At 38.9% G+C, this 72,089-nt stretch overlaps 1 protein-coding gene across 1 annotated transcript; it reads right to left on the bottom strand.

Moving 5' to 3' along the window:
* Positions 1–18,890: 18,890 nt before the first annotated feature.
* Positions 18,891–61,004, bottom strand: LOC148132194 (voltage-dependent T-type calcium channel subunit alpha-1G-like). The gene is made up of 2 exons (XM_087955886.1): positions 60,350–61,004; positions 18,891–19,332 (listed from the first exon to the last, which is right to left on the bottom strand). The coding sequence occupies exons 1-2, from the start codon at positions 60,694–60,696 to the stop codon at positions 19,296–19,298; spliced, it is 384 nt and encodes a 127-aa protein (XP_087812012.1). The 5' UTR covers positions 60,697–61,004; the 3' UTR covers positions 18,891–19,295.
* Positions 61,005–72,089: the final 11,085 nt, after the last annotated feature.

Genomic DNA, 72,089 nt, shown 5'->3' with positions numbered 1-72,089 from the left:
ATTTTAAATGCTAAGCAATTTAATCCTTTCTCACTACTCTCTCTTCTACCATCCTTCTTCCTATGCACACATTTCTTTGAAAGAGCAATAAAAAGAAAATATTAAACTGCTAGGATGGGCATCTGCTAAATTACAGGGTAATCAAAGTATTCATAAAGTTTGCAATATTCCAAGGAAAAGAATGCATTAGCACAATTCAGGCCACCATCAGCCTCCAAATCAAAGACCCTTTAGGTTAACACAAAACACTTTTAATGAATACTTTTTCGCTTCACAAAAATTTGGAAGCTACATCTTAGGAAACCTGTTCAAAATAACACTTCAGATATTAAAAGATGGATGCCTTTATAATCAGGATAGAGGCAATCTGGCTTACACTATGAAATATTTGTTTTACAAAGTACATTAAATGCAGCTGATATATATATATATATATATATATATATATATATATATATATATATATATATATATATATATATATATATATATATATATATATATATATATATATATGGTGTTCGGCTTGGTTCGGTATTTTCCCACGTCATAGTAGTGGTGCTTTTAAAGTTGTAGCAACGTTTCAGCAGAATCTCATCTGCCATCATCAGGCTTCTGTATTGTGTCCGCTGTGGTCAGACTTTACAGTGGTTTCAGATTTAAATTTGGGGCAGCCTATTGCTGTGCCAGAATGGTTTTTCTTCATCCTGATTGGTTGGGAGTCTGGTCTGTGTTTATTGGTCTCGGTTTGCTGTGTTCTGCTTGATGGGTGTCTCTGATATCTTCTGTCTGTTTTTGGCTCTTTTTGTATCTTGATTGGCTGGCAGCATTGTGTTACTTTAATGGAGGCCTTTAGTGCAGCTTGGCTTCGGGTAAATGGACGGCTATCATTAGTTAGGAAGCTGGGTTTCATCTGGGTGCCTGGTTGGGGTGTGTTTGAGCTGGAGGTATCAGGGGGATCTGTTTGTGCCCAGGTGTTTGCCTGGCTTGTGGTGTGGATATTTTTTGTTTGTGAGTGCAGGCTTCCAAATGATTGACAGCCTGGTGGAATCATCTCTTCTGTTCATGCTTTCTGGTCTTTTTTCAATCTCTATGGCTTCTCTGATGACTCTGTGGCTAGGGTTTTCCATAGTGGCCAGGGTTTTGGTGCCATTGAAGTTGATGCTATGACCTGTAGCTTCCATGTGTTGGACTAGTGAGGAAGTGTGTTCCAGCTTTTTGACTGCATTTTGTGTTCATCCAGGCGGGTACTTATTCTTCTATTGGTCTGTCCAATGTATGAGGCCGGGCATGATGCACAGGGGACTTCGTATATGCCTTGGTTTTCCAGGTCAATTTTATCTTTGGGGTTGCTAAGGATGGCTGCTATTGCTAAGGATGGCTGCTATTTTTCTGTCTGTTTTCCCTGTGCATCATGCCCGGCCTCATACATTGGACAGACCAATAGAAGAATAAGTACCCGCCTGGATGAACACAAAATACAGTCAAAAAGCTGGAACACACTTCCTCACTAGTCCAACACATGGAAGCTACAGGTCATAGCATCAACTTCAATGGCACCAAAACCCTGGCCACTATGGAAAACCCTAGCCACAGAGTCATCAGAGAAGCCATAGAGATTGAAAAAGACCAGAAAGCATGAACAGAAGAGATGATTCCACCAGGCTGTCAATCATTTGGAAGCCTGCACTCACAAACAAAAAAATCTCCACACCACAAGCCAGGCAAACACCTGGGCACAAACAGATCCCCCTGATACCTCCAGCTCAAACACACCCCAACCAGGCACCCAGATGAAACCCAGCTTCCTAACTAATGATAGCCGTCCATTTACCCGAAGCCAAGCTGCACTAAAGGCCTCCATTAAAGTAACACAATGCTGCCAGCCAATCAAGATACAAAAAGAGCCAAAAACAGACAGAAGATATCAGAGACACCCATCAAGCAGAACACAGCAAACTCCGAGACCAATAAACACAGACCAAGACTCCCAACCAATCAGGATGAAGAAAAACCATTCTGGCACAGCAATAGGCTGCCCCAAATTTAAATCTGAAACCACTGTAAAGTCTGACCCACAGACGGACACAATACAGAAGCCTGATGATGGCAGATGAGATTCTGCTGAAACGTTGCTACAACTTTAAAAGAACTACAATGACGTGGGAAAATACCCGAACCAAGCCGAACACCATACATGTAAGTACCCGCGAAAACTTAAGAAAACATATATATATATACACACACACACACACACACACACACACACACACACAAAACCCATCTTGCCGACATTTTATAGTTCAATTACAGATGGGTTATTCAGATGTGTATGTCCATTTCTTTGTGTATGTACCCCATTTCTTTCTCAAAACTTTTTACGTTGAAACTGAGTCTGAAAGGAGACTGTAACCATATTTGACTGAATGAGGTTACAGTTCTCTGTGTGATTAGATATTCTGGGCAATCAGGAATGTGAATCAATGAAAAACAATAATTACATTCCACAAAAATGAGTTGCAGCCTGCTTTCAGATCTCCTAGGATGGCTCCCACTTCCCTCCATGATTACTCCTGAACATATGAAAAAGGATATTTCCTTCCATATTCTTAGTATTCAGGATCCAATCAGCATGAAACAATTAAGGGAGATTTAGCAGATTATTTCTTCATATCTAATATGAATGGATGCTTTTGTAATTCATTGCTCTTTCAAGTTCCTGAATAGTTAGATTGACAGTGAAACCAATCATATGAATTACTGGGCTGGTATAATCCAATCACTTGCAAGAGAAGCATCTTATTTTCTGAAGCAAAACAAGCAACTGTAATCATTGTATTTATTTGATTATTTATTTATTAGATTTTTATCCTGCCTTTATTACTTTATAAGTAACTCCTTCCTCTTCCTATTTTCCCCACAACAACACATTTTTGAGATGGGTTAGGCTGAGAGAGAGTGACTGGCTCAAAGTCACCCAGCTGGCATTTATGCTCAAGGTGGGACTAGAACTCATCATCTCTTGGTGATTGGCCCAAAGTCTCACAGCTGGCTTTCACACCTAAGGCAGGACTAGAACTCACAGTCTCTTGGTTTCTAGGCCAGACTATTTAGAAATTAGGAAATCCATTTCTAAGCAACAGCCAAAAGGATATCATATCACAATTCTAGGGGGAAATCCTCTGATCATTCCTGTTGCGTTACTTTGCTTTGCTTCCCTTCCCTTTTGCTTAAGATACTAGCATGGAAACAAAATGGAACTATTATTTTTCCTTGATTTGGCAACTGTAATTCTATTGATGAGGCCAAAAACTGCACTTGCTGCTTTAGCAGGCACAACACATTCTTCACTTGTATTTATGGAGTGACCAGATATAATTCCACAAGCATTTTCACATGAAGACTGAGACAATAAATAAATAATACTACCAAACCAAATATTCCTTGTTTCTTAATTTCTGCGTCTTTATTTTTTTTCTAATGGAAGAACCTAGCATTTATCTCAGTTAAAAATAGCACGGTTATTTTCAGTCTTTTACTTCTTTTACTTATCAAGATCATTCTGGATTTTGTTACTTTCTAGATTATTTCCTGCCTTAGTTTTGTACTAGCTGCAGATTGATAAGTAATCCCTTCCAGCTCATCATCCAAGTTATTAAAAAATGCAGGATTAGAGAGCTGGTCCAGGTAACACTGATGCTCTCACCGAACTACTTCCCTTAATTTCATTCTACATCTTTCTTTTCTCGAATGCTGCTGGCACTCCCCAGCTGCTTCTTAAAATTGTAATCCCTCTTGCCATTTTCCTTCACCTCTAACTACCTCCTGTTTGAAGCAAGAAAACAGAAAGGGACCCGCCAAAACTCAGCTTCAAAGCCATTTGGAACAGAAAGCGTTAACCATTTTTTTTCTCTCCCCATCTGGTTTAGTAGTACTTTTGGATTAAAGGTACAAGACTGCATTTTTAACTCCTCTTCCACAAGTAGCTGAAACATTTTCAGGGCAGCTTGCCCATGAGGATTCCCCCCTCCTCTCCGCTAGTTTTTATGCATGCTGCTGGTTGAACGGAGTCCTGGGATTTTCAGGCCATTGCCAAAAATGTGCTCAAAAGTGAACATTAGGTTAGACAGAAAGGAGAGGGGGAGTGCCAGGGAAGAAAGAAAGTGAGATTGGGCTCTTCTGTCATCACCAAAGAGTCTGGAACAAAACTTCTTTTCCCCAACTTGAGGTTGTTAAAGGGAGTTCACAAGATGTCCTCCCTGCAAAGCCATCCAGTGGAAGCAAGACAGACTCCATGCTCCCCTGGAATCCCCCACTCTGTATGGAGAAGCTCATTAACCCCTTAGCCCAGGGGTCTCTAACCTTATAATTAACAACAACAACAACAACAACAGACATGGGAGCTGGGTGGTTAGGCGAGCTCTGCTAGCTAACATTGGTTAATATCATTTTTATCAGTTAGATCTTGCTTGTGGCCCTAGGCATTATGATGATTGTTAAACTGTTGTTTTTAACCTTAGACCACCATCCAGAGTCACTTTTTGAGATGAGTGACTATATAATTTTTAATGAGTGAGAAAATAAATAAACATTCTCTCCCCGAAAGTTGGAAGTTGCTTTGAAAAGACAATTGCCAATGTAACCACCATAGCTCCCATTGACTGGGAATTAGGGGAGACTGGGAATTAGGGGAGACTGGGTCCAATGTATCTAGAGCACACCAACTCAAGGAGATTAGTATGTCTCTTCAACCATTTTCAGAAGTTTGCAAAACTCAAGAAGATGGTACGACAAAAGCATCACAAATGGCTTTCAAACACATTTTGTTTTAAAGATGTGACAGCACAGTTCAGCTACAGCTGGAATTATCTTTCATAAAGAGTAATATTTTTTCATTACAGTATTTTATTTTTTGGTGAAGGAATAAGCATGACACACATCCCACTTCAAGTGTACCAGCCACGGTACCAATGAAATGATAATCTAAACCAAGCTAGAAAGCCAGTTTAGTGTAGAGGTTAAGGCACCAGGCTAGAACTCAGGAGACTGTGAGTTCTAGTCCAATTTTAGGCCTATCAGTTATTCTATCTCAGCCTTAGGAAGGAAGAACTTCTGAAATCTTACCAAGAATACTGCAGGGACTTCCCTGGGTAGTTGTAAGGAGTCAAACGACATACACACATACAAGCTACTCACTAATATGCAAGCATAAAGCAGCATACATAACAGTGCTCCCAATATGCTGTTCTCCTTGCAGACTGGAGTTTTTATGAAAGTCAAAGCTGTGGTTCTCAGGCTGAGAAGACCAAAAGATTATTGGAGAACCCCAAGATGGAATTCCATGCTCATTCCTGGATGCATAAGAAGAGGTGAGCAACAAATGAAGAAACACCCACAAAATACTCACAAGTTTCTCATGAACCACCATAGCTTTGGAATGTTTTTTTCCAGTGGAAAATAATTGTCAGGGTTTGCAGAAATACATGATTACGTTAATAAAGGCAGTGTGAAATAATAGCCTGCACAGGTGAATAGGTTATCGTGGAGGAAATCCATGGGCTCCTTGTCAGAAATTAGTAACTTGCTTAGAGACAACCTTTTCCCATAGGTTGTTTAAAAATCTTTTTAATTAAATAATTTTTCCTCGCAGCATCTGATACTAAGATACACTACTTCCAGTGGTGTCGTTTCACATATTCTCTTGCCAACCAGCAGTATTCAGAACTCAACAAAGAAACATGATTTAAAATCCAGTAAGAGGGTTTTTTTTAATATAGACAGGGGCTTTTGGCAATGCCCTCAATGCCTCAGCTTTCTGACAGCCAAATAAAAAGATGTCAAAATAGATTATTCTTACAAATTGTTGCCAAGTTAACAAGGAACCAATTCCCCTTTTCCTGTATCTTTTAATGGGATTGATCAAGTGGGCCTCTCATACTTGATCCACTCATTAAAGTCATTAAGTTTAACAAGCCCACAAATGAAAGAAAAGTACTCTCAGACAGCAGTGCCAGATGGGTCAACTTGGGAATGCATACTGCATTAAACATAAATGCATGTGAAAGAATGGGCAGGATTTACCCTGGAATCTTTTTAACATACAAAGCACCCTGGTGGCAGTATCCTTCCAAACAACAAGCACTATTTGGCAGGCTTATGACAATCAGCCCACTGCTATATAGAACGCAGTGCAACCAATACTATGAACATGTGAACATCCATCTTAACTACAAGAGAAGCAGTAGGTTAGTGCTGGTGACTTTCCACAGTAGATTCTAGTAGTTGCTTGAGTCTGACATTGATGGTTATTGCCATTTTCTTCTTCCTTTTCATGCTCCACTAGTTTGTGATCTTACTGATTCCAGCAGCCACATAATGGTTCACAGCACTGAAGTCAGTTGCCCCACAGATAATGGTTTACATTACAATAGGGAAAATGAGCCTGGCAGCTCTAGTTCTCCCCCCCATGGGTCCGTACCTGGCCACCAATCAGCAGAGGTTATGATACTGTAGACTTTATTAGTTGGACCTAACTCCTCAGATCTTGCCCCAGTAGGTTTCTCTCTGGTGGCAAAGGCAGTGGACCCTATCTCTCTGTGGGAGAAGACCCAACTGACAGCTGCAATGACACTGCTAAGATTTAAGTGGCAGTGAAGGACAAATATTATGTTGAGGGGTGGAGGAGGGAGGCAAAGATTTGGTAGACACATTCACTTTGAAATGCTGAACAGAAAATTCTAACAAGTTTGAAAACTGTGAGCATCCTAGATCAAACTCACACCTCCCCTCAAAATAACCTGATGGGGATTTCCTGGAAGCTTGGGACTCAGATAAATGAGCCATCAATAGACACAGAGAAATAAACATCATTAACACACCATTCAAATGAGATAATACAAAAGCCAAAACAAAAACAAAAAGACTAGAACATCTCCTCACCAGCAATCAACACCCAGATAAGCAAGGATCAACACCAGGATTAACACCAAACAATCAAGCAGTAGCCAACACTCTCATTAAGGAATTATCAAGTCAATGAAGCAGCAAACAGACTAATCAAGTAACTACTAAGGAGAAAACAATACCGACACTGTCAGGGCAAGCTAATGTATTAATCAAAAAGCAAACCACACTCCCTTCTAACATTGAAGATGTCACCTAGTTTGGTATCAAAATGTCTGCAAGAAAGCAACTAAGCTCAGAGAGCACCAAGGGCTTCCAAGTTCAAAAATGAATAAAACGTCAGGTGAACAGGGACACTGACACGAAGAAGTTGTGAAACAAGTCAACAAAATGGTATGTATGTATAGACGGACAGATACTGCTAGTGTGGAGACTAACGATAATGAAGCCAAGATTTCTATTTAATCCCTTGTTTCTTAAATCCAAAAGAGTTATGATTCTCAGCTTCCAGACTCAGACTTTTAAATAATTTATAGCTCATGTTTCCATTTTGGGAGAAAGAGCAAGTGATATGACAGAAAGAAATTAGAGAAGGACTGCAGTTAATCTGTAAATGAATAGGGTGGGGGTTGCCAGGCAATCGGAAGGAATTACATCAGTATCATTATTCTGTCTATGGATTTTGTATAATTGTTTTCAAGGAAACACAGAGGAATATACTTCATCACTTATGTTAGAGATGGTTTCCTTTAAATAAACCTTACTTTAGTGTTTCCAAACTTCTTTAAACTCCAAAAATGTAGAAAGCAATATGAAGCTACTATGCAGGCAGCTACTGAAAAACATCTTTTTTTTCTTTAAGGCATGAGTACATCTGTCTAGACCAGCTTCTTGGGATTTTCATGAATACAATTCCTTAGAATTGTGTCTTCTGTAGTTCCAACATACCAGATTGCAGAAGATGAATGAAACTGTGGTTGATATGACCCTATCATCAGTCATTTTTCCTCTTATAATCCTATTAATTCTGTTTGCAACAGGGACTCATAAGATACAGCATCACATCTCCTTCCTATGAAAACTCTAGGTGACAATTGCAATGTAACCTAAAACTTACTTTTCCATATTGGGTCTGTAGATGTTTGGAATCAGCTCCAGACCTGTCTCTGCTCTCAATGCAAGTGAATGGGAGTTGAGCCCATTCATTACTAGCCCCATTTCAACATATGTGAAACCAACAGCCTGCCTTTTTCTCCTGAAGACTTCTACCCCAATAAAGAGTAATTTCAGCCATCACTTACCCACTGGCAAGAAGTCTCAAATAACTTTTCTTATTTGATTCTCAACTCCCTTCTCTCACATTAGTATTTTGGGTTGTTGTTTTTTGCTGGGTCACATAAGAATAAATCTTAAGTTTTATTGCTGTGAACCTAAAAAAGTTGTCTTTCCAACTTTGATTTGATATACCTATATCATTCTTGTTTTATTATTATTAATACTTGAACACTGAAATTCATTTGAATGTTTTGAACGTTCACTGAAGCATGTAAATCCTTATTTATTCTAATTGCAAATTCAAGTACTGATTAACAGTAACTACATCCCTAAAATAAGGGTAGTACAAGAAGTATCAATATGCAGAGTGCTAAAAGATTCCTAAAAGAAGGCTACCACCATGAGAATTAACAGCACCCAATTCTTTTCCACTTCACCTCAATAGTCCAGGGAAAACAGAGCATGCTCCAAAGATACCTGTTACATCTGCCTCTTGCCCTGGACACATAGATAGAGCATTTTCATTTGCTAAGAATGATACAACGAATACAGTCAAAATCATTTGACTTGTGGGCCAGAGTACCTGGTAGGCACCATCTTTTCTTCTACAAGAGAGCTGACTTCTGTCGGCCTTATGTCACCTATGTCATTTGGCCATGCTGTCTAGAGAAACGTGGAAATCATGTGTACACGTGCATAAACTATACTTGCAATGTGATGTGTTTGGGGTGAAAGGGACTGGGTTCCTTCATACATATGTAGGACTCTTTTCAGTTTACCATGTATAAATTTATAATCAAGACCCAGCTGTTTTCTCTGTTCTCCCTCCCAACTATGCATCTTGCAGGATTTAGAGTAGTTATAATGTGTGAAAGGTAACGTCACCACATGCTAGCATATCTATAAAGCCCAAGGTTACAATAGTCCCTGCTACAAAAAGGCCACAAGGTTTTTTCTAATTAGATAGACTATAACAATAAATCAGCTGTCATGCACAGAAATGGACTGCTTTGCATCTGATAATACACATGGGCCTGCAGTGGCATGAAAAGCATTGTGTCTCTCTACTGAGAAGGCTCCTTTGCAGAAACGGCTTGCGACAAGCCAGAGGCCACTATGACATTTCAGAGCAGTTATGGTATATCTGGGATTCAAGGGCATTGTCAGCTTAATATAATCATACGGTGTCAGCTGTGGCCAGGAAGGAATTGGTCATCTGAATGTGTCTTTCCTGGGGGGAAGGGGGTGTGGGGAACACAGGGGATAACAAGAAGAATCCAAGCAGAACAGTTTTCTCCTTGGCAGGATGCAAGCATGCAAACTATCGGAGGAGCCGGAATTGATTTTGAGCCACACAACACACCAAATAAGTTAACTGTGAATTGGAGAAGCAGACAAAAGAACCTCCATGTAATCTTTTACTCATCTGCTCCTGGGTATTGCTCAACAAGTGAGAGCAGCCTGTCGGCACGGGTACCTTCTACTTTAATTGACAATCATTTAAAAACCAGGGCATTCCAAGAATTAACACTTTCTTCTTCTCAGCCTGTGACCAGAAACAGGATGGTGTTCCTGTTCTTTTCTCAATATTCACAACAGGGAAGCAGTTTTAGCAGGAGTGCCATACAGTTCAAGCTTTGTTTATACATTTATTTGATTTGTATCTCACCTTTCACTCAGGGGCACAAGGGAGTGTATCCAAAGCTTGCTCTCCTGCTAGATTCCCCCACAACATTTACACTGTGAGGCAGGGAGGGGCTACAGTACAATTAAACTTGCAAGATTCATTGTCAGCCTCACTAGTAGACCAGACCAGGAAATTTAAAACTAATTTGACTGAGATTTGCTACAATAAGACAATTTGTGTTGCACTTTCTCCTCTTTCTTATACATCTATCTGAGCTCAATGTTATCACATTGCTCTGGACTTAAAAGAATGCTTCACCCTTTTTGCCTAAGTAAGAGTTCCTACCTTTCTCCATTAAGATCGTCTTTCTTACTCTCTGCAATGCTGCAAGTTTGAAGAAGAAGAAGAAAACAAGGCATCTCAGCTTATAAATATGGGGAAATGTCATAGGAATATTGCTTATCTGACCATTTTGGAAGAAAATTGGTCATTTATACATACATCTGTTTGTAACAAGCTTCCTTGAGGTCCAGGTCCAAGAGGCCATCAGAATGTTTATCTGCATTAATCCAAATAGATTTTCCAAAGGATCTGTTGCTGTTGTGATAAACTTCCTATCTGCCTTAAAGACATAATCTTGCTTTCCTTTTTCTGTCGTTACCCTCAAGAAGCCAAACTCTTCCTGCTCATCACAAACCAATGCACCAAGTAAAAGGCAAGTGCTCAAAAAGCGGTAAAGTATCTTATAATATTTAATAAATTCTGTCATACGCAGCACATCTGAGATGTTGCATACAACCCTAACATGGTTGTCAAGAGTGTAAAAGAGAAAAAAATATATCTCCAATAGTAAATATTATAAATTACTTGAGAATGGTAAAAACCTAACGCGAGCTGAACCAGGGATGAAACCTTATGAGGAAAATAAATCTTTGCAGGATGCACTGGGAGAAAGTGATATTATTTCACCACCATTAAAGGCTACTGGCAGGAAGATTAGAGGATTATTCTGTGTAAGTATGTAGGTGTGAAGGTATGTAGTATGTGTGAGTGTGTATGTATGTGTATACACACATATACATATACAATAGGAACTGAACAAGGTTAAATGGTATGCTCTAGCAGGGCCAAGGGCTAAAACTGTGTAGAAATCTATGTTTCAATACAAATAGTTTACCTTCTTACTTTCTCCAGCACATCAGGGTGTATAAAGCTTTAGCTTTGCAATACAATAAGAAGAGGCAGACCATAGCAACAGCAATGAAAGAATCAGATCAGGGAAAGTGAGGGAAAGCCTCCTCAAAGCTTGTGGATGACAGTCCAGCATATTTTCCATCATACAAAATGTCCATTCACTGCTTGTCTTCAAGGCTGCCCACGAGGCTAAGAAAGGGGAATAAGGATTTCTTTCTCTAGGGTGAGCAAAGGAAATAGAACTTAACATCCAGGCAGCTGTTAAGCACCATTCATTTTTCCCTGTTTTTAATTTGGTCAGTTTGGGTGTACTATTAGCTGCACATGCAAGCAAATCAGGATCAAAGCTCATAACTATAAGAATGAGGGAAATTATGGCAACCAAAAGCATATGCTATATTTTAGGCTCTCGAAAGCTCTGGAAACCAGTTATAGAAGGGGGGGGGAATCTAACCATGGCTTTGACTCATCCCTAAGACAGCAATTCAGATTTAACCCTGTTAAAGGACATCATGCAGGGTTGTGACCACACAGCATCTATGTTATGCCACTGACACATTGAATCAAAAGTCAGGCTATCCTTAATGAGGGCTTCCTGATCTCTCTTGCAAAAGTCCCGGTGACCGCAAGATGGCAGCAAAGCTATCTCTCTTTGCTTCCATTTAGTGAACATCTGGCAGCCGGATCCTCTGCTGAACACTTAGCACCTGAATTAGAAAACTTATTCTCAGAGCAAACTATGCCATGGATATATATTTTTTTGTAAATAAACACATTGATACTAAAAGCCCTAATGAGGTTTCCATGGGGAGATGAGGTACATGTTGCTATGTGATGTTCATCTGTTACTATGGTTACCAAAAGTTTTTTGTCACCAGGCAGTACTGCTTAGTAACAGAGCTGGTAAAAAAGAAATACATCCCTATAAAATCCAACCAGGATGTTGGATATCTTTTGCTTACAGTCATTTGAGGCAAGGTACTAGATATGTTGAGGAGTCCAAGAGTTACCTGGGAGACAGGTGTAACACAATTACCATGGTTACTAGAGGCCTGGTGATACAGGTTTCCAGGCATCAGGTTTAGACCTGTGAAGTCACATGCTCAAGTTGCTATGGTAATTGTCAGGCCTTGAATGCCAGCTAAGTTGAAATTAATTGAGTGCTGAAGTCCAGAGATTTTTCAGAAGGATTCCAAAGAAGGATGAGGAGGACGACTCTTTCCTCTTTGAAAGGAAATTGGAAGGCCTCAAAATTTATGTTGAAATTTATACTAGATTGTGTGGCCCAGCAGCAAGAATGGTAGATTCCAGCAGATTTTTCTTTTCTTTTCCTAGGAATTCTATTTCTGGAGGGTGATGAGCCCTCATCTGACTCCCGAAATGGAGACTAGACTATATGGAAAATGGGAGCAATAAGAGACCAAGAAAGGCAACACATTTCAGGGAGGTCAACTTTTTGAAAGCTACTCTCAACTCTAAGCTACATCCCCTTGGTCCATCAAAAATCATCTCTTCCTTACAGTGATAGCCCCATTTTTCTTAGTTCAGCAGATAGGACAGCATTAGCTTCTGAATGATTCCTAGTTTTAACTCCAAAAGGAACTCACAAGGAGATAATTTTAGATTCTGGGTCTTCTTGCCAACCTTTTTCTACCAGATTTATTCATGGTTCTGCTTCTGTCCGACATTGTCTTAGTGATAACTATTCTCCTTATAACCCATATTTATTCTCCATGTGAATATCAATAATGGATAGAGATTAGTTAGACACAGTTGATTTTTTAGCCAATATTCATCTATTGGTTTTATGAGCATCCCTCAGACAAAAGCAAAGCACACACGTGAATCTCATGGATTTGGCACTTAGTCATACCTTTCAGATTTATGGGAAGACATTAACTAAGGATTCTCTCCACAGACAAGAGGGAAGGGAGAGGGAGATTGCAGGAATTATGTTTCAGTTATCTGGAGAATTACAAATCTCTCACCTGTTCACGGTGGGGCAGAATTAAATGAATTAGTAGGTAGGATGAAGCCAGTCAAATTTCAGACAACCAAGTGGGGACTTCCTGGTTTTGCTAACCCATTTGCAGTTGGTTTGATAGCACTTTATTAAAATGTGAAAACTCATGGCCCTGTGCTAATGCCTGTTATAACCTTTATCACTGAAGCAGTGATATCAGTAAGTAAGTACATACTTTAGCAACAAGTATATAAATAAAATAAGGACAGACTATTTTTTGCAGACAAGCAGGTCTACCATACACAAAATGGCGGTGAGAGGGGGATGTCTATATTTTCATATTACTCATTCTTAAATTACTGTTGGGTTTTTAGATTTGTTTTCTTATTCCCCTATTGTGTGGCAACTCTGATCTGGGAAAGGGGGCTAGGTTTTACAAAAAAAAAAAATTCTTGAGTCTTATGATATTCAATAGAAAAAATACTATTTTTCTAGAATTATAAACTAGGCTATGTAATTTATGTTCTCTTCTTCCTGGAATGTTCAGGATTACCAGATGAAAGAGTTGTTATTATTGTATTTTACCTAAAGAGTTACATAACTTTGTTGAAAAGGACATTAAATGTTGATAAGCTACACTTACATTGATTTCAAAGTGATAATCCCATTGCTAATAGCATTGATATAAATTGATGACCCTGAACCCCAAAAACTTTAACCTTAGACTTCCCCAAACCCCAAAACTTTAACTTTAGACTGTCTACTATTGACCTCACCCCTTTCCTAAGAGGCCTGTAGGGGGCGTGCATAAGCGCACCAATCGGGCCTACCGTCCCTGTCCTATTGTTTCTTTTTATTTTTCTTATAAGTATCTATCTCATGTATTCAAAACTATGTTTATTCGTATATACCTGTATCTTGTAAGCGATTGACAAATCAAATAAATACTAAATACTAAATACATACACTAACAGTATTAACAGATTTCTCCTCTATTTCTGCTTGAAAAGGCTCATAAAATACAGTATAGTATCATGATCTGCCCAGAATTTCTATTACTGTCTCTGCCAGTTCCCTGCTTTCTATATAATAGTCATTTGGACAACAAAATCTAGAATCGGAAAACCAATATGCCATAAATATAATCATAAGAATACATATTCTTCTTATCTTACACTACTCACTCTATGAAGCTATCCATATCAAATTTAATATCAAAACACAGAGAATTGTTAACATCGCATCTGTAGATATTTTCCCAGTTAAGAAGGCAGTGGACATGGGGAAATTTCTCTTCAAGAACTCCAGATGCCAAAAGAATTAAAGAAAAGTCTCTGAGTTGTCAATCCAGAGAATTGAAACATGAGATAAGAAAACGTTAACAATCCAGTCAGGAGAGCAGTCTCCAGTTTTGGGGTGGAAGAGGGCATTTGTAAGCAAGTAATTTGTACACAAGCTAGGATTAGGAAGAGTACTGGCATACTTTTTATGAAGTGAGATTGAGCTATGAAAATTTGCTCTGTTGACTATGTTTGTGTGGACATCTGGACATCTGGAGGGGGCAGCTCTTTTGAAAGAAACTGGTCACTATTTCTTCCATTTCTTTTGTTTCCTTTTCAATCTTTTCTTGTGAACGTGTTGCAGTCTATGTAAGAGGATGTAGAATTCTTAGTGAATCAGTTGTGATAATTCCAAGAAAAGGATTTTAGCACATATTCCCCTGCTTGGTCCATGCTACAGAAGGAGAGGAGATATCAGTTACTTTCATTCTAATAAATTAGTGGCAGAGAGGATTTCTCTGGAGTGTTGGGCTCTTGGGCAGTTGACTCAATAGAAAATAATCACACAAAGTCTTCTTTACAGGCTGTACAATACTGAAGGGAAAGGACTGGTTACAAGAAATTATGCAATGGAACTATTTCCCATCAGAACTAATTTACCTCCTAAGATATTGTTGCAGATCTTTCGTAAATTCTTTCTAATGGCTTTACAGTGAAAGGATAAGGTACCCATCTTCTATTGCTGAGCACGCAGGTGTCTTTCTACAGAGCTGTTTCCTGAACCTTTACTCACCTGAGAACTGACCTTTTCTGACTCTAAAGAGACTAACAACATCAACAGGATTTATGGGGAGAGTGCATCAGGGTTCTCAGGAGGAGGCTGGTAGATCATTTGTGGGAAACATCAGGGCCCAAGCCACCACAAGCCATGCATGCTTGTGCACCTCATTAGTGAGGGATTGGAGATTGAGGAGGAATAATTGGCAAGTCTGTCTAGAAAAGCTATTGGGAAAAAAATTAAGGTTAAGATATTGAGCCGAGCACCATCCTATGCACTATATCAACTCACAATTAAACTGCAAGTCTAGCCATATTAGATGATGCAGAATTCAATGTCACTTTGGGGGAAAAAAAACTTCTGAGCTGAACTCAACCTCACATGTTATAATGGATGTACTAATGTAATATCAAGGTTTTCTCAGCAGAATAAAGTGTTTTGCATTACTTTTCTTCCAGTTTGTCTTTTGTCTTTACAATATACCCTGTTTTTTTTCCTGTCTCCCATTAGAATACTAACTAGATTGAATCTAGTTAGGTTCTAAACTCAGCCAATGTTAATCAGGTGTTACCACCTGCAAAACTCTCATTAGGAATCGCAAGAGTCCTGCAGTGATGTCCAGTGGTGTAGCCCACTTGAAATGAAAATTAAAATGGTGTTTTGGTTATCCAATCTCTAGGCGACTCCCCAAAAAATGTAGAAGGCAAAGAGAAGGCAGACAGATATGAATAGCATGAATCCAGGTTAATGAGCCTGCTTTGTCTCAGTTTTCTCCAGACAAAACAGACCTATATTTTGCTTTCATGATATTTAAGACTCTTTTTGGTCCAAGAATATTTCAAGAGTGGCTTACAAAATTATCAAGCAATAAAAGCCAATTAAAGAAACATGAAGTAATAAATCCATTAGTTTTCCAGTATTAATACTGAAAGTGAACAATGTTGGGTACACTTTATGTATATTCAACAAGAAGCTGGTCAGTCATTTCCTGTTGCAACCAATGGATCAACCCTTGGTTGAGCTGTAAAAAATTACCTTGCACTTGTGGGGAAACATTAGAGGAAAAATGTGTTGTACAAGAGAGGATATAGAAATATAATGGATACCTCACATTACTTTAATAAAAAAAAACCTGTCTCTTGTATCCTTTGGTATATTAAATAATACCAGTGCATTTTTATTATATACTTTTCTTGTCAGTTGTTAGGAAAATCTGCCTGCTTACATTTCAAACCATAAGATGTTGTGTGGTATCTGCCAAAAATTGAAGAAGAGAGATTTTATACTGCTGTGACAACATGAGTCAAAATGACCATCAAAATGGCCATCACAACCACAGTTTGAAGTCATATAAAGTTAAATGGTTTCAATTAACTACTCTCTGGATTTTATATCCTGGCAATATTGTTATAAAGATATCAAAAATCATTCTCAACTTGTTGCTTTCCAATTGTGTCAAGACTGAAATTCACAGTATTTGAACCCATGTCAGGGCCATCATGTTGGAGAAAGCTGATCTAGTATTTTAAAACAGACTGGAAACCTCCAGAAACACAAGACATTTGTGGGCAAAGCAATCATACTTGTTGTGGCTCCAGTTTAAATAAATTCCACACCTCTCCCACTCTTCCAGCATTTGCTACCACACATATGATACGGTTTTAAAATAGACAAATCACTATACCAGAAATGACCCCTCTGTAACACAGAGACAGATTTGTGCTGAAAAAGTTCTTCTCCACAGTTGCTATAGAGACTTTTTAGCTCAGCCCTGAACATTCAAATCCTGTTGAAAATGGAGGAATTTCAGATTCTAATCAGACAGAGAAGAAACCACAAGCATCAATTTCTGTACCGTCTTGCATGGCCACTGCTTTCAAAAGCATGTTCATTTTCTGTTAATAGTGCTGATACTGAGAAAAATGGATGGATTGAAAAGAAGCAAAGAGATTAAGGAGAGAGTAGACTAGCCGGGACATTATCCCAAAAAAATAACTTTTGGAGTGCAGAGGAAATAAAAAACAAAGGTCATGTCAGAGAGATTCCATTAAAAACTCTCCTTTGTTGCTCTGGGCTTTCCATTTCCAAATACCAGAAACAGGTTTGCTTTAGATACTCCGCCTTCACTATTCTCTCTAATCAGCTCCAGAGGAACGCAGACAGAAGTAGGAACCTCTGGAGCAGAGGTGGCATTCAGCAGGTTCTGACCAGTTCTGGAGAACCAGTAGCAGAAATTTTGAGTAGTTCAGAGAACCGGCAAATACCACCTCTGACTGGAGATTTTACAGCATCTTTCTCCTGCCAGGCCCACCAAGCCACGCCCATAGAACCGGTAGTAAAAAAATTTGAATCCCACCAGTGCTCTGGAGAACCCTGCAGTTATGAGGAGAGCAGGAGAAGACAGGACAGCAGCAATCTGCTTTTTGAAAGAGAAGAAACTGAAAAGAAGCAGCCATTAAAACATCTGAGAATGGGGACAGGTAAATAAGGGAGGTAAAAACAAATCTGTTACGTGCTCTGGTGGCATTATTCTGGCTTACCCAGTTTGAAAAGTTCAAGATCTGCCAGAAGGAAAGAAAAAAATCTTCATTACTTTCCATAGGCAGCGATGTCTCAAAACCACAGCAAAGGCAGGTAGTCTGCTGGGCTCATATGCACTTCTACGATTATACCAAGCATAAATCCACAGGCAGTGCAGGGCCTTCGAACCATAAAGGCTTTGAGGGAAGGGCCTCAAGAGGTTGTATGGTATTGACATTCTGATAGCCAAAGCTCCTAGCAGGTTCACCTGTGACTGTTTTTAACAATGTTCTTTGTCTTTCTGGTGGTAACACTGACTGATAAACGTAATCATGGTATTTATGAAAAGGCTAAAGTTAGCTTTGTTCCACCACCATCAAGCAAACAAACCAGAACAGAATCCTTTGCTGTATCTTACACTGAGTTTAGGAGAACATCTCAATACTGAAAGGCTTTAGGGGTGGAGAAAATATTAGGGTTAGAACATTTCCTTTTACACAACGCCATAGCATGTATATGAGAGCACATACATTAAACCCACGCAAAATGGATGCATATCAGTCTTTTTTTTTTAAAGTTACTGCTTTTAAAATAATGAAAGGAACAAACCACAGAGATGATTGTGATACAAATGCATAATTCTCAAAGAAATTCAACGCATAAAAAGGGCTTTTAAAAGTGCTTTAAAAAGTGATACAACATGACAAAAAAAGTAAAAAAAACAAATTATAGTAAAACAAAATAAAACCAAGATCTATTTCTAATTTTATCATTAGATGCTGAAAAAGCCTTTGACAAAATATATAAACAGTAGCCATTTACCCTACTAAACAGGTTTGTATTTCCTTTGGGATTCATAAAATGCCCACATCTAAAATAAAGATTAATGACATGTTTTCTGCTACTTTTGCACTTTTCAGACAAGAATGTCCACTTTCATCATTGCTTTTTAAAATATCTTTAATAAATTTCAAGAACAAATGTTAAAATACACACTAAGACTAAAGGAAGACAGGAATAACAGGGCAAGTTTAAAAAATGACAAAAGAAATACATTAGGCAAATGTAATGGCCTCTGACTTTTTTCAGTACAGAAATAATAATACAATATAACAACCTCTAAGTTTAAATGGATAAGACCAATACTTAAGTTTTCCAAAGATACTAACAATCAACATTCTTTAAAAAAAACCAATATTCACAATATATTCCTTTTCTCTTACTTTTAATCTAACCTATAGTAAATTATCAAATATGAATAACCATATAATTGAAAATCCACAATATTTCTCTAGTCAAATCAAATCTAATCCTCAAAAGTCAAAGTCAAAAGTTGATTTTTCTCCTTGTCTTCTAAGAAATTTGACAGTGATATTCAAGTAGCAAGAAACTTAGTCAAATTGCCATCTCCAATCAAGGCAGTTAATTTCACCACCTCAAATCACACCATCTTAATTTCGAAGTCCATTTTTCCGTTGTGGGTATATTCTCCTCTTTCAATCTTTGTGCATGTAATAACCTTGCAGCTGATGTCATATATAAAAATCAAGTCCCATGTTTGCTTTTCACCTATTTATCTGCCGTCCCGAATAGAAAACCTTCAGGTCTCAATTTTATACCCATTTTCAAGATTTTCTGAACCAGAATAGATAAAAGATTCCAAAATTTCTTGGTTTTTGCATTAATTGACTTCTGGACAGACTTTTTAATGTGTAGATCAATACATTTGGAAGATCCAGTTGATATGGGCATGTTTTAGTAATAATCTTCCTCTTGTCCAGTTTTGTTCCTTCTGGAGATAACATAAGTAGGCAAAAAACAAAACGGCAAAGTAAATAATTTGCAAAAGAACCACAACTTTTTCAAGATTCATTGTATCTTTGCTCTGTAGGTAACAGGAATAAATATTTTGATGAGATCAGCCACATTTGTCACTTACCTCCTGCTTTCTTGCATATTCATCTGAATTGTTGCAAGTATTTGAGGTTCCCAAACCTGCTCACATTCCTAATTAATTTCAAAATAGCATTTAAAAGGTACAGTTTTTAAATGGTTCCATAAATTGCCTGTGCAGTTATAAAGTAACATATTCCCGTTGTCAAACCTGTGACAACATTCATTCTCGGGAAGGAAAGCAAAGGCACCAAATAATGAACTAGCGCACAGTGACAAAACTACTGTTTCTTAGGAATAATTCTCTTAAACATCCATCAGCCAAAGCTGATCTCTTGAATCCTTTCAATATTATTAAAAATCTGCTTTGTTCGTGATTAGGATAAGGTTAGATATACAATATATTGTGATAGGAGTCCTTATTTCACTGTAACAAAGGAAGCTGTTTCAATATTGTCATATTTTGTTGTTCCAGTGGAAAAAAAGAAGTGAAAGGTATTTGGGTTTATTGAATTCCTCAGCACTGCTGTATTCTGAGAGGATGAAGAGCGAAGAGAAGAGAAAATGAGAAGGATGGTTCCAAAATGTAGAAAACTACTCTATCGTGATCCATCCATTGGAGTGGAAAGGTTATGCCAGGTTCCTTTGCAATAAATGAGTTACTATATGGTTGCTACGCTGCCATTCAACAAGCCATAAGAATAAAAAAACAAAAATATAATGTGAAGGAAACCTCATGTTTGAGCACAACCTTGATGTCAAAACTATTATGCTAAACTAAATACTGCTGGCACTTTATTTGGGAAAGGAAAAATATCCACTAAAACAGCTAACTTTGTTGCCGTAATTAAATCATAATTGAAGTGGGAAAAGGCTTTAAAATTCCTTATTTTAAATAAACAAGTAGCATTATTTTTAACCTTATATTTTTAATTAAGGGTGCTGTCATTTCCAGATCCCATCAAGGAACCTTTGAAACTTCAGCCATTCCATGGATTGGAGAATTCTACTAATTCTAGAGATGTTCAGAGAAGGAAAGAGACAGCAGGAGCTCTGGCACTGGCCGAATCCCCCTTTTGCTGTCAGTCTTCAATTCAGGCAGCAAACAGTCATTCCCCTGGAGTACACAAGTGGAAACCTATCAGGTTTCCCAAAGAGACCAACGTCCTTCTGAACATTGCCACTAAAAGGTGTGGCAAAGGGAACATTATTAAATAAACAAAGAATAGAGGTATTTAATTAATTTCACTTAAATTCAAATACGCATTCAATCAAGAGAAATGGAATAGTTAATTTGACTCCTCCAACTTTTGCCCTGGCTTTGCCTGTTTTGTGACCTACGACTCCCTTCATGGCATTCAAACAACAAGGGTAGTGGTCCTCAGCTGAGATGTTACCCATTTCTGAGCTACTCCATGCCACAGAGGCAGCCTCAACAAAAGGCAGAAATAATTGTATTTAAGCAAGAGTTTAAGGGCTTGTGGGTCTTAAAGGCTGTTGTGGGCCAACCAATGAAATTAAAAGCTTTTTTCCCCATTGAGGAGTGTGGCAATTAGATGCTGTCTTCTTTTATCTTTTCAGCACCTAACGAGACAAAGTCTATCCTATACTTCACTGATTCAAGGACATGTAAGCTGCTGCTCAGCAGAAGAAAATTACCGGGCATAGTTTTTCAACCTCTTAATTTTCTCAACCACAAATTTAAAAGAACCAGTAATTGAATCATTCCTACAAACAATCTGGTCTGTGATCATCTCTTGAAATTTCTGTATAAACCGGCCATCATAATCCTTCTCTTGGTGCATTTCATTCTTTGGTTCTCATTTTATCTAGTAAAAGTTGAGCTGTTCTGGACTTCAGCTCTCATCTCTCTTATCCAGCCTAGCAAACAGGCATGCTGCCAGAAGCACACTGTGGTCCCAGGAACCAGTTGGAGAAGACCACTGTAGAGAGAAAAGGTTCTGCCTTCCTCATTCATGCAACACAGGGCCTCAAGCAGTATTTCCACAGCAGGTAGAAAACTTTGTGCATGTATACTCCTGCATGACACAAGTACAAAGACAATTAGAAAGGAGACATTATCGACCCACACTTTCTACAATTTTGTAAACAACAAACTAAAAGACTCAAGGTCCATCCCACCCCTGAAAGGACCTAATGGTAGACTGCAATGACGACACTATTAAAGCCAACCTCTTTAACACATTCTTTGGCTCAGTATTTCTAAACAGCAATGGATCATGCCCAGTATTTCCTAGTCGAATCACAGACAACTACAATGATCTAATACATATTGATTTTACAGAAGACAATGTTCAAAAACTACTACGCAATCTAAAACATCTCTATCTATTGGACCGGACGGAATATGTGCCTACTTCTTAAAAAAGCTATCCACTGCCATAGCCAAACCTCTAAGCATAATCTTTGAAAAATCTTTCAGGACCAGCTCCTTGCCAAAACTATGGTCACAAGCCATGGTCATCCCCATCTTCAAAAAGGCAGATCCCAGCCTAGTTGAAAATTACAGACCAATCTTCTTATGCTGCGTCACCTGTAAAGTCATGGAATCAATTATTAACCAATCCATCATCCTCCACTTAGAAACAAACAACCTACTCTCTAATAAACAATTTGGTTTCAGGAAAAAACTATCATGTAATTTGCAACTCTTACACTGCAAAAACATATGGACTACACAACTCGATCAGGGCAAAGCAATACACGCAATCTACATAGATTTCTGTAAAGTCTTTGATTCAGTGGTACACGACAAACTATTCCTAAAAATAAAATCTTATGGTATCTCTGGACACCTGCATAACTGGATAGAAGCATTCCTGTCCAACAGACAACAAATGGTCAAAATTGGGAGTGTCCTATCAAATTCTGTACCTGTCAACAGTGGTGTCAACCAAGGCAGTGTTCTAGGACCAACTCTTTTCATACTCTACATAAATGACCTCTGTGATCATATCAAGAGCAACTGCATTCTCTTTGCTGATGATGTAAAGCTATTCAACACCACAGATATACTGCTACCCTTCAAAAAGACCTTGACTATGTATCACAATGGTCAAACAAATGGCAACTTCAGCAAATAAATGCTCTGTCCTACATATTGGCAAAAAAAAACAGAAAATAAAATACAGGCTGAATAGTCAAGACCTTGTTGATGATCCAAACTCTGTCAAGGATTTTGGAATACTCACCTCTAATGACCTAAGTGCTAGAGCCCACGGTAACTACATAGCCAAAAAGGCTTTAAGTGTTGTTAACCTAATCTTACATAGCTTTTTCTCTGGTAATATTACACTAATAACTAGAGCATACAAAACCAAGACCAATACTCAAATTTGCAAGACCAATACTCGAATACAGCTCATCAGTCTGGAACCCACATTACGTATCTGATATTAACACAGTTGAGAAAGTCCAGAAATATTTCACAAGAAGAGTTCTCCACTCCTCTACTCATTGCAGAATACCTTATTTATTTATTTATTTTATTTATTTATTTGATTTGCCAATTGTTTACAAGATAATAAGTATAAGTGTATACATAGTTGTGAATACATGAAATGGGTACATATAAGAAAAATAAAAGAATAAGAGAAACAATAGGACAGGGACGGTAGGCACGATGGTGCGCTTATGCACGCCCACTACAGACCTCTTAGGAAAGGGGTGAGGTCAATAGTAGATAGTCTAAGGTTAAAGTTTTTGGGGTTTGGGGAAGAGACTACAGAGTCGGGTAGAGTATTCCAGACATTGACCACTCTATTGCTGAAGTCGTATTTCCTGCAATCAAGTTTGGTGCGGTTTACTTTGAGTTTGTATCTATTGTGTGCTCTTGTGTTGTTATGGTTGAAGCTGAAGTATTCATTGACAGGTAGGACATTGCAATGTATGATTTTATATACCATGCTTAAGTCAGACCGAAGACGGCGTAATTCAAGGTTTTCTAGTTTTAGAATTTCAAGTCTGGTGGCATAAGGTATTCTACAACGAGTAGAAGAGTGGAGAACTCTTCTTGTGAAATATTTCTGGACTTTCTCAATTGTGCTAATATCAGATACGTAATGAGGGTTCCAGACTGATGAACTGTATTCGAGTATTGGTCTAGCAAATGTTTTGTATGCTCTGGTTAGTAGTGTGATATTGCCAGAGAAAAAGCTACGTAGGATTAGGTTAACAACTCTTAATGCCTTTTTGGCTATGTAGTTGCAGTGGGCTCTAGCACTCAGATCATTAGAGGTGAGTATTCCAAGGTCCTTTACAGAGCTTGGGTCATCAACAAGATCTTGACTATTCAGCTTGTATTTTATTTTCCGATTTTTTTTGCCAATATGTAAGACAGAGCATTTATTTGTTGAGATTTGAAGTTGCCATTTGTTTGACCATTCAGATACATAGTCAAGATCTTTTTGTAGGGTAGCAGTATTGTCTGTGGTATTGAACAGCTTTACATCATCAGCGAAGAGAACGCAATTGCTCTTAATATGATCACAGAGGTCGTTTATGTAGAGTATGAAGAGAGTTGGTCCTAGAACACTGCCCTGGGGGACACCACTATTGACAGGTACTGGATTTGATAGGACGCTCCCGATTTTGACCATTTGTTGTCTGTTTGACAGGAATGCTTCTATCCAGTTATTCAGTTGTCCAGAGATACCATAGGATTTTATTTTTAGGAGTAGTTTGTCGTGTACCACTGAATCAAAGGCTTTACAGAAGTCTATGTAGATTGCGTCTATTGCTTTGCCCTGGTCGAGTTGTGTCGTCCATATGTTTTTGCAGTGTAAGAGTTGCAGATTACAGGATAGTTTTTTTCTGAAACCAAATTGTTTATTGGAGAGTAGGTTGTTTGTCTCTAAGTGGAGGATGATGGATTGGTTAATAATTGATTCCATGACTTTACAGGTGACGCAGCATAAGGAGATTGGCCTGTAATTTTCAACTAGGCTTGGGTCTCCCTTTTTGAAGATGGGGATGACTGTGGCTTGTGACCATAGGTTAGGCAAGGAGCTGGTCCTGAAAGATTTTTCAAAGATTATGCTTAGAGGTTTGGCTATGGCAGTGGATAGCTTTCTTAAGAAGTAGGCACATATTCCATCCGGTCCAATAGATAGAGATGGTTTTAGATTGCGTAGTGATTTTTCGACATTGTCTTCTGTAAAATCGATATGTATTAGATCATTGTTGTTATCTGTGGTATGGCTAGGAAATACTGGGCATGATCCATTGCTGTTTACAAATACTGAGCCGAAGAATGTGTTAAAGATGTTGGCTTTAATGGTGTCGTCGTTGCAGTCTTTACCATCAGGTCCTATCAAGGGAGGGATGGACCTTGAGTCTTTTAGTTTGTTGTTTACAAAATTGTAAAAAGCTCGGGTGGAATTGGTGCTTAGAAGGTTTTCCTCTTGTTTAATGTGATAATTGGTGCATTCAGTCTTTATCTGGTGGCATAAATTTTTGTATCGGTTTTTGAAATTGGCAACGTGACCAGATTTGTTTTTCCGCCAGAGTGATCTCTTTTTGGATTGAAGTTTCCTTATTATGCCACCAGACTCGAAATTCTAGACCTACAAAACTTAACAATTACGCCGCCTTCGGTCCGATCTAAGCAGAGTATATAAAATCATACATTGCAATGTCCTACCAGTCAATGAATACTTCAGCTTCAACCATAACAACACAAGAGCAAACAATACCGTGTTTGTCATATAATGAGGCTGGGTCTTTTTTTTTTTTTTGAGCCCCGAAAAAATGGCTAGGCCGTCTTTTCGGGGGTGACTTAATTCCCCCCCCCCTTGCATCTTCGGGCAGGCGGCGACGGCTTGGATGTTGACCTTGGCATTGGTGGGGCACTTCGTATCGGGGTCAATGCAGGCAGCACCATATCCGGGTGTGCAACAAAAGTACCTCCTAATGGCAAGTCCCCCCACCATTCCCCCCATTTCGCATGTTTTAATATAGGCCTTAATTTTGGGGGAGGGGCTTAATTTCATTTCATGCCTATAAAACATGCTGGGACTTCCTATTGGGGGAGGCCGTATTGTGGGAGAAATAGGGTAGATACAAACTCAAGGTTAATTGCACCAAACTTGATTGCAGGAAATACGACTTCAGCAACAGAGCGGTCAATGTCTGGAATATTCTACCTGACTCTGTAGTTTCTTCCCCAAACCCCAAAAACTTTAACCTTAGACTGTCTACTATTGACCTCACCCCTTTCCTAAGAGATCTGTAGGGGACGTGCATAAGCGCACCAACATGCCTACCATCCCTGTCCTATTGTTTCTGTTTATTTTTTTTATTTTTCTTATATGTATCCATGTATTCATAACTATGTTTTTACTTATACCTATTATCTTGTAAGCAATTGACAAAAACAAACAAACAAACAAACAAACAAACAAACAAATAAATAAATAAATAATCTAGCTCTCTTTAATCCAACGTAAATGCCTGCGTGGAAGAAACAAAAGTACTGTGAGTACAGGTAGCCCTCAACATTATGACCAACATGACCCCAAAATTTCTGTTGCTAAGTGTGACATGTGTTAAGTGAATTTTATCTCATTTTATGACTTTTCTTGACACAGTTGTTAAGTGAATCACTGCAGTTGTTAAATTAGTAATATGGTTGTTAAGTGAATCTGGCTTCCCCATGGACTTTGGTTGTCAGAAGGTCATAAAAGGTGCTCCCAGTGACACTGCAACCATCATAAATATGAACCAGTTGCCAAGCATCTGAATTTTGATCACGTGACCATGGAGATGCTGCAAAGTCGTAAGTGTGAAAAACAGTCATAAGTCACTTTTTTCAGTGCCACTGTAACCTTGAATGGTCACTAAACGAAATGTTGTAATTCGAGGACTGTCTGTATAAAACACTGAGTAGCAGATGAATACAGAAAGGGAATACAGAAAATGGGACAAAGCCACCCATTCCTGGGATTTTCCCCTTTCCAAACTATCTTCAGCCAGCAGAGGGAATTTCTCCTGGTAGCCAATTATATATCTATCTATCTATATACAAAATCTAGTCTGTATTGCTTGTTCCTTTTGGGCGGGGGGTGGGGGGTTGTGGGGGTGGAGACAGGAAGAGAGAGATACATGCGTGAAAACTGATTTCTAACTTGCTGGATTTGAACAGAGCAGAACAGCTTTTGCTGCCCATTTTCACAGTGTCTGACCTTCTCTCCAGATTTAATATTTTAGCATCTCAACTGCCAGAGCATGTCCCTCCGACTGTCCACACCTGAATTCAAGTTTTCTGCATTTTTCCCCTTTCTGCAATACTTGCAAATCTTCCATGATACTTCTCCCCAATATTCTTCTCCTCTCTGCAAGACTCTCTCTCTCTTTCCTTGCGGCTGTGTGTGGGTGTATTTGGAAACGAGATCTCTCCAGCTGAACTGCAAAATGAGATGCAGAGATCACAACTCTTTCAATAGCTACATCACACTTACACCAACATCCAGCTTGCCCCTGATGTATAATGCAAAACTAAGTCAAAATATAGAAAACAAAAGGAAAAAAAACACAAAGTCCTGGGAAACAAAGAAGAAAGGATTTTTTTTGGGGAGGATATTATTTTGTTTTTGTTTTGTTTTAATGAATGGGAAGCCACAAAGAGAAGAAAACTGGAACGGGAGAGCAGAGATTTGTGTCATTTCAAAAATGGTACACAAAAGGAAATACAGCTACTGTATTTTATGTGAATCCCTCTGCTCCCCTCCCCCAATTTGCGATGCAGATTCTGTCAACTGAAGGACTGATAGAAGGAGCTGCAAATTGTTTTAGATATGAAATATTTGAAACAGATTTTAATTATGTATATATTTGTGTGTGTATGAAATGTGGGGAGAAAGTAAGTCTTGAAACTAAAGCTATATCAAGAACGTAAGACGGATTAACCCTTCTAGAGCCTAATGTGTCTGGCCAACTTTACTCTAATCACAACCAGAATATTCCCAAGCACAGCTGACCAGCTAGATCAGGGCAATCAAACTCGATTTCATGGAGGGCCACATTAGGGTTGTGTTTAACCCTGGAGGGCTGGTGGGGGAGGCATGGACAGGGTGGGCGTGGCCAATTTGATGTCACTCATTGAGGCTCCGTTTTTGGCTGCAATGGTCTCCTGGAGCTTTATGCCAGTGAAAATAAAGCCTAGGGGGCAACGCGCAGCCCTCCCAAGGTCTGTTTTTGCTGGCAGAGGCACTGCAGGCCGTTCCTTTGTGTTTCCAGGGTGGCCTCACAGGCCAGATCTAAGCACCCCAGGATCACCCCTGTGCTAGATAATATCCAGACTGTTCTAGAAGAATGCCAAGAGGGTCTGCACAAAGAGTTCTCAAATTAACAACAGTTCGCTAAGTGATTGTTCAAAGTTACAATGCCACTGAAAAAAAGAACTTACGACCATTTTTCACACTTAAGACCATTACAGCATCCCCGTGGTCACATGATTTACATTCAGATGCTTGACAACTGACTCACATTTATGACGGTTGCAGTGTCCCGGGGTCATATATGATCAGCTTTTGCGACCTTCTGACAAACAAAGTCAACGGGGAAACCAGGTTCACTTAACAACCATGAAACTAATTTAACAACTGCAGTGATTCACTTAACAAATGTTGCAAGAAAAGTTTTTAAATGGGGCAAAACTCACTTAACAAATTTCTCCCTGTACCTGCAAAACTTTATGGGTGCCTCAAGGAAAGACCTTTGGAATCTCCTTTACAACTGAGCAACAGCTGCATTTTTATTTACTTATTGCACTATAAAATGTTCATCTGGGGGGAAAAAAGGTCATCATGAATTGTGACTTAATGCAAGTTGTGCCAGATAATCCAAAGCAGAATCGGTCAGTGCATTTTCACAGAGTCAAGAACAAAAGTGTATTTGCTTCCTTACCTTTTGCAACCAAGCTCACACGTGTGGTGGCATTCCATGACATGGCTTAGTGGAAGAAGTAAGACCTTTTACAGTACAATATTGATTCTACTAGAGTATCTTGCCCAAAAGGAAAGCAAGGCAAGATAAGTTTCTATAAAGGAGCATAGATGGAGAGATATTAGTGATTTATATCATCTGCATTGTTCCTCAGTTGACATTGACCTAGCAGACTGAATGAGACCATTTCTTTCGCTCGGAGCACAAGCCACAGGACTGGATCAAGTCCCTGAGACCCCCTGCAGGGCCTTAGCTGTCTTGAGCAGAACTGCCTTGTTCTCTTGTGGAGAGTATTTGCTTTTCTTCCATGAGAACACACACATCTTCCATAAACTCTCCTGCAGATGGACACAAAGATCTCCAACTGGCTCTGGCGATTGACAGGCCTGGGCTTTTGTTAGTAGCAAATAGCTAACAAGTTTCTGAGCCTTTCTGTCTCCTTCAGGAGGAAATCAATGTAAAGGCTAATAAACCTCACATTTTCAGTTTGGCCATCCTACACTCAGGCAACTTCTAAGCAACGTCTTCTTTGTAGGGTTTATAATTGTCGTAATCTGAGTGGCACAGTTTAGCACCAGAATGCTAATTTTGCTCCAACAGCATCAGCCAAAGGGAAGGAAAAATGAAAGAAATTCTTGCTATAGAGAGGGAGGTGGCTGTTTAGTCCTATTTGTCAAGACATGCCATCTATTTTCAAAAGGGCCAAAACAAAACATCTTATTCACTCCCATTTCTGCCACCTTCTGGATGTAAATGCCTTTCCATTGCCTTTTGATCTCATTAAAGCAAAAGTAAAAACATGAAATACTGCATGCATGTTGCAATCATGCTGAATTTCCACAAGGCAGATGAGGTGCCTACGTTTCATGCCATCTGGCAGCTTTGTAAGGCATAATTTTCTCCTAACTCCCAACTGAATGATTGGCATTAAGAAGTGCCCAACAGAAGGACTAACTAATTACATATGTTATTGTACTTGTGCAGCAGACAAACAGCCTGTGTTCCTTCCCTACTTTGTTACAAAATGCAGGAGCTTTTGAGTCTCATGGAACTTTGCAAAATATAGTTTGGAGAAAGAATGGAGATTGAATGTCGAGTACAGAAATACCATATATATTTATATACAAAGAAAAAGACATAAAATAAAAATGAATGATTCACCACACACAAAGAAAAAAAAGAGGGAAACCACAAGAGAGAGAAATGCCCCCAAATTCTTCTTATAAAGTTTATACAGATTTTCTTGATCTAGTGCATTGGACACAGACTCCTACACTTCCCAAGCATGTATGCTGCCAAAGAATTCTGGGAATTGCAGTTCCAATCCATCTGGAGGGTCCTACGCTGAGGAAAGTTGGTTCATTCAGGAGATTGTCTATGCAACAGCACATTTTCATTTTCATTTTCATTCAGAAGATCCACATGTTTGGGAAGAATTATTTCCAAGTAACTATGCCAGACAGCAGTATTGGGGAACCACTGGTTTCAAAATTACTGCTGTATTTTAAGCATGTGGAAAGGCTTCTAAATCACTTTTATATTATTAATTTCTTCAAAACCATAGCAATTAGGGACTAGGTGTTTTATCAGTTTGGCTTTACACATGCGAAACACTTTTCTGTTTGCAGAGCAAACACATTCATTCTTTTAGGGGGACTACCCACGGAAGACAGTGCTCTCTGTTTCATTAGATACATCAGTTATTAGTTAAAATTGAGGCTCTTCCTGACTCTAGAATCCATGGGTTTTTAAAACTGCTTTAGTACACAAAAAGTTACACAAAGAAAATGAGTGAAAAAATTAAAAAAAAAACTATATATACATCCACATAACATATACCCACGTACATTATATATGTGTATGTAAAAATATGTTTTTAAACAAAAAAAACTTTAAAAACTTTTCACAAAGAACATTGATCAGTTTATGTATTATTGCAATGAAGAAGCAGCTTCAGAACAGATATTTTTGTTGTATAAAACTTCAAATCACATTAATGTTTAAGCTAAATTATTCTTCTCAAAATCATACTTTTAAAACTTACAGATAGCAAAACTGAACAGTAGACAAAACCCAAACTTACACCTGTCCATATTTTTTATTTTCAGCATGATCAGAAAAACCTTTTCTTGAATTAGACTCAGTTTAACATAATCAGAAATGGAACAATATTAGTTCATTTTAATTACTATTATGTCTATTTTTATTATACTATTACTCTTGTATTACTTTGTTGTATTTCACTAATGATATTAAAGATCATTAAAAAATATTCTTAAGAACTTTAATTGATTTGCTAATACAGCATATTCTAGTTCTTGAAAGTTCTTGATATCAATCTTGAAAGTGCTCTTTAATTTATAATAAAAAAACAATCTTTAGATACAGAATAATTCAGAAGATGTTATATAAATATATTGCCATTCTGCAAACAGTTCAAATATCTCTTGCAGTAACTACAATGCTTGGTTGGCAATAAGCTAGTTTTAAAAAAAATTGAATTCTTTTTTTTTAAAACTTACCTGCTATTTTCAATGTGGGCTTATATCAAACTGCAAGTTTTTCATGTGAATAAGGATTAAAATGTATTTCTGTCCCAATATCTTCCAAGAGAATTATGATGGAAAGAGGAAAAAAGGCCCTATCATAATATCAAAGGTATTACATCATATTTTGTAAAATTGTGCCCATCATTGTTTTTGGATGATCACAGGGTTAGAAATGAAAGTTAAAATGTATGCTCAGTGATAAAACTGAAAATCAGGAAAGTAAAAATCCCCTCCATATGGAAATCATAATTAAGACAAAGAAAATCTGTGGGTTTGCTCTTTTCCATGCAAACTATTAGTAGCATATCAAACTGCCTGAAATATCTTAGATATTAATTTCAGTATACATATACAGTATCCGGTAGTAATACTCATTCTTACTTTATTTATCTTTCCCCATAAATTTTGGGGATTTTTTTAACTATTTATTTATATCAAACCAAGATAAACAATCTGAAATATTTGCATCACCAAATAAAGATTTTTTTCTTGAGATAATTATTTCAAGACCCCTAAGTTCATAGATACATTAGAGCCCATACAAAGTTGATGAGCTTTATTCCATGCATGTATTCTTTTGTTGAAATGATTTATATGATTGCTCATTTTACAACAGTGCCTCTATAGAATTAAAATAACATTTAACTGCTAAGCCATGACATCTAAGGTTAAAACAATAAACTCAAATAATAAAAGCAGCATTATCAGCAGAGCTCACTTAACCTCCTAGTTCACAGACCCAGAAAAACAGAGAGATGTTCAGAGCCTTATGAAAGGTACATGAGTTAGGAACATCTGGATTTCTGAGGGGATGCTGTTCCACAGGACAAGCATGGACACAGAGAAGGAGCGGCTCCTGAGGCCAACAGGATGCCATTTTTTGATGGAAGGGACTCAAACTAACGCACTGTGCTAAATCTAGTGGGCTAGATGACTTTAACCAATAGGGTTGTACTATATCAAGACATTTTGGTATATAACATTGATAGTTAATTAAGGAAAATAGCAGTGGCATATCAGAACAATGTGTACTTAGTGCCAGGGACTTCGAGAAGGACCAGGGGAAACATGATAGCAGTGTTCCAATATTTGAGGGGATGCCACAGAGAGGAAGGGGTCAAGCTATTTTCTAAAACACATCGAAGGCCAGACAAGAAATAATGGATGGAAACTGAACAAGGAGAGATTTAACCTGGAAATAAGGAGAAACTTTCTGACAGTGAGAACAATCAACCAATGGAACAGCTTGCCCTCAGAAGTTGTGGGAGCGCCATCACTTGAGGCCTTCAAGAAGAGATTGGACTGCCATCTGTCAGAAATGGTGTAGGGTCTCGTGCTTGGGCAGGGGGTTGGACTAGATGACCTACAAGGTCCCTTCCAACTCTGATTATCTGTTATCTGTTAGTCTCAGAATGTCTTTTGTCTGAGTGATAAGACACACCAATGGTTCCCCATATCAAATTAAATATAACTATAGATTAAGAATAACCTTTAAAAATACCACAAAGTATCTTGAGTAAATGAGTAAAAATAACTTAGAATAACACACTCTAATTCAAATAGTAATAATAATGGTAATCAGCACTCTTGGGTGCAATCCCAGAACATCTGGAGCACCACTTGAATATCATTAGTATAGACTAAATTACCTTCAGTCAATTGTAAAAGGCAGCTTTACTAAGAACAGCTTATATCCTGCAAAAATACCTTTCAATCCATGGAACAACATCTGCCTATCCTAGATCTTTGGGAAGAATGTGATAGGTGGATAAAAATGCCAAATCTAGACTAAATATTTGGCAGACTATATGACAAACCACAGTAGTAATAATCTATAGTTGGCTAAAAGTTGTTCCAAAAATATAAACTGCACCATATCAAAGGCCTTTTCTGCATCTAATAAAACCATTAGAGGAGATTCCAGTTTTTAAAATAAATGCATACCTATAATAGTAATCTAATATTATCAAAGGCTTGTTTCCCTTTTAAAAAATCAAATGTGTGAGAGAAATAATCAAAAGTAGAACTATCTATAATTGATGTGCCAAAGTTGCTATCAAAATATTAGCATCAACATTAAAAGATAAATCATGCAATAGCTTGTACAATCAGTAGAATTTTTACCAATTTTTTAAAAATCACAGTCATATTTATTTATCAAATGTATTTGCCACTCATCTTTCAGCTCAAGTGACTCTAAGCAGCTAGGTCTCATGAAAGAAAGATGAAAAATATTCATTCATTAAAGTATAATTCTAAACCTCCAATAAGATAGGAACCAAAAAACAACAATTGTTGTCTTATATCAACCAACAGGGTAACATCAGTAGCAGGAGATTTTCCTGTTTTCGTGTATGAAATAGTCCTATTATTTCCTGAAGAGATAAATGTCCAGCTGGTCATATATAATCTTTGGAAAGGCTGTATTATTTAAGAAATGATTAATCTCTTCTCCAATCATCTGAATATAAAGTCAAGGTATATTTTTAAAATTGCTGATTACATCAGAACCTCTGTATACTTTTGCCCAAACATCTTTTAATAGTAGGAATGATATTGTTTTGCCACTGCTCTTGCAGTAATTTACCAGTAATCTTTTTGCTCATTCTCAATATCTTTGCTTTAGATTATCCAGTTACAGTAATATTTTAAGTTAGATGCATAAAAGGACTTAAATTCCAATATAAAAGACTCAAAAGCATTACCCTATTTCAGTATAAATTATCTTATTAGCCTTTGGTTTTTTTATTTTTTCATGAAACGTTTGCAAAAATACCATTATGAATACAAAGTATCTCAAATACATTAAAAATCCTCCATTGAATTTGCAAATCATCTATTGAATTTTTTTAAAAAGTTAACATATTTTGCCTATTTTATGTAAAAGCAATCCCTTAATAATGAGGTATTAAACCCAGCTTTTAAAAAATAGTATTTTTTTCTTTTAATACTTGTTAATATTATTGGTGCCTGATCAGAAGCTGTGATACAATCTACATTAATTTCACCTAACCAATCTACATGTGACTGAAATACTAAAAAATAATCAAGTCAGGAGCAAGTCTGATATGTAATTTTAAAAATGTTTATTCTTTTCTGAAGGATTTAAAAGTTATTTACATCAGCTATTTTAAACTCCAGTTTATAGCATTTTCTGTTAGAGAATTAAATTCAGATGAAACAGTGTTACAATTTAACAAAAGATTTAAAACTTGATAAAATATAATAATATAAAATATTTATCTAATCCACAGCCAAAAAAGGTATTCAAAATGTTTATTTTAAACTTTTGAATTACCCTTAGTTGGGCCATAGTAATTAACAAATGCAAAATTATTTTGAAAGATTTAATTGCCAATCTTAAAAAAAATATTGTCCTGAATCATTTCTTTTTCCATTACTAATTTTGCAGGCTTATATATCAAACTTCCTATATTAGAGCAGATTTTAAATTCCATCAAATATTTAATCTGCTAATCCATTAATTCATGGGGGGAAATCTGATATGGTTGAAAGAGTTAACAACTTGCTGGCACATAGTCATCTATCAGCCATTAATATCTGCAAAATCTAAGGCCTATTAAATTCCAGGTTAAAAAAAACAAAAGACAACATGGGTGAATTAACTGCATATAGAAAAAGCTATTTCCAAAGGGCAAGAGGAAAAAAAGAAAATATTATTTTCATTGAGAAAAAAAATTAAGTATTGAAAAGGCACATAGAATAAAAAGGGGAAATCTGGAAATCCAAAACAACATACTTATTTCCAATCTTTATGTTTTATAAATAACTCAAAGCAGCAAATATACCTAATACTCCTTCCTCCTCCTAATTTCCCTACCCTGTGAAACAGATTGAGCTGAGGGAGAGGAACTGGCCAAAAGCCATTCGGTTGGCCTTCATGCCTAAGGTGGGAATAGAATTCACAGTTTCCTGGTATCTACTCTGGTGCCTTAATCACTAGATCAAATATTTTTAAAATCTAAAGGAGACCAACTAGACTATCATCATTTAAAGTATGGTTTTTAAGGGGAAATAGTGTTGACCAAAGAACTGAAATCAGAAATACATAAAAAATTTATATGTTTATAAATATTACATATCAGAATATAACAAAGAGGGAATTGGAAATTAAATATTTTACTCATAGTGTTTTTAGTAATTTTTCTTCTTTCTCTTTTTTTGTTTTTAATGGTACTTTCACATAACAAAATAGAGAAAATTTTGCCACTCAACTCATATATTCAAAAAGATATCTCAAATCACTTTCCTAATTATTTAAAATAACTTATGGAAATTTGGCTTTTTTATGTTTAATCTTTTTACTAACAATACACTGAGCACTAACTGTACAACATACTAACTTCATTGGCCACTTACTGATATTATATCTTTGCATCAATTATTTTTCCTTTTCTCTTTCTTTTGCTTGTCCATTTTTTCTTTTTTAAAAGAATGATTAATTAAAAATTATTAAACCATAAAAACCAAAATTAAACTCACACTTAAAAGAAAGGTTTAAAACAGTAGCTGCAGCAACAATTCCACTGCCCCTGCCTCTTAACAAAAGCCCTGTAAATCATTCTGGAAATGATGCACTGAAAATATAATACAGTATAGGAATTCCTTCCAAAGCAATGTGGCTTATATTCTCCTTACATTTTAAAAATAATATTAGAAATCAAAATCTTCTATGTCTTTTCTTCAAATTAATCCAAATCTGCAGCATCTGAAATCTGGATCAAAAATTCTGAACAGAGAAATTAGATAAATAAACAAGGCATAAAACAAGAAAACTCTGGAAAAATCAAGATGTATAATATCCTTTTGTTTTGTGTCCAAACAAGTTTTGTTCAGCAGCTTATGATCTAGAGCCCTTTACGGAGACATACTTGGAAAAAAACATAATCTTCTTTTTATTCCACTACAAATGTCCTGCTTGCTGAGATAAATGTTTGATATGATCCTATGTGGTAGATTGCAAAAATGTAACTACAGATATTATGGGGCTTCTGTAGTGAATAAAAATGGAAATCCTCAGAGGAAAAAAATGTTTCAATTTACAGGCTGTATTTTGGTTGCAGGGAAAAGATCTCACATACATATTTTTCTATAAACATAGCTATAGGCTCATCCTGGTCCACAATGTAAGAAATGTCTAAATTTGTAAATTATCTCTATACAGTAGACGCTATAAACTTCTCACTTCATCTTGAATGTCTTTATTTCAACACAGTTTCAACATATGGCATGCTGCTTATCACATTCTCAAGTTGGGTGAATTTATTTGAGTCAATCAATAAGCTTTCCACTTACTAGTTCAGCAGTAAAGCAATCAAAAGATGACAGGACAGCCCCTTAAACTGTGAAGGAGAGAGATAATAAATTCATCACATCATCATTACTAACCAGAAGTCTGGATTTCATGTTTAATGTCCATAGCCCAAATTACTAGATTTGCAACATCTATGCAAAATTGATCAATATGCTATTAATCTATTATTAATTTAATTCTATTCCTACTTACCTGTCCATGACATGTAGACAGTAATCTAACTACTATAATTCAACCAATAGTAGTTATTAACTCCAAGATTTCTTTCTTCTCTAGGTAGAATCAAGGTATTGCAAACATCCAGAACAAAATACTATCCTTTACCTTACACTTCCTGCCAGGAATAATTATGATCTCGTTATTGACTATTGGATTGCTAGTTTGGTTTGTGCTACTTTATGTTTTTATACTTTACAAGCATCATTTGAAAGGTCTAAAGATGAAAAATACATGATAGGACCACTCTAAATCTAGTCTCAAGAAATTACCTTTTGTACAGTAGTATCGTTGGTAATTCCCAAGGATGCATCCAGGCATGATGGGTCACCTGAGTCAAAACAAATAGTGGGGCTTCATATCCACTGTAGGGATCTACCCTAGGATGCAAACTAGTGGCAAATATGGTAGGAAAATTGGAACAACATGAAACATCCTGGATCAAAATCAGAATTCAGTGTTTTGTTAAGTGTTTCGTTTAAAAAGAGCAAAAGAAGAAGGAAGTGGTTTTGGCTCAGTTCCTGACTGGACATGGGCCAGTGGTGGGATTCAAATTATTTTACTACCGGTTCTGTGGGTGTGGCTTGGTGGGCATGGCAGGGGAAGGATACTATAAAATCTCCAGTCAGAGGTGGGATTTGCCGGTTCTCCAAACTACTCAAAATTTCCACTACCTGTTCTGCAGAACTAGTCAGAACCTGCTGAATGCCACCTCTGACATGGATTCTCTAACCCTCAAGATCTATTGGAGGAGACAGCCCCACCTATTAGCAAGCCTTGCAGAACAATGCTAAATGGAAAACATAATGTAAATGTGTCTTTTGATACTGCTTGCAATTTTCAGGCCTACCAACTGACTTGCTCTAATTTTGGGTGGCAAAATTTATTGTGTCATTCTGGTTGTCTTTTTTTTTTTTCCTAAGCCTCTTTAAATTATTGGTTTACAAACTGTACGTTTGGGTTTACAAAACATACTATGCTAAGATTCACTCAAATATAATTCTGGCTTGGTGCATTGTGTAAACTCAGCAAAAATGTAAAATCTGCCCCATGAAGATAAGCTTGAGTGAAGTTTTTTAATTCAAATTTCTATTTGGTTCATACTTCACATCATCTCTTCCCAGCAGATCCATAACGACAGGCAAACCCCACAGGGAAATGCAAGGAGCAAAGTTTTATCTCCTCACCGAAACCTCTTCTAAAATTTCACACTAGTTTGCATCTGTATGTTTGGCCTAAAAAAAGCTTAATCTTGATTGAGGCCTCCAAGAGCCTTAACAAAAGCCATAATAAAGAACAGAAAATATAGTCATGATTATCCATTATATTCCAATCTAAATATTTTGGGACTCCCATTTTCCTTGACAGCTATCTGAATATAACCTTCAATGCTCTCCCATGCAGTAAAAACAGTAACTTATAATTAAATCATTCATATGAATGACACACATTATTTTCGTATTGCTTGATAAAGGTTCTTCCTCATCACAATAGTGATGTATCCAGAGCACAGGTCTTTAGAAACAGATTCTGCAAAGCAGAATGACAGCATCCAGCTTACTAAAGGAACTATTTTTTTTGACAGGGAATTATGTGGGGGATTGCTAAATATCATTGCAAAAGGAAACTTAAAAGACAGGCTCAGAATGCAAGTGATATAGCTTGCGGTTAAGTGACAAAGATCTCCATTAACCAGAAGCTAGTCTGGCTTAAGGTAATGTTTTTTCTAGAAAAGTATGTTAGTGAGATGCAGGCTAAAACTTTTCTAACTGAAGAAATTAGGGTTCCACTTGTACATTTTGGCAGCATCACAATGGAACTCTAACATGTAGGCTCTCTATTCACCTACGGTAGTGTTCTCCTTTGTTAACATTGTCTTAACAGCCAGGCTTGAAAGTGCATTTTGTTCTGGAAAAAGCAGCAGAGCCAAAGATCTGGGAGACTGCTGGGAATCAACATAATACCCTGGAAGAATGCAAAAGGGCCAAAATGTAAGCGCCTAAGTGTTTCCTCCACTGATTGGAATGGAACAATTAAAAACACCTGAAAACTTCTTCCCTTTGCAGTCTATCACTGCCTATCCCAGGGGTGTCAAGCTCAAGGCCTGCTGGCCAGATGCGGCCCACGAGGTGCTTAGATCTGGCCTACGGGGCCACCCTGGCAACAGCAAAGGACCAGCCCGTGGTGCCTCTGCCAGTGAAAATGGAGCTCGGGAGGGCCTCACCCACCGCCCTGAGCTTCGTTTTCACTGACAGAGTGCTGCAGGAGGCTGTTGCCACGTGCCGCCACCCCCAAGTTCTGTTTTCGCTGGCATCATGGCCGAAAACGGAGCTTGAGCTGGGTACTCCCACCCTGGCCACACCTCCAAGCCCCTCTGAGTTCAAACACAGGTTATCCCATCATAAGGGAACCCACAAGAATCACAGTAAATTGGCCAATCCAGAAATGTGGCCCAATAATCCCATCTCCAAAATAGGTCAGGTAACAAAAAAACGTATCTTTGAAAACATATGACTATGACATTCATGTGCTATCCCCATGCTGTGCATATAACCTGCCGCCACGTATCTTTCATGGCATGATTTCTATCATCCAGTCAGTCAGTCCAATTTAGCTAAATAAATTTCTATGTTCCAATGAAATAAACCAGGGATCCCCAACCCCCGGTCTATAGACTGTCAATGGTCCATGGCATGCCAGCAACCAAGCCCCACAAACAAGTGAAGCCCCATCCAAGGGATGCAGGCAGCACATGAAACCACACCCCCTCCAGTCCGCGGAAAAACCTCTCTGCGTGGAACCGGTCCCTAGTGCCCAAAAGGTCAGGGGCTGTAGAAATAAACTACAAGTTTATTCCAAGTCCAGTATAGCCTTAAAATCAACAGCCTGGTTTATATATTGGGTGAAGCCAGAGGTATTCCGCCAAAGTTTTTTGAATAAATGGCAATGGACAACTGTTGGGCTGCAAGCTAAAGAGTAAATAAGCCAAAACTAAATAAACCATGTTAAATGTTTAGGGGTTTTTTTTTTTTGGCTCTGGGTGATTTCCAGTGACTGGATTCACATATCACACAATGCAATTACCTATGTATAAAGAGAGAGAAGTTTTAGGGATAAAGCAATAGCTGATAGAGAAATATCACTGTTTCTATTTGTGTTTTTTACAAACAGTTCCCAATATGAGATTTCCAGTCACACACAGACTCTAAATATGCAATTTCAAATTAACCCAAATGTTTTATTGGGTATTTCCTTGTTATAACCTTTTTTAATTTCACAAATGCATCCTGTGTGTACAATTTCTTCTGAATGACTCTTTTGCTTTAGAACTGGTTTGTTGTAGGACATGGAATTCTATGGTTTGAAGCCCACAGTCTTTTGGGGGGCAAGATGCTGACTCTTTAAACTGCTTAGAGAGTGCTGTAAAGCACTTTGAAGTGGTATATAAGTCTAAGTGCTATTGCTATTATAGTTATAATTTAAGACATGGGGCTGCATCCCATTCACAGCTGACTTTATCATATATTAAAATAGTGTTTCTTAATTTTTAAGGAAATGCGCAGACTTCAACTCCCAGAATTTTATGAATGTAAGACCCTGGAAAATGAATTTGCCCATTCTGCTTTTCTGTGAAATACCTGGTGCCCATGATGAAGCAAATTTGGAAATAATGGGAATAACAAAACAAGGAAATCCACGGGCACCTCCCTTGGATCAAGAAACCTTCAGTGAGTCTAAGAATACTGTCATATATTCTACAACCCATTGATAATATAGTCCATCCCCGAAGTGCTGACAAATTAAACTTTAAGAGCTTCCAGAGGATGATTAAGTTCACACTTTGTGATAAATTGCTATTTGTTTAATGGTGGGTTGTTGAATAAGCCATAGTCAGTTTAAGAGCTTTAAGAGGATGATTAAGTTCACACTTTGTGATAAATTGCTATTTGTTTAATGGTGGGTTGTTGAATAAGCCATAGTCAGTTTAAGACAACATGCTAAGCCATCATTGTGCACAATTCAAATATGCATAACAGTAAATCAATGATCAGTAAAATTACAATACAGCTAAGTGTGATGGAGGAATTCAGCCACTAAACAGCCTATCACCTACATTGTTTGGAATTGGTGCTTTCTCCAGATTTCTTGAATCCTGAGCCCATCTTATGGCTGCTAAAAAAAAAAAAAACCAACTCGCTGCATGTAAGAAAAGCATTTCTTTAAGCAGTGATGACAATACTATCTTAGCTTTCAAGGAAAGCTTGCACCCTGGCATGTTTTCAATCAGTTTAACTAGCTCCTCATCGTCTATATCTATATCATTTAAATGTATTAGCATATGCAGATGAAGTGTAGCAGTTCCCTTCTCCAAAGAGCAGGCAAACCAACTATAAAAACTATAATTCAAGAAATTCCTTTCACTCGAACAAATTAAAGCCAGACCTCAGAAGACTCTGTCTTTAGTCATAACTTGTTATGAGTCCCTGTTCTGGATTTCCTGAAAAATCCAGAATTTCTGAATTTCCTGTTCTGGATTTCCTATCTTGACTATCACAGATCCAAAGAGTGCAAGTCTGCTTTTCAAGTATCTGCAATGCCACAAGTATCTCTAAGAGGTGTTTTTTTTTCAAAGATTCTAACAAAACTCCCACTTCTCAACTTCCTGCTCAAGTTCCACTGCATGGCAACCCTTCAGTGACTAAAAGAAGTAAATTCAGTGAAACCTAAGAAGAAAAGGTAACAGTGGCAAATACATAATTTCATTTAGACGTATGTGCAGTTTAAAAAAAAAGAAAAGAAAGAAAGTGTGCCCAGGAAAACTTCTGGAAACCATTTTCAATTCTCCTCCAGCCTCCCATTTGGCTGATAGCTCCCCCCCCCACCTCCTTCTTTCCCCAGCCCTCAATTCAAAATGCCAGTCTATGATTTTTAAATGAGAAAAAGCTGTAACTGTGCTGCAGTGCTTGGATAAACTCCTATACAAACTTCCAGATGTGACACAACCTCCCGGAAGGAGGGAATTTATGATCCAGGCTCCTTCAAAAATTTACACATAAGCTCAAAAAGCAACTGAACACCCTTCCCCATCCAATAAAATAGTAATCAAATAATAGAAATATACATACAAAGAAGGAAATGTGTACAACACAATATTGTATTACCTTGGGAACTTCAATTTTATCAGATTGGAAAGGGTATTTGTTTGCCTTCTGAGCTTATCTGTACATTTTTGATTTGACGTTTACTAGGATACAATGAGAGATCTGTTGACTTCTAAGGAAAAGGTGGATTTTTCTGATTATGTCTGTTGTGTTTGAAGTATTAATTATTGAGCCCTTGTGTAGAACATATTGTGTTTGGATTACTGCAATGTGCTCTATATGAGGCTAACCTTGAAGAGTAATCAGAAACTACAACTAGCACAGAATGCAGGAATCTGATAGTTTTAGGGCAGAGGTGTCAAACACAAGGCCCATTTGGAAAATGTAAGGGGCCCGCTAGTGTGGCTGTCCTGGAAAATGTAAGGGGCCAGCCCATGTGGCTTCAACCGGGTCTACCCAATGCAAAGAGGAAACATGCCAGCAGTGTGGGGAGTGGCGTCAAGCTGGCTATACCCACCCAGTTGGCCACGCCCACCTGGTCCCTGAGGTCAACCACAGCCCTGATGTGGCCCTCAATGAAATTGAGTTTGACACCCACCCCTGTTTTAGGGCTTCTAGGTCCCATTCCAGATGTTAGTTAGACCTTTAAAGCCCTTTGTGGCATGGGTTCAGGCTACCTGAGGATTTGTCTCGCTCCAATGATATTGGCACATCCCAATCATTCTGGCATGCTATGAACCCTGTTGGCTGAGGAATAACAGCTGGCAGAGTCCAGGAGAAGAAACTTTTCTGCTCTGGCTCCCGCTCTTTGGAACATTATGCCCCTCAAGGTGAGGTCCACCCCCTCTCTTAGCCTTCCCAAAAGGCCTGAAAACCTGGTTCTGCCACCTGGCTTGGCACCCTGATGGGGATGTCCCCCTCTGCAGGTGGAAAGTAGTTTATGAGAAGATCCAAGCTCCACCCCTTTTACTAATTGAACCTTTTTTTTCAATTTTAATGTTTTATTTTTAATGTTCTATTTGTTTTACATTGTGCTTTTATGATTCTGCCCAAAATTGCTTGATAATGAGGTGGGTGGCATATAAATTTAATAATAATAACAACAACAACGGCAGCAATAGGTTCCTTGGGTGCAATCCTAAAGAACTGGAGCATCACTTGAACATGGTCAGCATTGACAACATCACCATCAATCAATTGCAAAACACAGCTTTACATGGAACAGCTTACACCCTTTAACACTATCAAACAAAAATATTTGCCTATCTCTTGGGGGAAGGACTTGATAGGTGGATAAAAATTACAAATTCAGTCTAAACACCTGGCAACTAATAATAACAATAACAATAATAATATACTGTGAATAAAATATAATTTTGATTCAAACTTGCAATGTTCTGTTAGGCAGGAAAAAAAGACAGGAAAAAATGGCAAGATTTTTCTCCCACCTTTCTCCAGTATACATCAAAAGACATGTTTTTCTCTTGTTAAAAGAAAATTCTATCCCAGCTAATTGAAATACAATATATCTCATTATTATAGACTCTCAACTGAACATAATTATCCAGGTTCCCAGCTTCTACATAGTCCTGAATGTGAATTAGAGTGGTTGTAATTGTATACTTCTCTTTCTTCCTCATTTGCTATTTTAAATATTTTGAAAAATTCATGCAATTTGTAAATTCTCCTCAACTAACAAACCATAGTAAATTGATATCCATTCATACTGGCAAAAGTTGACAGTCAGGGAGTTATCTCTATCTGCCATTTAAAAGATGTACAACCAACTGGGAAAATCTTATTAGAAAATTCTAATTCACCATCAAAATGCCCAGGAGTTTGAATCCAAGTTTTTAAGAACTAAGCACTGAAATATTTCAGTTTAGATAGTCACAATCAATTTGGCTTTCACCCCCAATTTATTAAAGCTCCAGTTCTTTTTCATCTCATTTCTGAACAAATTAGTGTTGCTGGAAGCTCACAAAAGAAACCAAACTTCTTTTCTTAGAAAGATCTAAATCTCTGGTTCTCTGTGTTTGCTTTTTTGTATAGCTGTCTTCTTTTTTAAGGGTTCAGCTAATGCAAGAGAAGCAATCTGGTACCTTCCAAAGGTTTTAGAGCTCAATTCCCATCAGCTTTACCCAGTATATGAACAATGGTAAAGGATTATTGGAGATGCAATCAAAAGCATCTACAGTGTATCAGTTAGCCTTCCCTTCATCTAATAATTCTCTTATCCAGTTATTTAATATCTAGATTCTAGAGGATTTGTTATACTCTAGCACTTGCATCATCAAACTGCTTTCCTTGTTGGGTGGCCAAGTGTTTTATTTACAAAAGAGAATCTTGTTTTAAGTTTAAATGTCTATGGAGATTCTCAGTCATCCAGGTCTGGTTACCCCAAAGGTGCTTTTTCAGGAGGCAACTGGACTTTCTGGTCTTTAATTTAAGTGTTGTCTGCTTTAAGTTTTATCAACATTTCCTTGGTAAAATGGTAATGGTTTCATCAGACTCACAATTCACATAGTCAGTTTCCCTCCAGTATGATAGTATTATGTTTCTATTTAAACTACAGGTATAGTATTTTGAAATTGGCCATGGAAATTAGAATGTGTAAATGTTATGTAAATGTCCATATTTTATTTGAATTTGCTTTATATGTTAGGACTGTGGAAAAGTTTTGGTTTAGTTCCAAAATGGTTCTTCAGAGCACATGGGAGAACCATTCACCTTCTGCAGCTCTTTGAAGTAACTCCACAAAGCTGAGGGGGGGGGGAAATGTGTCTTCTTTAAAGCCTGCTGGAAGCAGGCGTTACACCTACAGGTGGTCCTCAACTAGCAACTGGTCACTTAGAGACTGTTCAAAGTTATGACTGACCAGATAAAAAGGGCTTACAACCTGGATACAATATTGCAATGGTCGGGCCCTCTCCAAAGTCAAGTGGCTGAACTTGAGGCACTAGGCAATATGGCTGCTTTGATAGCCATTTGCAGCATCCCACAGTCACATGACCATGTTTTATGACAGTTTCACTGAAACCCAGCATTTATTTCCAGTTTTCAGCAAAACCCTGCCCATAGTGAACCATTGGTTCACTTAAAAACAATAGCGTTTACTTAAGGACTGTGGGGATTGCTTAACAATCACCGTTTTTTGTTGGTAACCACATGGCTCATTTTATGACCATCATGCTGTACAATTGTAATGCACAGACTCTATTATAGTCATATGTTGAGGACTACCTGTAGGCTCTGAAGCACCTTTCTGAAATCAAACTCAAAGCACTGTAAACTCCAAAGTCCTATTCCATTTCTCCATACAATATTATTCCATTTTACTTTTAGCGTTTCAGTTAACACTGCAATAGGGTGAAAAGAAAAAGGCTAGCATAGCAATTGAAATTTCAAATGAGTCTTCCATAGGGACTTTTGATTGTAAAATGCTTGTTAGACTGGAGAAAGAAAGATAAACCCTTCAAACTATTTTATAATCAATGGCGAATGATTGCCTTTCAACTTTGTATTGCCACTTTCTTTGTGGCAATGAAAGTACAATATGTAAGGTCCATTCATATTACCCATTGCCTCCTAATTCTGTATCTAATTGAACAGAACATGAACATTTATAAAAGCCAACAAAGCTTGCAAAATAAAATTAATATGTAAAATAATTTCTATATGAAAGGAAGATGCTATAGCTCATGCTCACATGATGTAAATTTGTATACATTAAAACTAGATAATGCATGTTTATATAAATATTTATTATGCATTAAGTTATTTCTGGTGTATTGGTTATGGGCATCCTATTAACCATCAAGCATAGAAAATAGTCTATGCTACACACATACATCACAGTAGAGAATCAGAATGATACTTGTATATAGGCTGCCATGGATTTTTCTAGGAACAAAATGACTGAATTTGTTTCTGTGGAATTTATGTTGAAATACTCTTACTGTATATCCTTATGAATAATCATTTCTTGGATTTGGATATGCCTATTTTTGTTTTTTTTAAAAAAAGAGTTTTAATAAAAGCTTGATAGACCAATTTTAACCACTTTGGGGTTTTACTAAGCACAGGATGAAAGCACCAAAATCCTGAAAACAGAATTTGAGAGAAGTCCATGTTATAGTAAAATATTGAAGTAGGACTTTGCATGCACAGAAAACATTTTGCAAAATTATTAGTCTAAGGAATAAAGATAAAAATAAAACTTTTATGAAAATTAGTGTAGCCCCTTTTTTTAAAAAAAATTGAATTTTTAAACCTTGAATTTCAATCTGTGTGTATAATATACATCAGTTTTCAGATGTAGACTTGGCAAAAATCTGGAAAATTCAAAAACAGGCGTGATCTAAAGTCTTATTACATCAGTGATCTAAAGTCTTATTAAGAGCCAATATTTGTTGACAAGCAGTGAAGACTGAAGCTGAAGAGTAGCAACCAGAGTGCTCAGGCCATAAATAATCCCTGTGTAAATGGGAGCAGGAGCTCCCAATTTCAAGGCTGGACAACAGAAAGGCCAAACATCCATTGACTTGAAAGGATGAGAGAGAAATGTTTAGGATTTAAACTCTGGGGCTGCTTAAATTCAGGGTTTGATTTCTTGTTCTGCAGCAGGCATGCCTTTGTTGTGCCTATGACTACTTTCTTGTCTGCAATGAAGCAGCAGGGAATCAAACCTTGACTGGGAAGCCTCTGCTGTTATCTAGTTACTGAATGCAAGGCTGAGTTTCTGGAGGGAGAGAAATTTATTGCCCTGCCTGTTTGAAATCTGAACAAGCCAAGAATATGCCTATGAATGGCTTGGTTTTTTCCTCCAGGTGAATCATTGCACCTTGTGGGGTTTCCTATATTAAAAACTATTGGTTGATTCTCATTTGCACTGCTATCCTTTGTGTGATATGTCCATGCTATTTTTCTGAGTTGAAATATATTTTCATTTCATTGGACTAAAACTATCTGCTGAAATCTTTAGAAATGAGGATGTGCAGTTTTGCCAAACCAATGGTGATGGTCTGGTCAGAAGGTTCTTTCAACATAGACTGAGGAATTCTGAATTCACATGAGCATCTCTGCTATTCATTTCAGCAGGCATCAATTTTTTCAGGCATATGTTCAAACTGGGGGGGAAAAGGTGTGGTCACTCTAGGAATGGTAGAGAGGTGCAATGTTGGCATGAAGTGTCTTAGCACTTCCTTCAAATCATTAGCAAAATATACACCATTCCAGTATACACACATAAGAAGATTGTGATGGATATGACTCAGCAAATCCCAGGCTTTTGGATGAATTACAGCTACACTAATCCAAGCAACATGAATCCATGCAAAATGCTTCATTATTTCATGTAGGTTTCGTTACGCATGGGATCAAACAAACCACTTTTAGAAGATTCTTCTTGGGTTTGGCTTCTACAGTATCTTTTGAAGTGTAATTGTTGAAAAGCAGCATTCTGGGTACTCTATTTTGCAATACTTTCTTATAAAAAAAATATTTGGGTGGATGCTGTGTTCCAGGCTTATACGATGTGTGTGGTGTTAAGGAGTGGGTGGGGGGAGGAAAGAGAAATCATCAAAACCTTTGAGATGAGATTAGACTCTGTGAAATCCACTGAAAAGTTTTCTCAAAGTCGAATTATCAGCTGTCACGATGGGAAGTCAGAAGGGTGCATTTCCCTACAGATTTCAGAAGAACAAATAATTACAGCTCCAGTGTTAGCAATGCTATTGCTGATTCAGAAATGAGCTAGTATTATAAGCAAGCCACTGGCTGTTATCCTCTGTTGCTGTATATTCTGGCATGCACATCTGAGTTCTAGTATTTAGCAAATCCCTAATGCATCAAGTTACAGAAACTATCTCTGTGATAAAGGGAAAGCCCAAGCTTTGGTCAGTGACTGGAATACAGTTGGGGAAGTCAGTCTTTTATATCCCAGCTGCTTGACCCTTGCAAGGTCAACTATGATTTCAGCTTCAGGGAAGGCATCCAGAGCTCCTCTTCTGCAGGACAATGTACTAAAAACAAGCTGGGCAGGCTCCGCTATTCCAAATTTGGCTACTGCTCAGTTGGACAGAGGACTTGATCTATTTCCCAGTTCAAGTCAAAGGCCTCAATCCTGCAAGGTGCTAATGCCATTTGTTGGCCAGAGCATCAAGCACAAAACTTTCCAAATTATACAGTACAGGGTTGGATGAGGTAATCTGCCTTAGCAGAGAGAAACTGAGGCATAGATGAGCAGAAAATTAGATATTGTTATTAAGATTACAATGGGCACAATTTCACATTTCACTCCCAGGAGCAACATTTCTTCTAATACATCTGACATAACATCCTTCTGATGTATAGCAGCTGTCAAAAGAAATTAGTATGAATACCATCATATATACATCTAAGTGGCCTTTGAAGAATAATTAAAACCTTTGGATGAAAAAGGTTTTGTACTTAGATACTGTTATGCTACAGGAAGCTTTAAAGAGAACATACAAATCATCACAACAGCTAGAAAATTTAAATGGATAACTACTCAAAGAAACTGGTTCAGCTTCACAATGGATGTTATTGCTTTAATGGAAGGTCTACTTATAATTTATGCCATGAAACATCAATGCCACAAAACCGATACTAGAAATTTGTTCAGAATTCTGAGGTCCCATATACCACAAGACAATAAAACAACACTATTTCAACCCGTCCAAATCAGAAATGTAGTTGAAATATTAACTGATTCCAGAATTTAGGTTGAGTTCTATAAATCAGTGAGAAATACTCTCCAGTTCCTGAAGAGATGGGTGAAAAGAGATCCCTTCCTATAGGAAGTTAATGTCTCGGGTTTTTTGCTGAGCATTTAGCATACAGTGCCATCATTCTTTCAACCTTCTCTCTGCAACCACAAAGGCTCCAGATATACAGAGTTATGTTTTTTTTTTTTAAAAAAAAACACCTTATCTTTTCAACCATAACTGCATCATTCATGAGATAATAAGAAAAATGGAAAATTGCACATAATCCATTACAAAAATTATTAAAGATTACAATTGCCCATTACAATCACAAGCGCACTCAAATAGTTTCCTCTATAAGATTGTGATTCAGATATCAGTACTACCATCTGCATTAAAATTGTGGAAGCCGGAATATATGTACATGTTTGAAGATTTTCTCCACAAAATAAACTTTGTAAAGTAGCATCTCACAACAAGTGCTTTGCATCATCTCATCTTTACAGTGCAACGGTCCTTTCATAATTATTACATTGGCTCAATATAATTGAACTATAATTATGGCCCATGAAAAACATCCTGTAACTACACAATAAAATGGAGATTGCCATGCCTGATTTCGCTGAACTCTGCTCAACTGTACACATAAACCAGTCTTATAAATTCACACATCAAGCATAACATGCATAATTTGTTGAACAAAATGTAGCAATCTAGTTCACACATAATGCTACAGCTTAAGTCAAGCAATACATTATTGCCCTTGTTTGTATAACAGGCTTTGTGGAAACACCAAAAGGAAATCCAATCCACGGGGTTGGATTTCAACTCGGAACAGCATCATGCAATCACCAATTAAGCTAACTGTTACATAGTTAATCTTCCAAGAGAAATAGAGGTTGAAACTCTAAGCTTCCTTATTGGTAAACACTGGTTAGTCATAGTGTCCAAGTCATGCCTCTTCTTGCCTGCCAGATAAAGAAGTGCCTGTGATTGTGGACTGAAGAAATGCATATTAGTACTAGAGGGCAGCAAAGGGTATTAAGTTGAGTTTTCTTACCTCTTGGCTACCATCTAGTGGTCATCTTCTGCAGCCCAAACAAGGTAGCCTTACTAGTGAGGATATAAAACCTTGCTAAGACCGTTTAACTGAGAGAGATTATAGAATACAAGTCATTGTCTGGCAACAGTGGGGAGATACTTCAGCATGACCATGTACTGCCAAATTCACTGCCAAGGAGAAGCAACTAGGCTGATGGCTAGCTGGATGAACCATACAGTCAAAAGAAGTCTACAGCTCAATGTGATGTGTGAACCTAGCCAAGCCTGATGGCTCACAATCCAGTACTAATACTTTATTAGATATATATGCCTCCCCCCAAAGTAATATGGTACAAAATATGATAAAACAGTTATAAACCAATCATATAGAGCAAGGGTACCCAATCCCTAGTCCATGGACCGGCAGTGGTCCACAGCATGCCAAAAATCAGGCCCCGCAAACAAGTGAAGCCCCATCCATGGGATGCAGGCAGCACACAAAACCACTTTCCTTCTGCGGAAAAACTTCTCTCCATGGAGCTGATCCCTGGTGCCAAAAGGTTGGGGGCCACTGATACAAAGGAAAGTAATAAAAAAAAACATAAGTTAGAACTGTCTGCTGGCATGGCATCCACAATTTCTTATCAGAGAAAAATGATGCTTTGCCACCAAAACTGAACAACACACAGGCCAATTACACCATTCTAGGATGGACAACCAATATCTGAAACATTTGTCACAAAGAAAGTCCTAGTTAGAGTCCCCATCAACTGTCCAGCAAGTAGTTCCAGGCAGAGTCTTTGCTAGGCTCACTGCTTAAGAATATTTTCAGCTGGCGATGTAAGGGCAGGGCAAACAAGTCAAATTCCAGATGTTTGGCAGGAAGTCTCACTAACCCCAGCCAGTTGTCCCCAGCCAGTGGGACTTGTATCTTACCTCTTCAGCAGTGTTGCCATGAAACTGAGAGAAGCAGCATTTTATTTCTCCATTACGTGCATTTCTAAAGAGGCCAGCTCTTGATTTGGCTAATCCACTGTGACAATCGTGAATCTTTTTTTTTTTTTTTTTTTGCAAGCTGACAATACCAAATGAAAATTTCTCTGTGTCTGTGACATTAGGTGGACCACTTTCCTTAATTCCTTGGATCTGTAACCTGCCTGGTAATTTTGTGGTGCTCTTGTTATCCAGGTACACCAAGACATATCACTCTAATTGTGAGTGCCAAGCTAACTAGAGTCATGCAGATTGCTCCTAGTTCCACCAAATGACGAAGAATGAGATTTAATAATTTACCCATAGTCCCTGGACTGATGGATTACCTAAGTATGTATCTCTCTAATCAGAAAGTGTGGCATTATTTACTTGAGCAGGACTCCCTAAAACAGATGGGCTGTTATCAAACACCAACATAGATATTTAGCCATCTGTTATGGGAATGGTATCCTTTCTGGTGGCAACAGCAGAAGCCTTTGGAGAGGGTAAGGACACTGACACAACTATGCAATCGAGTCTGTGTAAACTACAATCCCCCGGAGGTGAGCCAGTTTCATAATAGGTGGACATAGTGAGATGAGAATCCCTAGAACTGCCTATTGTAATTCTGTTTCATGTTCTGGCGACAGGAACAGCTTCTTCTCTATAGGACTCTTAGGTGTAGTGTCCATTTGAATGGAGGGAAGCCATTGACTGTGTTGTCTACAAATCCATGGTCCTATATGGAAGATAAAATGAACTGTATACTCAATGAAGTCCTACACTTGGATGTTGCTCTAATTAGTAACTGACTATATGTGCCAATAAATGCATGTATTTAATCTTCATCATGAAGTCAGTTAGCACTAACCTCACCTTGCCAAACATATGGCGGAGGGACACTAAACCCACCTAAGTCAAAGCCAGAAACAGACTTCCAGAAGATCTACTGACTCAAAAATGTCCTCTAGGATTGCACCTGCTTGATTGCAGGGCTCTTAATCTCGAACGTTCTCTGATGAGCTGGTTCAGAATTTTCTTCAGTTTTGAGATGGTTAAAAAAAAAGACAAAAAGAGGACAAATCTCTCACAGGTAGACTCCAACACCTATTTCTAGCAGCTAATTGACAGTTTGGATCATTCTCACTTGTTTTTTCTTTTTCTTCAAGATCAATAATAGCAGAAAGTTTTCCCTAGTTGTTGTTGTTGTTGTTGCTTTTGCAGCATCCCAGGGCTTAGCTGAACCTCACAATCTCTGTACACATCTGTTAAAGAACTGGATTCCCAACTTGAGGGGGTGAGATGACAAGGCAGGATTCAATAAGGTTGCTAGAGAAGCATCCTTGAAGGCAATGCACAGTTGATTTCTCCAGAGTTCTGAGTTTGACAGATAATCCTCCACCAGCTGCTTCATCCTGATGCTTTTCAGCTTGTCTGTCTGAGGTGTTCGGCTGGAGGACATCAGGATCAGCTTTTCCCAGATGCTGCAACACCTTTCCTTTCCTACTGAAATAGTTGAGGGGAAAAGCATTCAACTGTTCATTGGTAGATCTGCTGCATCTTCTTCCTTTCCCTCTTTTTTGTAGTTTCCAGAAACTGGAACCAACAGGATATCACTCCTTTCCAGAAGAAAACACAGCCAAATCCCAAAGGATGTTCCCTTCAAGGTCTTCTTTCAAGGACCAGGAATAAAGGGTGGTTTTTTGTTTGTTTTTTTTGTCTTTGGCTCCTCACTAGAAAGGCCCTCTCTTTATCAACCTTATCAATCCAGTGACCAGGAACTTATGTGTTCTCTTTCATTCATTTTATTATTTATTTAGTTATTTATCTGTATCTTGCCTTTGTTATTTTTTTTACAAGTAACTCAAAGCAGCAAACAAACACAATATTCCGTCTTTTTCCTATTTTCCCCCACAACAACAACCCTGTAAGGTCAGTTGGGCTGAGAGAGAGTGACTGATCCAAAATCACCCTGCCTGCTTTCATGGCTAAGGCAGAAGTAGAACTCACAGTCTCCTGGTTTCTAACCTGTAGCCTTAAACACTAGACCAAACTGGCTACACACACACACACACACACACACACACAGAAAGGAGAGAGGGAGAGGGAGAGAGAAAGAGAGAATATAGTATATATAGGTAGAATCTCTTTTTCCTCGTGGAGCGTAGGAGATGATGATCCTGGTACTTGACAATGGAGGGACTATATTTTGATTCCAGAGCAAGCCAAAATACAATGGAATTATGTCCTCTCAGCTGTGATAGGAAGAATATTTGCCCTTCTGAATCTTTTAAAAATAGAGAAGACCCAACACAAGAATAAGGTAGCCAATAGATATAGAATCTGCAGTCACCCAGATGTTATCAGACTGCTTCTGTCAGTCCCAATCAGCAAAGTCTGTAGTCAGGGATGATTGCAGCTATCCACAACAACATCTGGAGGAATCTGCTGATTCCTTACTCGAGTTATGCAATATTCTCTATAATACACTTCTTCCAGAGCTTCTGAAGATGAGTTTCATGGAAAAGTACATTTCACAAGAGTTAAGATGCTACTATATGCCACTATTAACATCAAAGGGCAAAGACGGGAGGAATTTTGAGGAGTAAAGGTAAATATATAAGCAAACACTAGATTAAATTGTAACACAATGCAACATCAGAAAACCTGATAGCAATAAATTGTCCTAGGTTCAGGACAATTTTTGAGCTATATGATTGGGCTACATGATTAGGAGATACAATTCACAATCCAAAGGAGATATTCTTTGATTTATGACCACACTATGCAACATTTTCAGGAACGTCAGGGAAATTATGATGCTAATTTGTCTTCTGAAAGCTCCATTTGGATGACAGAATTTGGGATTGGTACAATTAAGTACCAATTCAAATAGTTGCTGCATCACATAGAATTCCCCCAGATGTGGCTCTGTGCTACTGTGTGTTCTTCTGGCTGGAACCCAAAACTGCAACTGTATATACGCAGGAGTGAGAGAGAGGGAAGGATACCTTCAATTTCAACCGAATTTCAAAGGAAAAAATAAATAGCTCCTAGCTTTGAAGAAGCTGCACGGGAGAATTTCTCCAACTTTAGTCCTTTTGTAGATGATCACAACTTGCTCCAGCCAAGTGTAGTTTATTTCCAAGAGTTTCCTCAGCTCAGGGACACAAAAAGGAAGCCAGGGGCACAGGACCAGGGCTGGCAGAACACCCAGACCCCCAAGAAAATGGCAAACTTTATCATTTATATTACCATATGACAAAAGCCCACACGGGTAAGTAAGGACTGCCAAACCGGGAGACTGTGTTTCCGCAATCTGTCCTTGACTGACAAATAAAAGCTGGCAAATTAATTGAATTAATAAAGGGCAAGGGGGAACGGATGAAGGTAAATAGGAAGGAAGCAGATGGCATCCCACAAGAGCTCAACATCAACTTTGCATAATAGTTATCTTCTCATTGTTGTGTCGATGAGCCCATCCTCTGAAATAATCCACACTTGGCAAGATTGGGGGTTTTCAAGAGAACACCTACATATATTTTTTTGAATTATTTGCTGTCAGATTTCTCGCATGACTGCAAACATTTTGCCCAATACCTTTTATGATATTTGAAGGAATTGCATCCCAATTTAATCCTGCTTTATATACCTCTGATCATACACTTGTGTGGGATTATAAAATACCTTTTGCTTTAGATCAGGGGTGTCCAACCTTGGCAACTTTAAGACTTGTGGACTTCAACTCCCAGAATTCCTCAGCTTTGCTGGCTGAGGAATTCTGGGAGTTGAAGTCCACAAGTCTTAAAGTTGCCAAGGTTGGACACCCCTGCTTTAGATTTTCAGTATGGCTGGCTGGGGAATTCTGGGAGTTGAAGTCCACAAGTCTTGCCAAGGTTGGACACCCCTGCTTTAGATAACTTTTCCTAAAGGACAAAAACAAGGCTTCCACTATCTACTTTTATGATTTTATTTTATTTATTAAATTTTTATGTCACCCTGTAAGGTGACTCTATAATGCTGATGTCTTCGTCTTTTCTCAACAATGGTGGATTGGAGGGTGTTTCGGTCACAAATCACCTGAAATCTAGCCCACCTCCTCCTCTTAGAACTGCCAAATAGATGGAAAACTGAAGCTAACCTGACTGCATCCAAATTAGGATTTGATACATTCATTCACACGAACTTTCAATATTGGTATGCAGCAAGATACTTTTTAAAACAAGTAAACTAATGAGGTGGCAGGGAAAGCCATAAACAAGCAAACATCCAAGCTCCCAGCAGCAAACACTAATTAAAATGAAAAGGAGTCATATACTTCCAAAAGGAAGTGGGATGCCAACTGATTTAATGGCATTTATTTAAATCTTTTCTGCAAGCTCTGATCAATACTCCAAGAAGAAAAAGAACAGTCCCCTTGCTCTTCACAAGGCAAAGCGTGCATTATACTTTTTAATTTTCTTTGATGTTGCTGCAAACAACTTCTGCTTCCCCACATCTTCTGCTCAGCATGGCCCAATGATTCCCCTACTCTTTACTTTGTCTCTGGCTTGCCAGCCTGTGATTAGTAACTGCCTTGCTTTGAACCAATGCCTGCAGGTGCCCAGTGGGAGTCTTTTTGAATAATATGCATTCCCCAAAGACAGAAAGGCTATTGGTTTTGCCTTGTTGATTTGTTTTTAGGGTCACATTACTTAAGAAAGCATTATCCTGACCTGAGCAATCCGGTGATGGGCTTCAAGAAGAAAAAGCTTTGTGTGACTTAGCAAACCAAGTCAATTTACAAATGTCACCCGGGCTTACAGCCTAATCCTAAATAAGTGAACTTGGATGTCAGTCCTGTTTGTAAGTCCGGCATAGCTTATTTTTGAGTAAACACGCTTATGGATTATAAGTGGGAAGACAACTAACATCAGATATCCTTCTAGATGTAATAATCACACTACCTCATCACGAGACTGGCTTTATCTGTCGCATCATTCCCATATTATCAGCTTTGCTTTCTATTTCCTTTTATGTAGAAATTTTATATGCCGGCTTACAACATAGAAATCTGATGGCAAGAAAAAAAAAGCTAGCGGTCCACTGAGTCTGCCCTTTAAGTTTATTTGTTTTTTGTTTTCTTTTTTAATTTATTTATTTTTATTTTTGTAATATTTGTCAGATGATGGACATGTGTTTATTCCAAACATGTTTAAACTCAGTTCCTGATGATTGACCCCACCACCTCCACTGGAAGCTGGTTCCAAGCTTCCACTATTCTTTCTATGAAATAATACTTGTTTTCTTTGAAGACGAAAGTCCAGTTGAACAAGGAAGTCCAGTTGCCTCTTGAAAAAGCACCTTTGGGACAACCATGACCTGGATGACTGATAATCTCCATAGACAATACTTTCTAACATTACTTTTGAACTTCTTTCCTGTCAGTTTGAGATGATGCCCCTATGTTCTTGGTTTGTGCATAATATTGAACATACTGCCTTCTAGAACCTTATTCACATCCTTAATACATTTAAATATTTCAGACATGTCCTCCCTTTCCCTTCTGTTCTCCAGGCTGTGCATATTCAGTTCTTCCAATGTCTTTTGATATGTTTTATCCCTTAGACCTTGAACCATTCTTGTTGCCCATTTCTGGACTCGTTCCATCTTATCAGCATCTTTTTTTAAGTGAGGTCTCCAGAATTGGACACAGTATTCCAAATAGGTCTGGCTGAAGCCCTATATAGTGGGATTAAGACCTCCTTTTTCTTGCTGGTGACCCCTCTAGTGATGCATCCCAGAATTTTGTTTACCATATATGTGATATTTTTCATGCTTTGATGTACTGAATGACATAGGAAACTGTGATGGCAGTTATTATTCCCATTTTAGAGAGATTATAAAAGTACACTGATGATACTGCAAAGCACGTATAACTCTACAGTTCAATCAGGCTATATACATTAGTATTTTCAAGACCTAACATTTCAATCGTCAATTTATCATCGATTTAGCAACACCCTGGAAACAAACTGTGCTGCTGAATTTTTCTTGGAACATGGTAACATAAAGGATCTAGCATAGACATGAATCCTAAAGAATTAAAAAATAATAATTTTGTTTTTAGGATCATAACAACTGTTCAACTTACAGGCCAAAAAAAATGAAGAAAGAGAACAAAATATTAACGAAGTGAAAAAGTGAAAGAAAAAGTAAACCCAGGAATATTAACAGGATACATAAAGATTTTTTTTCAATGAAAGCATATGAAAATGCTGAGATTCAAATATGCCTTTTTTTTAAAAAATGCCAAAAGACCTTTCTGGGAGTACAGACTAATTACAGTGCCCAGTAATAAAACTGCTGCCACCCCAAGCTGTAAAGTTGATTATTAACAAGAGAAGGCTGAAAAATATGAACTTCTGAGAAGAGTTGTTTGGATCAATTTCCGAGACAGTGAGACCATGAGACTGTTGATGGGGTTAGCCCAAAATATATGTTTTTAAAAACAATATTTTAGAACTTTCCAAGGCTGCAAAAGCATATTTGGGGATTGTTTTAGCATTAGGGTTTCAGCACACATTAGTTTTTGCTGGGGTTATAAACCAAAAAACATACACTCTCCCCCAAAATCCGCCCCCCCCCCAATATCTCAAGCACATGAGCCCTCAGTCCTTGACTCACTATCATACATCACATTCAAATGAAATCAGCCAGGCTTGCTCACTCTTTATTAAAGGGGTGGTCGTACAACTTGGCAGTGTGAAGTTGTGACCTTTGGCAATTCATTTGGGGCAGTGTTAAAAGTCAGCAAGTTGTTAACTTTGCTTGCTATTATTATAATTTTAGAACTACGATGAGAGAAAGCTGCTCCTGGGTTTTCCCTCTAAAATGACAGTTGAGTTGAACTGTCCTAGATACCATATATCATTCATTGAAAACATAAAGAGGATTGGTGGAAAAAATATACCTCGGATAGTTTTACCTCAATACAGTTTTATAGATGTGCGCCTAGAGCTGCTTCTTCAGAAATTCTGTAAATTCAGAAATTCTGTAAAAGACTGAAAGTGAAGACCGGAGCAGCTGCCTGTCATTAAGAAGCCCAAATTCCACCAGAATTTTGGGATTTTTCCTCAAGTTAGGTTTTATTTTGGATCAGAATAAAATAGTTACAGACAGACATGCTTCATAAAACACGTCTCACCTATCCCTCCACAGAAAACTGACCCGGTTAGAATGCAAAATGTAGAACCCAGATAAAACATGTAACCTTGATGTTTGGAATGGCCATACTGGAACTTGCGCAAAGATCCGTTTTAATTTAAAAAGCATATTTTCCTGTAGGTCCACCTCCAGATCAATTGGATTTGAACAAGTCATGCAATGGGAGATGGACTAGCAAAGTTTTGTGATCCATAATTTCATTTTCTGCTACCAATATGCACAGTATGGAATACTTTATATGTTCCTACTGTCCTTTAAAGTATTTGCATACAGTACAACAAATAAAACTCACCTGGAACAAAAATTCTTCCCCACCTGACCTAAGTAATGAAGTTCCTAAAGAAAAGATACAGTATGAAACTCAACTTCCAATTATAATGATTGATCTGGAGATTAATTTCATCTTAATTGTATTTCCCTTGTTGTGATTGATCATTACTGAAGAATTGCTTTTCTTCACTTGATCAGAGTGAATCTCTCGTGTTCAAATATGATGTTCCATACATTTGAGAAAACACCAGCACATTTGGCTCAAATAAAGGTTCACATCAGATATCCTATTTAATAGCATGGTTCTTGTTTACATCTGTGATAAATCAGTTAAATCACCTGAAGATCAGAAGAATGTTACTATCTATTTTCTAGTCTTCTAGCATTAAATTCATAATCGGGGAGTGGACTTAATCCTATCCACCTTGTCTACATCATATATTTATCCCATGTCCAAACTTACTTAACTCTTTGATACATCTGGTATGTGGCACAATATGGATTATCTTTTAATATGCAATAAAACTGAATTCAATTGCCTCTCTTTATAGTTTCTAAGCGAGGAACCAGGCTACAGTCAGCTGTCTTACAACCACAGTCTTCAAGAGTCTTTCAAAGAAATCATAGCCATCAAAATATTTCAAAAAGATTTTAATTCAAAAACTGTGACTAGATTTTGATGTATCTGAATTTCTCTTGCTGGGCAAAATGGCGGAGTTGTCCTGTAGGATTATTTTCTCTATGTCTAGACTGTTTATAAATAAAAAGAAAAGAAAGAGGAGAGAGGAAACCCTAGGAATACAGACAGGCCCTGCTGATTCTTAGGCCACAAAAGGCTGAGCAAGCTACAGTACTATACCAGTCTCTTTATTTTTTGTGAATTAATATTTAGGCTTCATTTCTGCAGCTTTATTGTATTTGAACTACACAAACTATGGACACACTCCAGCCAAGCTCCTACCAAATAAATGGGAACTTTAGTATAGCTTTCCTGTTCATCTCAGTTGGACTTATGTAGGAAGAAAATCAAGCTATAATAGGAAAACGTCTTTCTTCCCATCTAATTGGTTTCCTCCTCCTCCTCCTCCCCTCTTGTAATAACAGATGTAACACTACATTTCAAACAGCTTTCCGCCTTTCAGAGCTTCCATGTCTCTCTGTTCTTAAATTGTAATCATATCTTATAATATATAGCATGCCTGTGAAAAGAGTCACTGCTAGGAACAGCTTTGTGTACATATTTGCCAGAAAGACTTTCTTTTTTGTCATGCAAATGCTGTAATTATATTTTGAAACAGAAGAGCATTCCCCCTTGGCGCCGCAGTGGAAGAGATCTTTCTGAAACTCCTTTATGTATTCCAGGTCTCCCTCCTTTTCTCTCCTACTTTTTAGCTCCACTCAGGCTGCATTGTTGGGAGAAAGAAAGATGGAAAGATTGTATGTACGGTTCGCCTACCTCTAGCTACAGCTTAAGTATAAAAAGCGGAAAAAATGTCTGGAGAACACTAACTTTAATACATTTCAGATCCGGGCAGAGAGTGGATGGGGTTGGGGGAGGGATGTAATGTGCAGGTATAAATAAATTGATGCATTGCTCTTTTCTATGCCAAAGGCTTTCCCGAGCAGAGCTTAACCGGGACTGCTTTGGAGAATTGTAACATTATCTCAACCATAATCCACACACCCAAACAAAATCATTTTTTAAAGGAAGGGGGAGGAAGTTTTTAGAACTGGCACGGCTCCCACCATCATTAAACCCATCTTGCTGAAGAGAGGAATCCGGTGCCTGAATTTTATGATTGAATCATTGCAGGACCGTTCACCTTTTCTCTCTTCCCTACCTCGGCTAAAGGCTGAGAGAGAGAGAAAGGGTGGCGAGGAGGCGATGCAAGAGGGAATCCAGCAAATCTGCCTCGGAGGGAAAGCGCACCAAGAGACCTGCTCTTGTTTTCTTCCCGCAGTTCTTCTTTCCACATATAAAGGGAGAGAGACAGAGAGTTACATATTGTTTCCATTTTCTTGTGTTTTTTTGGAATTTTATGTTATGACTTCAACCCGAGAGAGAAATCCCTGCCTAGTAGAGCAGGAAACATTGAGAAACCCCTTCCACAGATTTTTGGAAGAACTTCCAAGGAACGAATTGGAGACAGGCGTCCGGGAGAGACACAGCGGCGGAGATCTTGCCACTGATGCAACACACACAGGCGTGTGCAAGCAAACAAGAGCGCGCGCACAAAGACACACACACACACACAAGTCTGCTAGAAAACAGGGCTTTCTCAAAGTTTGGCAACTGCAAGCGGGGCGCCTTGCGGGCCCAGGCTGCCCAACCTCCTCGGATTGGCGTCCCGGGGACCAGCACAAAGCCTACCTGGGCTGTCCCGGATCTTTCTCGCGTAAATTCCCTAATAACACAGAGAGGGAGAGAGGGATGCATCCATCAGGAGAACCTTGGGGGTTGCTGGCGCGAACCACCCCTTCCGCGGAGACCCAGTTCCGAGGGCCGGCGGGACCAGGAACTTCGCTGACTTACCTTGGCGGTACCGTATACCTTGGGAGAGGGTGCCCCTTGGCAGCCCCAGCCCTTACCCCTGTCAGGCCGGCTGCTTGCTTGGGAAAAGGATATGGGTTGCACACCATCTTCAGGCACCAGCTCCTCGGGCGACTGTGCTGGCTCAGGTAGAAGAAGACGGTCGGGGCCAGGGCGGGATAAGGGAGCGCTTCCCCGTCCGAGTCCCCACTGCCCGGATCCTTCTCTTTGTCCCCGGAACCCGAGCGATCTCCATCTCCGGAGAGATCGTTAAGACGGACGAAGGTTTTGGAGTGGGGATCCTCCTCGGGATCCTGCTCCTCGGCTCCTCTCGGAACATCCTCGTCCATCCTCCGGCCAGCAAACCCCGCTCCGAGCAAGTGGCAGAAGGAAAGATGCTGAGGGAAGCGGGAGCGCTAGTCAGGCGTCAAACCCCGCTGGCCATGGGCGGAGCAGGGGAACCGGGGGAGGTGGGGGGAAAGAAGCGGACTTCAAAACCGGCCGGGCGTCGTCCGCTCCCAGCCGGGCAGCTGCCTCCGTTCTTCTCGCCCCATTGGGATCCAGTCGGAACCGACTGGGTGCTTCTCGTCACTTTGCCGTCTTTTTTTCCCCTCCCAGATCCCGAACCAGCCGGGAGTGGCGAATCCGAGGAGGAGGAGGAGGTGCGGTGGTCTGGGTGCCCCTGATGAGCAAAGCAGTCAGAAATGTGACGGTCTCTACCAGCTGCAGCGCCCGCAAGGAGAAGGTCCTCGCTTTTGGGTTGGGGGCGGCGGGTGGGTGGGTGGGGGAAGGCGCTGCCCTTTTCAAGTCCGACAGGGTTTCGAGGCTCCGCTGCCTCCTGGCTTCAGCCTCATTCTTCTGCGTCCTATCAGAGTCCGGGCAGAGGAAGCAGAGAAAAGGAGGTTCCCGGCGGCTCCCCCGGGGGGTTGAGCTCCTCCCGGCCAAGGGAATTACCGGAGGCGGGGTGGGGTAGAGAGAAGGCAAAGCCAGCGGAACCGAAGCTGCAGAACCGACGCTACGCCGCCTCCTCGCCGCCGCCGCCACCTCGGTCGGCCGGGAGACCCGAGCGGAAAGCTCAGCGCACCTCACAGCTGGATCCCTCTCACTCCAACTTCAAGCCGGAGCTCCACCTCGGAGCTGTGCCGCCCGCCAATCGGCGGTCGCCTTTGAGCCTCGCGGCTCCGCCCCTTCGGCCGCGGGAGGACGAGGGCGAGGAGACCCACCGCTGGAATCCGCCACAGTTTCGAAACCCCCCCCCCCTCTGCCTCGAGCCCGTGTGGGGCCGTGAAGAGCCAGTGGGGCAAGAGGGGGCGGCCCACCCCACTCACCCCACCCACCCCCACCCCCCGCGCGCGGATCGGCCTTTAAAATAAGAGGGGGACGACGGCGGGTCCCGCCTGAAGCGCTCGCCGCCGCTTGCCAAGTTCACTCGTGGAGGGACTTCGATGCTCTTTGATGTCTCGCATCGGGACGGCTTTTCCCGCCGCCGCCCACCCCCGTACGGAGCGGAGGCGGGAGAAAGAGGGTCACAGCCCTCTTCAAAAACGAAGCAAACGAGGACAGCCGCGCTTCCAGGGCTTTCGAGGCGCGTTTTTGCTGAGAGGAGCCAAGAAGGATCCGGGGAAGCTTGAGCGCGCCCAAAAGCCGGCTGAGGAAGCCGAAAGAAGCCGGCGGAAGAAGGAAAAGCGGGCCGGAGCCCCGTCCAAACAAGCGCGATATATAGAAGAGTTGCGCGCCTTTTCCCACCCCCGGTTCTCCGTCCCTCACAGACTAATCCAAGACCTGACGAGAAGAGAGAGACCCTGGCCGGCTGCCCAAAGCGGCCAGAAAGAAAGGCGTTCTGGCCAGCAATTGGGAGCAATAGCCCTCTCTCGTCTGGCGGATCGGGATTCGTTCCCAATTTGAGGAAAGGATGCGGGATTTCCCACCCACACACACTTTGGCTCTGCCGGACGAAGGAGAAGCAGCTAACCCCTCTGGAGGTTGGCCATCCTTTCGGAAGCAATGGGGTCGTGACCCGTTATGCCCTGAGGGGAAAACATTTCCTCCTGGCTTGGACGCGCTTAGCCGCTTGTGCTGCTTAGGCGGAGAGCGAGTCGCCCCGGCGGCGGTCAAAGAAACGGAACCAGCGACGCCTGGAAACTGGGGCTCCCGGCGATGCAATAGGCAGCGTTGAAAAAGCACCTGCTGGAGGGAACAGAAACGGTTGAAGAAGTAGCTCCAGGATTCCCCTTTCTACACCATATTTCTCCTTTCTGCAGCGGAAGCCTTATTCAGTAAAGATGGAACAGCAAGATCAAGGCAGCAGGGAAGAGATAATACAGCAGCAGCACCAAAAAAAAAAAAAAAAAAAGCACCGTTATGAATCTGAAGCTGTCACGGGGAAACTGAAGCATGCAAAATAACTTTACCTAATGATAACGGGCATACAATAAAATTCTGGGGAAATCTGAGTTTGAATGTGTGTGGTGTTTTGTTTTTTTTCCAGTCTAGTGCCAACGGCTCCAGCCTTCTCTTTCTTAGATGCATATATAAGTTGTTAATTCACACAATTTAGTGCACACTCAAGCATTCTGGGGCTAGCCAGTTCAGCTGCAAACACTTGTAGTTAAGAAAAATCAGCTGAGACTATATATAGTGTACCTCAAAGCCAGTAATTTGTTCCTTGTGCTCAAGGGAGTAAATTTGCACATCAACTTTTTCCTTGTTCAGTCGTGTCTGATTGTCAAGAGACTGCCTGGACAAGTCCCTGCAGTTTTATACAATACATGCAAAATGGCAGGCAGGCATTTTGGTCAGAACAGCATCCAGTGTTGGTTGTTTCTTCCCTTGTCTATTTTGCCACAGTTGTCTGATGCATGTATATCATTCAAAGAGATCAGTAAAAAACTTGGGTGCCTGTTATTTTCCTTTAAGTTGCCCCGTCCATGTTGCAAAAATCCCAATTACCACTAGGCAATAAGCCATAGTTAAAGTATCGACTTTTGCATCTCTTTGTGCTGTTTTGTGGATTTGCGGATTTGTGCAGCTAGCTCTAGTGCTTCTAATTTTACTAGTATACTTCCTGCAATTGTGTGGGGTGGGGTGAGGAGAGAGACAGAGACTGGCAATCCATGATATGATAGGTTATGTGTGGCAGTTCATTGCCCACATAAAGGTCATTGCAATTTTTTGATGCCCTAAAGCAGAGGTCTCCAAACTTGGCAATTTTAAGACTTGTGGACTTCAACTCCCAGAATTCCTCAGCCAGCTGGCTGAGGAATTCTGGGAGTTGAAGTCCACAAGTCTTAAAGTTGCCAATTTTGGGGACTCCTGCCCTAAAGTGATAGGTGATTATTCTTGGTAATTACATCCAAGACATTTCGAGCTACTTTAGCTTGACAGGTGATGATGCTATTGGCCAAGCTTAACTGTTGCTGGAGATGGGCTCCCCATCCAAACAGGCTGACATCTGAGGTCAAGGTCAGGTGGCTGGGCTCCTTGAACAATGTCCCCCTGGCTATTGCTGGGGACACCCACCACCTGAGGGACCTAAGAATTAGAGTGCATTTACAGCCTTCTTTCTTTTTTTTTTTGGTTTGTTGTTGTTGTTGTTGTTAGTTTCGAAGTTGTGTCCGACCCATCGTGACCCCATGGACAACACTCCTCCAGGCCTTCCTGTCCTCTACCATCTTCTGGAGTCCATTTAAGCTCACGCTCACTGCTTCAGTGACTCCATCCAGCCACCTCATTCTCTGCTGTCCCCTCCTTCTATTGCCCTCAATCATTCCCAGCATTAGGCTCTTCTCCAGTGAATCCTTCCTTCTCCTTAGGTGGCCAAAGTATTTGAGTTTCATCTTCAGGATCTGGCCTTCTAAAGAGCAGTCAGGGTTGATCTCCTCTAGGACAGACCAGTTCAATGTCCATGTCTTAGCTTGGTTTGAGCAGTTTATAGCAAGCTAAAGAGTAAGCTTGATATTAGAATCTCAACCAGATTGTATGCTGATGTTTTTTTTCCTATTAAGAATGACAACAAAAGGAGGTTTACCTGCAATCCACAACAGTGAAGTAACTTGTATATTACTGGGTATCTGCTTCATATATAACTGTGGGGATGGCTAGTTGTCTCCAATATAACATAAATACTTTCAATGGAGCTGGATTCCTGGTGACTATAGTTTTATTGACAAAGTTAGGGGATTAGCGTGGTGTTCCAATTTCAAAACCCTCCAGAATTTTTTTTTCTCCCCCAACTTCCCTGTCTAGCCTATAGCCTCCAAGTTGTAGTTGTCTTCCATCCAAATATTAACCAGGGATAATCCTGTATGGCTTACAAGATCAGTCGCGATCAGCCAGGTACTGCCTTCTACCAAGGTTCATCTTACAAGTATTTCATCTATGATCCTGGGATCTTGAAGGAAAGATATGGGAAAATGTAAAATATCAGATGTATTAATTAAGTAGGGATACGTTGTAATTGGTGGGAGAAAAGAATAGCAAAGTTTGAGAAAGCCAAAATCTTGTTGCTTGTTTTGATTCAGCAATGCCTCCTTTCCCTGTTTTGTTGCTTTTAGTCTTAATTGTTTCATTCTGTGGCTAAAAGAGGACTGGATGGGGGGTGGGATTAAGTGATGAACAGAAAGGGGGAGGTTCTCTAAAAAGGAATAGCAAGAAAAAAATAGATATTTAAAGGCTCAGAACAAGAGAATTGCTTTTAAAAAATATATCCAATCTGGGGAGATTTAGAGAATCAAGTCCAAAGTAATAAGCAGATCACCCAGCTGGTGTTTTGTTCTTTCTGAATAGACGGGCAAGAAAGGGACAATAAAGGGTAATCTATTCAGTCAAGTGGAGTTGCAGAAAACTGTCTCATCTGCTTATTGAAGGAAACTTTTCACTGGCTGTTTGGGAGTTCTGATATGAGCCTCTTACTTGGAATCTGCCAAGTTTCTAGTCTCATCTGAGACCCAGTTTGGTGTGGTAGTTAAGGTGTGGGCTTACAAAACTGAGATTGTGAAAAGCTGGTTAGGTGACTTTGGGTTAGTCTGACCCACTTCCAAGAGTGCAGAAAACAAGAGGCAGGAAAATAATGTATGTCACCTTGGACTGTATGTACAAAATAAAGGCGGGATGTGAATACAATAATGCAACTTTGTATTTCCAAAAAACCCACTGCCTCTTAATTTAAACAGGGAAATTGGCAGACTGCGGAACAAAGCACCAGCTTCATTTCATTTCCAAAATTCCCTCTTGTCCCCCAAGGCTCTCATTATAGACGTGTGCCTTCCTGCATAGAAGAGGACAAAATTAAGCAGGGGGACTGAGAAGTAGCTTCGGGGGGCGGGGGGGAGCAGAAGACAAAGGAAGGAGAGGCAAGCAATCCATTTGGCAGTTTTGTAACTGGTTATGTCTCGCAAGGAGGTCTTTTTATGAATGGACAGGCCCTCCCACCGTTCCAATGGCAATCCTTCTACGGAGAATGGGAAGAACATTTGTGTACTTAATTTCACATGGGCCCTCTAGGACCAGAGGTTGGGGACTCCTGAAATGTTACAGGGATTTAGATCCCCTCACATTCCTGCTGTTCTCAGGACTGTGGTTTCTGTAGGTCACATATGGGATCTGCTTTGCTCTTCCATAAATATTTATGATAAAGTAACATCAAAAGGTAGAAAATGTATGCATGTTATGTGAAATATGATCAATACTAATAGTGGTTAAAAATCACTGCTTCACCGCTCCATGCTTTTTGGAAAAATACACATATTACATCTTTTGCAATATGCTCTATTAGAATACATGTAGAATGTAGACATTTTTGAAAGGGAGCGATATTTACATCAGGAAAAACACATTGCAACTTCAGAAGAAATTATATGCAGACAAAATATTCTGTGGAATAAATGAGTAAGGAAGTTTTTTTTTTTAAATGCATGTTGTACTAAACCAGAGAATACAATAGGACAAATGTTTTTCCTTTTTAGTTTAATCACCAGAGGTGGGGGCTGTTTAATTGTTTTAAAAAGAAATACTCATATGTCTTTCTAAGTTAAATGTAAGTTCACTTTCTTTAGAAAATTGCAAGGGGGGGAATGAAAAAGCAATATTTTTCATTGTAGAATGAAGAGGAAGGGAAACAAAAATAAGTTATTCTAAAGTGATGGAAAATAAAAATGAACTTTGACAGGGGTGGCTGGGATTCATATAGATCAGGGTTGTCAAACTCGCAGCCTGTGGGCTGGATACGTCACATGCTGGCCCCGCCCCTGCCCGATTTAGTGAAGGGAAAAGAAGTCCCAATACGTCACGTGACAACGCTGTGATGACGCAAGTTTGACACCCCTGATATAGATAGATGTTGCTCAACAGTGTGCTAGCTTTTTTATTTTTAATACTCATTCATATAACTATTAATGGTATAAATATGCTGTCTTTTTAGTTCTCCTAGACTTTTGCTGCTGCATTTGCAAATTAATAGATTGCTTGTTGATTTTACACCAGTAACAAAAAGGGTTTGCTGGAAATGAGCACAGGCACAATTATTTGCTCAGACCATGCTATGCAAAGTCTTGAGTTCCTGCGTTAAAAGCAGGAGCTGGTTCTGACTGAGATAGTAGAGACTTATTGTAAGAAGCACTAGGTTTTAGAAAAACCCTTTCTCTGCAGGATAAAAAACATCCTCTTTAATAGAACACACTCTTGTCTGCCAAACAAAGCTGAAAACACAGAAATTTACTCTAGGATTTAAACAGCAGAGGCAGCCCCATAAATCCAGAACTGGACACATTGTGAATAATCAAAAGTCAGACTAAGGTTCAAAAGTTTGAATGAGCAAGCTGCATCAGATTGTTTTACTCTGTTAGGGATGTATAAGATATTATTTACACAACATTTAACTGCCCAAAGGTTTTGAGCAGGGATAGGCAAGACTTTTCAGCCAAATATGAGGTTTGTTAATATGAAAGGAACATTTTCTTCTTAGAACCAATGTAAGTAGAAACTTGTTTTGAGTTCTTGCCCTTTTCTGCTATGCTGTCCATCAGCGAACCACTTCACAGTGATGTTTCTTTTATGTTGGGGATGAGGAATTGGGTGCATTGCAAGTTCTGAAAAAGGTGAAAGGAGCAGGTTTAGTCTTGGGGTTCCTGGTTGGATCAGAGATCACAGGCAAGAGATCCACTCCTGTTTCAATGAGTTTTTCATCCACCCTACCTCAGCCCTCCTTTGAGGAAGTTGTAAGACACAGTGCTATATTGTAATACTAATCCATCATAGTGATAGTGCCATCCCAGCCCCCCCAAAAAGCCATGTTTTTGAATTAACAGCACAATTATGAGGAGTTTAACTTTAAGTCTTTGGTTGGCCAGCAATTGCTTCTATCTATTAAACTCCTGTTTTTCCTGGTGTAATTATTGACTTCGGGTCTCTAAATTGCAATTGAGTTCTGGTTTCATTTGTGTTCATTAATACCCAGCCTTAGCAATCAGATGAGTGCGCGTTCTTTTAATAATGTCACAAAACTACTTTTGTTTCCTTAAGTGGAAAGAAATTCTGATTAAAGGAAACTGGTTCTGTTTAATTGGCCTCCCCAAAAAAACTATGTCTGATTTAAAGAACCTTTATCAATTGAGAGCTCTTCACTTTCATTTTCCCAAATAGCTTGTTGGGCAAGAAAATTGCCTTTATTTAAAATTTTCCAAATAGCCAAGGTAATACAAGAGTTTTCTGTGTCATTTACATTTCAGCGCCTAGCCAACCTTGGCTGATTTCACAAGCTAAGCAAGGCTGGCCCTATTTAGTGTTTGATTGGAAGACCACTTGGGAATCCAAGGGTTGTGGGCTAGCTGGAGAAATTGGGGAAAAAATCTCCCAGAAGGTGATGACAAACCACTTGTGCAGCCTTGCCAAGAAAAGCAAAGTGATGGAATTACAGGGAACTTGCATGGAGTTCCAACAAAATCTTCATATTTATGTTGAAAATATTTGCACCCTAGGTCCTGAGCTGCTAACTGGGTTCTCAAATATTGGCCCTTCTCAGTGAAGTTGCATAATGCAGTAAAGGCACGATTGCTATTCCTTCACCATTATGTCCAATTTGGGCATTTCCCAGTTAGAATCCATGCTTAATTTGACTTAGGTAAGTATGCAGTGTTTTGATTTCAGTAAGCAAGGAGGCTTGGGAACCAAGAGTGGTTTCCAACAGTGGTGGGGTTCAAAAAATTTTACTACCAGTTTTGTGGGTATGGCTTGGTGGGAATGGTATGGCTTGGTGGGTGTGGCAGGGGAAGGATATTGCAAAATCCTATTCCCTCCCCACCCCACAAGCCTGCTTTCCAGCTCCGTTCTCCTGTGCAGGGCAACAAAAGAAGATCCAGCCAAATGGAGGAGACCACCTGGAATTTTAAAAAAAATTAATAGTGGAATTTTAACAAGGCTTGCAAAAGATACATTGTAGCTGAAACTTTGTTACAAGAGAACAAAGCCCCTGGAAAGAGAAAGTGAGAAAAGAAGCAAAAAACAGCTTTGGATTATTGGATGATTCATGGAACTTTGGATGGAGGATCCTAATGAAATAAAATAAAATCAATTGGGGGTTGTTTAAAATTTTTAAAAATGGCATCACTCCTTGAAGAGTTAAAAATGAGACTTAAAGAACAAAAAGAAGAAGCACAAGACGGAAGAGGATCTTTTGGCTTCATATTTCAATTTTTAGAAATGGAGATCTTGAACTATGAAAAACAACAAGAAACGCTGGCAGAACAAGAAGGGCTTGACAATGAAGAAGCCATCTTTAATGACCAAGCAATTTTAAACGGGGTAAAAAAGGGAAAGGGGGGGAAAGGGAGTTAAAAACTTAAGCACTGAAGCAACAACCAAAAAAAAGAGTAATTTGAAAAGTAATCATAATATCAGGAAGAAGCAGAAGGGAGGATCACAGAAGGGAGAATCAGATAGAAAAGGGAATAAAAAGGGGAGGAAGAAGAAGAGAGGGAAGAGGGAAAGGAAAAGAAGCTACAAAAGACAAAAACAAGATATAGAGGTACAGGAAAAACGTACAAGAATTAAAGGTATAAACCTATTTAAAAGACACAGAGACAATGGTTAAAATTTAACTTAAGGAGAGGATTCTGCAAGAGTGCATGGGATAGCATTGTTATATAATATGTTAGATGATTAAAGTGATAGAAAAAAAATTCTATTGATGTGTAGTGGAATATTTGTTTGTATAGAGAATAAGGCTCTCAATGATTTAAAAAGAACATTTTAAAAAAACTGAAAAGAAACATGGAAGATTTTTATCAGTTGCTAAGATGAACTTGAATAAGAATAATAACTTTATTGATGACTATTAATAACTATTGTTTGGTTTTTTATTTAAAGACAGTGATAAGTAAAATATGAAATATAGATGTTTAAAGTGAAAGACAACTGATATTACTAGGTAATGTTTGTTAAAAGAAATAGAAATGTAAAAGATTGTTATTAATATTAATGGCAGAGCTGTACTTGAATAGAATAATTATTCCATTTACTATTGTTATACATATATACACAGATATATATACATACATACTTTTTTCTTTTACGAATTTAGTGTGTATTTTAAGGGAATGTACCAAGCAGAATTCGATTGAAAATAGGTATGTGTTGTAAAATAGAGGTTAGAAAATGAATGTTATAACTGTAAAGATGTAACTTACATTTTTAAATAAGACTTGAAAAAAGATATAAAGGTGTTACACTCCAGTCTAGTAATTACAGGGGGAAATTTGTTTTATGAGAAAAGATGATATGAAATTGTAAACAGGACAGACGAAAGTATAAAAACATTGATTAGAAAGATTTTAAAAATTAGAAAAAGATATGCAATTGAATTAAGAAAGGAATGAGATAATTTAAAATAAGGCTATAGGAAGTAAAGAAAGGGAAAAGCTACTGGAAAAATTGTGAAAATAGTTATAAGATATGGATTAGAATGTATAAGATAAATATGTATTGAGTTTATGTCTGTATGGAGAAGTGATAACCCGGGGACACGCTGTTCTCAAAAAAAGATATTTTAGTTGTAATTGTATGTTTTGTGAAAACTTAAATAAAACTTTTATTAATTAAAAAAAATGAGGATCCAGCTGATCAGTTGGGACTCGGGAGGCAGACAATAGAGGGGGTGGGGCCAGTCAGAGGTGGTATTTTCCAGTCTCTGAACTACTAAAATTTCTGCTACTGGTTCTCCAGAACTGATCAGAACCTGCTGAATTCCATCTCTGGTTTCCAAAACAGACTGGAAGTAGTGCCAACAAGCTCTACTTCCAGTCTATGCCTTTCTCAAGTGAAACTTCCAGAAGGTTTTTTTTTTAAATCTCTTTGGATAGTTTCGTTTGGACTATCAGAGTGAGGGCGGAATTTCAGGTTGTTGCTTTTTTGACAGCTGCAAATGCATTAAAAATCAATTAAGGATGCTGTTTAAGAGAATTTGGTAAGTTAAAAGCCCATAGTGTCAAAAGCTGAAATAGTCAAATTTTGAAGTACTAAATTAACTAACTACAATTATACTTTTCCTATTCCTCCAGCAGATTTTCAAAAAACAGCTTTCTGTTTGCTTTGGAGTCTTTTCAGACGCATTAAGTGAAATGTAAGTCTGTATCAGATTTGTAATAATGGTCGAAGAAACAATTTATAGATTCTGAGTTAATTCCTGTTCCTTTTTCTGGTCTTTGAACTCCAATTCAAACCCCCTCTCCCCCCCCCCCCAAAAAAGGGGAGGGGAGTTGGCTGAAATTTTGAGATCTCTTTTTCCATAAATGAACATCAGTTATAAATTGTGGGTCTAATTACATATCCATGTTCATCAGTTGACATATTCAGAATCCAGTAGTGGGTTTCATTTCTGAATGAGCTGTTAAATCAGAGATCTAATGGCTTATGCTGAGCTCTATTTAGTTACTTATTTATTCATATAATTTATACCATATCTCCCCTCCCTCAAAAGTGAAAGCATCCATCCATCAGCACTATGTTATTTTTTGTTCCAAGCTGAGCCAGGGATGCTGTCCAACTCCTGGCCACCGAGGGGTAGGAGGCTTCGGGAATGAAAACAAACTCTAGTGAAATCCCTGAAATAGCGCTGCTATTTATTAATAATCGATTTGGTTTGATTTCAATTCCAGTTTTTATTCTGGATGAATTCACACTCCCCATATGGAACTATTTTGTGATTTGAGGGCGCTCTTGGACACATAGCTCCTGCTAGAGCAGCAGGCAGAGGTTGTTGCCAGGAGGGCCTTTGCACTGTTTTGGCTGCCATGACCATTGTAGGCCTCTCTAGGCTGGGAGCTGTGATCACTGTGATTCACACCTTACTCACCTTGCAACTAGACTCTATGAAAATGGCTGTGAATTTACATTTGATCCAAAACATGGTAGCCTCTCTGCTCGCTGGAAGCAGCAATTGCAACAGTATAACAGCAAGGTTACATTACTGCCTTGTCTATAGAGATTCTCAGTCACCCACATCATGGTTGTTCCAAAAATGCTTTTTTAGGAGGCAACTGGACTTCCTTGTTTTGTTTTTTTCTTTGAAGACGTTTCGCTTCTCATCCAGGTGACCCTGAGAGCACGGATAAACCTCCAAGTGGCCTCAACGACCCTCTAAAAGAACTCAAATGACCAGCTGTCTGCAAGGAATATAAATCCTTCCGTTCCCCACTATCCGGTCAGAGCTGAAGAAGCTTCTTGGATGAGAGGCGAAATGTCTTCAAAGGAA

Source organism: Notechis scutatus, chromosome 2 (assembly GCF_049901735.1).
Source record: "Notechis scutatus isolate UNSWTSFEM ecotype Mainland chromosome 2, rNotScu1.2, whole genome shotgun sequence".
In the NCBI taxonomy this organism is placed as follows: Eukaryota; Metazoa; Chordata; class Lepidosauria; order Squamata; family Elapidae; genus Notechis; species Notechis scutatus.
Note: the sequence above shows the minus strand (reverse complement) of the source record. Positions and strands in the feature narration are given on the sequence as shown.

Bases quoted from the DNA above. Each gene is read 5' to 3' on its own strand.
- LOC148132194 (XM_087955886.1), bottom strand. From the start codon at position 60,696: ATGGACGAGGATGTTCCGAGAGGAGCCGAGGAGCAGGATCCCGAGGAG. The intron at 19,333-60,349 runs GTAAGTCAGCGA...TGTTATCTCCAG, and splicing joins AGGTATACGGTACCGCCAAG to AAGGAACAAAACTGGACAAG.